This window comes from Mercurialis annua, linkage group LG6 (genome assembly GCF_937616625.2).
Source record: "Mercurialis annua linkage group LG6, ddMerAnnu1.2, whole genome shotgun sequence".
Lineage (NCBI taxonomy): Eukaryota > Viridiplantae > Streptophyta > Magnoliopsida > Malpighiales > Euphorbiaceae > Mercurialis > Mercurialis annua.
The window spans coordinates 11,132,329-11,193,276 of NC_065575.1; the positions used below are offsets into that span (position 1 = coordinate 11,132,329).

Sequence of the window (60,948 nt, forward strand, 5' to 3'; positions counted from 1 at the left end):
TCGGTTAGTGAGATACGTCTCGCCGACACGACAATGGATTTAGAATTGTGGATTAGGGTTTCATTGATAATCCAAAATGAAAATGTTTTATTAAACGTTTTTAAAGGTTTTCAACTTAATAAATGTAAATAGTTATATAAACTCTACTAAGTAAATCTGACCCCGTTGTTTTCCCAAATTTTTCAGGTTTATGATTTGAACATTTGTCGATCTCCGTTTCTTCATTCTCGGAGGTTTTTATTTTATTTTCAGAATAAAAGAATTGAACTGTTTTAAACTCTTTGACCGCAGTAGTAGTATCAGCTACTCATGTCTTAGTCTTTTATTTATATTTTAGACTATTGTTTGTTGGATTGGTCCAACTATTATTTTATCAGCTTGGGCATGATTACAGTATTTATGGAATTTTATATATTGCCATGCTGTTAGATATTATTTTGAAATAAGCGTACTTTAAATATATGTTGTTATATTGTACTGCTAGACTAGGCTGAAGTCTCGGTTGCCCCCGAGCATGTGATTTTCTGCAGGTATATTGTTTAAAATGTTATAAGTTGGTTATCCGCAAGGCTAGCTACGGGTTTTGGTACAACCATACCCATACCCTAGCGCCGGTCACGATTCATGAAAATGGGTCGTGACAAAAGTACAGATCAGTTCTTTTATTTTTTGGATACAAATAAGTCCTCTTTGTTTTCAAATAGAAAAAATAATTCCTTTCGTCCAACACCATTAGAATCACTCGTTAATGGCTGACATGTGTAGACACCTATTTTCCGGACATATAAAAAGTGATGAGAAACTGAAGCGTCCAATGATGATTTCCAGGGAAATCTGTCTGGGTGACGAGCTATTGATTTGCTTCCCATAATCTAAGGAGGCGTAATCTGTGCATAGCTGCAAATTTGGAGGATTAAAACGTAATTAGCCGCAAATAGCCTATAAAATTACAAAGTGATTGTAGTCTAAGTCTAAAAATTGGACTAATTGTGATATCTTGGAAGTTTATTGCCCAATTTTCATGTTTTACGGACTAAAATTGACCATGCCCAAACCCATAGGGTCTTACTAGCCTTTTTGACACTTTTATGCACCTAAATTGATTTTTGGCACCTTTTTAATTAGTTAGCAAGTCCAAATTTTAAAATTAAATGTAAAATTCTAAGGTAAAAAATTTAAAGCTAATCCTTATACTAAAACACTTAGCGCTTAATACTTCTTCAACCTCAAATCAAATTCTAACTAGGCAAAACGGTAAATAGACTTATCAAGGTATGCAACGGGCAGAAGTCATGATAAAAGGTTCTATTCTCGGACGAGATGCAACATTAAGAGCTATTCGCAGAAGTGGTATACTCTTAAACTTCGTCCGAGATGTAATCCCTATGCCACATAATGGCTGCAGACCCCCTAAAAAAAGGCGCGTGTAACTCTAAACCTAATTAATCCCTTTAAATATAGTTTAAAGTCAGGCTAGCTAATGGTCGGACCATAAACACAAAACCCTAGCATAAGAAATTTGACCCCCCCTCCAAGCGAAAACCTTAATTTGGCCGAACTATAGCACACACATCTAAATCGCACTTGATTCCAGTCCCTAAAATACTAAACACGTGTTAATTCTCCAAGAACACAACCCTGCACAAACTCGAAACTGGATTATGTATCCACTTCGCCAACAAACGATCTAAGAACTCAAACCGGTAATTCTGAGGACCCTTTTGAATTTCTTCACTTTTATGCCATATAAATTGCAATTGTTGAATTTTTGTGATTATGATGCATATTAGTCTATTCCATTGTTTTTTCGTCATAATTGTCAAACTATGTGTTCTTGATAAAATTGATATACAAACTGAGAAAAACATGTTATTAGTCTGTTTTTAAATATTTTGTATGTTAATAATCAAGAATTATGAACTTAGAATGCATGTTAGGGTGTTTTTAAGCTTATATGCCTCAAATTACCTTAGCTAAATTCACCAAAGCATTAGCTATTTTTGTATTTAAATTCGATGTTAGACACTTTAAATCAATCCCAGTATGTGTCTTTTGTATTTCTTGTATTTCTGTGTGTTTTCGAGTGTTTTTGCAGGAAAAACCGAGTTAAAACGACGAAACAACAAACTGATGAACCTCTTGTCCAAAAGCCGTCGCCACCACCACTATAACCGACGGTGCCACCAGAATGAACCGGCGGCACCGCCACTCCAGACTTTTGACGCCGGTAGTCATACTGGCACCTTGTTGTTCGTCCCCTGCCTCTAGAACCAGCCTCCCGGATTCTCCAAACTTTGATCCAGACTTCCAGACGTATTTTCGAGCTCATTCGGGCTCGGAATCAGGCCCGGTTTGAACCAAAACGTAGATAATCCGATGTACTTTTTTTTTTGCATTATAATGGGCCAAACCTGTTAGTGATATGCACTAGGTCAATCATGTTTAACCATATATTGACTTTATCATTTTGTTATTTATTGATTGGCAGTTTTTATCATTTTATATTATGATTAAAATACTTAAATGGTTAATTCTTTCTAAGGACATCAAGTATGTGACTTGATAGTAGAACCCTTAGTTTTTATAAAAGAATTATATTCCATCTATCCCTAGTCTTAATAGTACATTGAGACTAGTATGATGTTAACTGATGATTATGTTTTACTAAGCATGTATATGAGATATAAAGTCAAATCATAAGTGCTATTTGAGAAATAAGGCACTGGATGACCCACCTTGAGAATACTACATAGATAACTGTCATAAGTAATTCTCATTACAGTTCTATTAGTATAATCATTTGACCTTGAAATCATCATGGATTTCTACATAGCTATTTCATATTTTGATAGAGTCTTACATTATCTTTAACAGGATAATGGAATATATTGTCATTGGATATGAAAGTAACTATGTGAAAAATGTGAGTGACTGAGAAGGAATTTGTCCCTCATTCATTTGAGCAAGATATATATGGGCCCCTTGAAAGAAGATAGACTGAAGGAAATGCATGGCCATGCTAAATGAATTGATGAAGAGTTATCATTTTCAGTCTACTTAGAATCAGAAAACTAATGATTGAATATTATAAGGATGACAGGACTATGTCTTATATTCAATGTGGATATCAAGAGACAAAGGGATTAAAATATTATTGTAAATGGTTAAATCGGATTATCGATATTCGTATAACTTGGATAGTCATAATGTCTTGCTAGAGGCCGCTTATGACTTGTGGGCTGAGATGGGGTTTTTGGGCCTACTGCCAACGTTATATGAACCTACAGGATAAGTGTTTTTCTTAAGGTACTATCTTTTGAAGATAATAATAATAATTAATATATATGTGTAATTATCAAAAAGAGTTTTTGATAGACATGAACTCAAAAGAGTTATCAAAAACGTAGTGTTTACATATGATTGCAAAACACTTTTTTGAGTAAATCCTAGATGTCCTATTTTCCTATAAATAGACTCTTAAAGCTAGGGTCTTGAGTTAAGTGTTTTTCGAAATAAACACAAGACAAAATCACTAAAATTCGAAATTGCTTAGCAATAGGTCTAGCACACAAGCACTAGTTTTGGCTAAGGTCTGTTCGTGTGGATACTCGTAGAGGACGCATTCTTTTGGAGGCTTTTCTGATCCGAGGCCAGGTATCACCAAAGTGAACCACCTCCTTCCTTCCTACATTGCTGTTTGAATTCGACATACAAGTAAGTATTAATTGTGTTGTTAATCTATTTATTCGAATTATATGGATCTTGGTTTGGGTTTTAGATAAAAAAATTGAAATTCCGCTGCGTTATGAACCTAGAAAACCCAACAAAACCCACTATAAATCGGGCCCATAAGCTCAAATATGTAACATAGAGTATAAACCGAGAGCCCACGAACCCGAGGCCAGCAAACCCAGCAACTTCCAGATCAAATTCCGGGTTCACCAAAACCCGGAATCGACCGCGGTTCAAACCTATAGAACTGTATCGACAAGACGAACATCGTCCTTGTTTTAACCGAGAGCCAGTTCTAACCACACCAACGACAAACCCGCGTGAGTGCAAGCCACTCAAAAAGTCAACGAGGTTTAAAAGTATTCCTCACCTTGTAAGCATACCAACTGCTCATGAGTATGTTGACATTGTTTATCGCTTTCCAAAAAGCATGTCAAATCTAATATTAGCAGGTTAAAGGACTAACCACGTTAAGAATCGACCGCGGTTCAAACCGATATAACCGTATCGATAAGACGGACAACGTCCTTGTTTTAACCGAGAGCCAGTTCTAACCACACCAACGACAAACCCGTGCGAGTGCAAGCCACTCAAAAAGTCAACGAGGTTTAAAATTATTCCTCACCTTGTACGCATACCAACTGCTCATGAGCATGTTGACATTGTTTATCACTTTCCAAAAAGCATGTCAAATCTAATATTAGCAGGCTAAAGGACTAACCACGTTAAATTATCAAATCAAATCAATTCCAGCTAGTTACTTAGACATCTTAGGATTCACATTAAAATGTAGTAACGGTTGTATAGGTCATTCAAGATCACCTAATAAAAATCAATCGACCGGTTTACGCTTTATGCATGTCATCAATCCAGACCAGCTAGACTTCTATTATTGTTAGAAACCGTCAGGTTTAGATGTATACTTAGGAGTACCTGCTACTTACTTTCCATATCTAGTCCAGATCGAGTCATATGCGCGTTAAACGTGTTTACTGCATTTCCAGACTTGTTTCTTTCCAACAGTATATCCAATGGACTGCTATCGAAATGTTGAGATGAGAATAAAACGAATAAGTGCGGTAAATAAAGCCAGTAATCGATAAGCCAAGCACACAAGTCTCGGGGAGGTCCACAAACCCGGTCTTTTGGTCTAATGCACGATAATCTTGCCCATAAGCGAGTAAGGTTATCTAGTCGATATAAAAGGCATTTTCTTAGTGAACTAAGTGGCGGCTCCATTTTTTCAAACCATTTTCAGATCAAGAAGTCAGCCAGAAGTCTGGGCGAGCGGCCCCCGAACCCCGCTCTACTCACAACATGTCTCTCAAAATCATATAGGAAAAAAGGTGAAAAATAATTTGATACACGAAAGTGCAAGCTCTTAGACAAGCAAATCTCTTAGGATTTGACTGTGTCGCTTGTTTACATCAAGGCGAGTCTTGAGGCATGCTTCTTTAGCTGAACCCTCATAGGACTCGGTCCTTCATTAGGCTTAACCTATCTAAAGATCCCTGTACTACTCACGTTATTTTTTATTTGGTCCCTGTACTATATTTTCACTCGTTTGAGTCCCTGTACTTACTGTTTTTTGTTTAAAAGGTTCTTTTTTAACAGAACCATTCGCGCGTCTGCTCACACTCCGTCTAATTAACATAGTTATACTTTAATGAATCCACGTTGAAAAAAAATGATGACATGTAAGTGAATGACCTGCTTAAAACTACTTGACTCAATATTGGTGGGTCATGGGTCGTGGGTTGGGTCATGAACAAGCGGGTGGGCATATTTTTAGGGTTTTGATTGTAGTTAATTGTACATCGACTTGTTTTGGATAATTAAACACTTGGAACAAAAATTGAAAGGAGAAAATTAAATTTCTCAAAGCAGAGGAATCGAAACTTTCAAGAATCAAATGGGCTCTGTTTGTCCTTTCCCTATCTTCGACGTGTCGATCTGCAAGTGTGGAGTTGAAGCGAAAGTGATGGTTGCCTGACTGAGAAAATTCCTGGTCGAAAGTTCTTCCGTTGTGCCAATTGGAAGGTAAGTCTTTGAGTTTTTCGTTTCGTATTTCTTCTTGATAAAATCACATAGCTTAATTTGTAGGGTTATGGATAGCAAATTGAATTCGTAATTTCTGAGATTCTAGGATTTTGAATGAAATTAAATTTTGTAATTTTTAGGATTATAAGTAACAAATTCTGAGTATGTAAAAACAGTTCTTAATTTCTTTTGGTTGGAGTTAAAAATTAAATTGATTTACTTTATAATTTGATAGGGTTTTGAAGTTCTAAGGTTTGTATTTCTGCAGTCTGTAAAGTAGATGGTTTGATTATATTATCAATTAATTAGTAATCTAAAGATGTTTGTTTATTTCTTTTAGTCTGAGGCAATACATTTTTCAGTTGATTTGATGAATAATTTGCTCCCCACATCAAACATATGCTAACAAAATGAAGAAGGAGAAAGAGACATTGCTGAAGAAAGGGGAAACGCTTAAAGGTGATCTGTTATATTAAAAAAAATTGAATAACAGATCCTTAACCATTCTTGACTCAATTGCTATGGAGACGGAGATTGAAGAAATGAGAGGAAATACTGCTAGAATGATTGAATTGGAAAAAAGAGATTGAGGAATTGAAGTATGAGAAGGGCTTATTCAAAAAGTCTCTCTCATTACAGTTGTTATGTTATGCTTGTGCATTTTCCTTACTATGAGTATTTAGTTTAGTTTGTTTTAGGTATGAACTCAACGTGTTGTAATGATAATCAATTAACCCTAATTAGAGTTGATTGATTTAGTTAAAATCTTATGTTGTCTTGTACTTTGAATGTATTTTGAAGAATATTGTCTTGAATGAAAACCTTATGTTTATTATGAATGTGTTTTATTGTTAAGAACCTTGTGTTATAGCTTAATTAATTAAAGTGTGGAGGTCACTGGTGTATTTGAGGTCATTAGAGTATTTGAGCAATGTTAACTGAAATATTATGTCAAGTGTAGACAATAGGTCCTTGTACTATACAGATATGCTTGTTTAGGTCCTTGTGTTATTAGTTATGATTAGGCGTGAAAATAATGATGTGGCATAGGAATAAAGGAGTTGAAGCGCGTAGACGGAGTGTGATACGCGCGGATGGTTCTGTTAAAAAAGGACCTTTTAAACAAAAAACGGTAAGTACAGAGACTCAGACGAGGGAAAACATAGTACAAATGAAAAAAAAGGGAGTAGTACAGGGGCCTCTAGATGGGTTAAGCCCCTTCATTTTGATTGATAAAAATGTGTTTCCATCATGAACCAAAGTTGAATTTTATGATTTGATTTGGTTTAATATATTTTTTTAAAAAATTGTGGGTCGATTTTGGCCGATTTAAATTACACCAAACTGTTCCCATCCACTAAAACAGAGTTGTTATGTATAGTTTTATTATTTCTTTTAGGCTAATTTTCTGAAAATTTCCACCTTTTAGCCTCATTCATTTGTACCTTAACATTCAAAATCATTAATTTTATCCTAATTATGACGTTTCAGTTTCAATTGCACCCTCAAACATCAAGATTCACACCTTTTGGTTTCAATTACACCCTCAAGCATGAAATTGATCTTTTTGCAATACTTTAAATTTTAACAAATATTCTAAATAGTCCTCAATATTATAATTAAAATAAAAACCATCTTCTCTAAAATTTTATAAGTTAATAATAATTTTTTATTAAATTTAAATAAATTAAATCATCCAATAATTTAATAAAATGAATAAATTTTTATATATATAATTAAAAACTTAAATAATTAAAACCCGCCCATATTCCTCGAGACGGTGTTTGTCACAAAAAAGACGAACGTGTTTCAATTATTTCAATTTAAAAAAGAACTTAAAAAAATTAATTTTATGTTTAAAAAAATTATTTAAACTTTTTAAAATTATTTAAGGCTAATAGTTATTTCAAAATAACCCGAAAACCTTCTCTGCCGTAGAGGTTTACGACCGCGTGGGTAGATGTTTCCGATATACTATTATAAAAAATAATTTGGATCTAAAATTTAACTGTTTTTAAAGCGCAATGGAAATCATATTTTTTAAAGAAATCTTTTGGCAACTCAGTCTACCACTGAGCCAATCATTTTAGAACTACTTATGGACAAATAATATTAAGAATTTCTCTAGTTCTGAAGGTCAAATCTTTATAGAAAAGTTTAGAACTACTCAATGTAATTTTTCCATTATTTTATTATAGGATATTTGAGAGCAAAAATGAAAACTAGAGTTTACGTGCTGGACGGAAAAAGCTTCGTATGTTGTATTCACAATGCTATTAGTCATCGGCCGGCGCCGGTTTTACTTTACGGCTAATACCCATTAAACAAAACATTACTTTACACCTAGATTATTAATAGAGCAATTTACTTTCAGATTTTTCATATATGTCATAATTATTAATGCTTTGTCCTTTTTTTTTTTAAATCAAATGATGTTTTTTTTCTTCCAAAAGTTAAAATCCATTAAAACAAGATTAAAATACAATCAAAAAAGTCATATGACAAGTTTTAAATCTTTCCACTCTACTTTATCAAAGATTTAATAAACAACAAAGGAATCAAATAAAATTAATCGAAAATGAGAAGACTCAAGCCGTGGATCTCGCTAAGGTTGCCAACTTCGGCCACAAACGATGAACAAAGTCCCGTTGTGTGCGAGGGTCTTGATTATGAAACACTTCCGATTACACCTTCAAATCGCTAGATCCGTTGAAGTTTAGTATTTTCGATCATCTTGTCAATGAGATTCTACGAAATTAGATATATAGCCCTTCAAGATCTTAGATCTACAAAAAGTTGACTATAAAGCCCGAACAATCGCTAAAGATTCTTGATAGATCTAAGAAGACAAACCATAAATAAATAAAAAACCATAAAATTTCAATCAAGAAACGATAAGATCCATCTCAGAAAACTACTTAGCGGAGAATTTTTATTGAAATAAAAAGTAGATCTAGAAATTATTTAGTATTTATGGGCGGAGAGGAGGCGATTTTCGATCGAAACCGAATAATCACCTCCTCTCACCCTTTAAAGGATGAAGATGAGAAGAAGTTTTTTTAGAGAGAAGGAAGAGCAAGGGTTTTAGAGAAAGAAGAGAGAGATATAGCGAGGAAGTTTGAGTAAAATCAAACGATGTGATTCTTTATTTTTATTTCAGTTAATGCTTTGGTATTCCCATTCAGTTAAGGTATTAATCAACTTAATTAAAAGACTTGATTACAAAAAATTAAAATTCAATTTAATTTTTAAACTAATATGTATAAATAAAAATTATGTTATTGTAAACAAGTTTCTATGCCTCCCCTTTTATGATTACCTTTCCTACTTTGTCCCTAGGTGTATATTACCTATTGTGTTTCCTATTATACCTAATAATTTTTCTCCATCTATTATACTGAATTATTTTTCCTACTCTTCTTCTCCGTAATGTTTTTTTATTAGTTGATAATAAATTTAAAAATAAATTAGATTATTTAGAATAATTTATTTGAATTTTATGATGCTAAAAAAATATATACATATGATTTGTTTATGATAAAACTTATGTCGAAATAAATGTATGGTGCTTGTTATGCTTCATTTATATATACATATGATTTTTGGAAGGAAAAACCAATGCAATATGACTAGTAATAATGAGACTCCTACGAGAATTAATTTTTTATTAATTTATTATATATTGTTGTAATTATATATCAATTCATTGTTAACTCTGAATTTTAAATAGCAGTTCGTAAGGACAACACAAACGTCAAAAATAGTATGATGCTTATATTGATATCAATTGTTGCTGGTGTTTATAAGAAAAGGAGTTCTGGTAGTCTATTATAAATTTCAAGTAACAAATTTTTTTATTAAAAGTTTATAGTACTTAAAAAATTATAAAACAAAAAACTGAACATATTATAATAGTAAATAATTACTTCAAATAACAATAAAAACTATAACTAGATAATCAAGAAATGGAAAAGTAATTACTAAAGATTAATCCATTTTTCTGCTCAACCAACATGACAATGGCAAATTAAAGATAAAATACATAGATGCTTCTTCTCAAAAAAGTAACACATGTCTCTTTCAATTTTGTTGCTTACCACTTTTTCCCTATAAAAGAACAGATATTAAAAACACAAAGACAGCAACCCAAAGTTAGAAAATAACAACGTAATTAGATCTGGGGTTTTAGATCTTGAAAGGATTATCTGTGAAATCTATTTTCCACCCGATCTTCAGAGGATTCACCGCTTATACACACGATAATAACTCTCGATTCCTCGACCTTCCTTTGTGGCTCCATCGTTGCTGTATTTTCCATCGTTGCTGTAATTTCCGTCGCCGACACGCTTTTTGCCCGGAAAACGGAGTAACGGCGGCACAGAGTAACGACGGAATGGAAGAACGAATGAATGACGAGAATAATGTGACAGCGATGAGAGAAAACGGTGATGATTTAAAGAAAAAGAAGGAAGAAGAAAGGAGGAGTTGTTCATATTATTTTTTACTCTCTCCGTCCCACAAAAATAGGTCACCTTTCTATTTTTGGCGTCGCACAAAGATAGGCCACCTTTCTATTTTTAGCGTCCCAAATTATAGCCCACCTTCTAAATTTGGTAAGCAACTTAAAAACTCAAAGTCTTATATACCCCTAATAAATATGCCTAGTTATCCTCAAATGAATTAATGACTTCATATTTCAATACAAAACTCACCAATAAACAAATTAGTCATTAATTATTATTTATATATCTAAATATTATAAAAGGATAAAATTGAAAAGTTCAATAAAAAAAATTAATTTTAACAAATTTAACTATATTTTTTTTAAATTTTGTGTTTGTCTAAATGACCTATTTTAGTGGGACGGAGGGAGTACTTAAGTCAGGAGAAAAGTGACACTTTGTAAAGAAGGATAAAACTGTCCTATTTTAATAATGAATCTCCGTGATTTTGGTTTTTAGGTAGTTATGAAAATTTAATTTTTTTATTAAGAGATTTTTGCATATTTCCAATTGGTGATGTATTTATGAAAGCAAATGGACTATTTTGGTGATTTATGTGCTTAAGCGATAAAATAAATCCCTCCGTCCCAATAAAGTTGTCCACTTTGAGAAATTTTTTTGTCTAAAAACTCTTGTCTACTTTTAAAAAGTAATAGTTTTTACATTTAACTTTTCTATATTATCCCTATTTAAAATCCACTAATGAGTAAATTAAAAATAAATTGCAAGTGAACTCTATATTAAATAACGGTATGACAAGAAAAATAAGAAAAAATTTACAAAATTCATAAACAATAATTATTTTTTTAAACTGGACAACTCTATTGAAATGGAGGGTGTATATGAATTTTTGGACGAGTTAGCCTAGAGAAAATTTAGCAAAATCGTAAATTTCTATATTAAAAAAAATAAAGGGTAAGATTTCAATAAAAAAAATTAGTGGAATAAGATTGACAAATTTGACATTGCATTAAGATAAAAGAATGTTGTGGGCATTTGATTCCAATATTGGTTGTTATTAGTAATGTGAATCCTGCCTTTGAATGTGAAAAGAAACCCCGCCCGCCCATATTGTTTCTTGGGTCAATTATAACAAAAATCATGGCCTTTATATTTTTCACGAAAATGACATGAACTTGCAAACGTAGCAAATAAAGACACAATCTTTCATTGGCCGTTTTATTTTTATTTTGAGAATTGAGTTCCCACAGACGGTGCCAAATAATGAATCGGGAGCGTATGTCTTAGAAAATAAACAAAGAGACTAAATATTAACGGAAAGAAAAGCAAAAATCATGCGGTTTTATTAATTATCATCCATACTAATATAGATCCCACATGATTGAGGCAATTAAAGAGAAAAACAAATTAATTTTGATGTTAAGTAATTTCCAAAAGTGGGTCAATGCGTGTATTGTGTGTATGGTTTTAGCGTTTTTGAAAAAGATGCACTGTCTATATATATAGCAATGCGTGTATTGTGTCCATAGTATTTTGGGTGTCACGATATAATCTACATTATTCCCATGTTCAAACAAGTAGCTTGTTGAGAGTAGGGCAGATGAGGATTAGTAGAATCTTTATCATTCTTTTCTTATGGTTTCAGTTCCAAGGAATCTTTATTCATTTAGTTTTCTGCTGCATCCCTCGTGAAAGAGAAGCTCTTTTGCAGTTCAAGAATGATCTTACCGGTCCTTTAAACCGGCTGGCATCTTGGATTGACGATAGCGATTGCTGTAGATGGAGCGGTGTTGTCTGCCATAACGTGACTGGCAATGTCCTTGAGCTTCACGTCACCAGTAATTTCTCATTTGATGATTACTTGCAGTATGGAATGAAATCAGCTGTGTTTGGAGGTAAGATCAGTCCATCTTTGCTTTACTTGAAGCACTTGAAATATTTAGATCTCAGCAACAATAATTTTGGAGGAATTCCAATTCCAAAATTTCTGGGCTCTATCACAACTCTAAGATACCTCAATCTTAGTGGAGCAGGATTTGGAGGAATGGTTCCTCATCAACTTGGAAATCTCTCAAATTTGCAGTACCTAAATCTCAATGGACATGATTACTTTTATCATCCCAAATATGTTGAAAGCTTAGATTGGCTTTCTAGTCTTAGATCACTGGAATTCATTGACCTGAGTTATGTGAACCTTAGTAAAGCTTATGATTGGCTACACGTGTTAAATACACTTCCTTCACTTGCGGAATTACACTTGTCATACTGTGAGCTTTATCGTATTGATTATAATCTTCCCCGGGTTAACTTTTCATCCCTTAATATACTTGATTTAAGAGAAGCTTTTCAACCTCAGGAGGTCTTAGTGCCCCATTGTATTTTTGGCATTAAAACTTTGACTGTTCTTGATCTTGGATGGAATCATTTCCTTGGACCTATACCTTTTCATATTCAAAACTTAACCTCGCTAATACAACTCGATTTATCATATAATCAGTTCAATTCTTCCATACCAGATTGGTTGGATGGTTTTTCCCAACTTGAGTTTCTTTACCTTCAATTGAATGGGTTAGAAGGTAGAATTCCAAGTAGCATTGGAAATTTGACTTCCCTCAATACCATTGACTTGTCCTATAACAAAGGACTTGAAGGAGGAATTCCAGCATCATTCAAAAATCTTTGCAATTTGAGGTCACTTCATCTATCTTTTTTGCCAATGTTCCAAGACTTCAATGAGGTATTAGAAATTCTGTCAGCGTTCTTCCCCAAGCTAGAGTCATTGGTTTTGAATTCATGTAGCTTATCAGGTCATCTTCTCACTGATCATCTTGTGAAATTGAAAAATTTAGTCGAACTGGGTCTAAACGGTAATTCAATTTATGGTCAGGTTCCAGAGAGTTTAGGGGAGCTGAAATCTTTGAGTCAGCTCTACCTAGGGAACAACAACCTGAATGGAACACTCCCATACAGTTTTGGAATGCTTGAAAATTTACAATACATAGATTTATCACAAAATGCATTAGAGGGTGAAGTTTCTGAAACCCATTTCACAAAACTCAAAAATCTAAAGAGCTTCCAGGCATCTGGGAACGGTCTAGTTCTAAGAGTTAACCCTGAATGGGTTCCTCCTTTTCAACAGATAGAAGAATTAGCTTTAGGGTCGTGGCATGTCGGCCCTTTGTTTCCGGCATGGCTTCGTCCGCTTAAGCACTTAAACAGTCTCGACTTGTCCTCCTCAAAAATTTCAAGCACCCTTCCTCTTTGGTTCCTTAACATGTCTCTCACAACAGTTGATATCAATCTTTCTCATAATCAAATGCATGGAAATATTCCATACATCAACTTTGGTGCTGGCCATCTCTTAGTTTCTGTTGAGTTATGGCTCATATTGTTCCTATTTGGATTAGGATATATTGTTCCTATTTAGATTAGGATACTTAATCCTTTGTTTAGCATTGTTTTCCTTTTAGGATTTATAGTCTAGTTCCTTATTGGATTAGGACTTAAATTGTGTTTTAAGGGTTCACTATAAATAGAGGTGATGACCCTATTGTAAACTCACAACAAACATATAGAATAAATTCTCTCTCTGCCGTGGAGTAGATCGCATTGATCGAACCACGTAAAAAATCTTGTGTGATTCTTTTCTCTTCTCTTATTTATTTTCTGCTGCGCTAACAAGTGGTATCGGAGCCTAGATTTCAAATCTGAGATTCTAGGTATTTTGTTGATTGAAGATGTCGCTTCATAAATTTGATATTGAGAAATTCAATGGTTCGAATGACTTTACTTTGTGGAAAGTCAAGATGAAGGCTGTTTTGGTTCAACAAGGATGCGTAGCGGCGTTAGGAGGAGAAAGCAATTTACCGGAAGGTTTGTCTGTGGGAGAGAAGGCAGATATTATGTCAAAGGCACATAGTACGATTCTATTGAGTCTTTCTGATGAGGTGTTGAGAGAGGTTATCGGTGAAGGAACTGCTGATGCTTTATGGGGAGCGTTGGAGAGCAAGTTTCAGAAGAAATCTCTTACAAACCGGTTGTATCAGAAACAACGTTTGTATACATTGAGGATGACGGAAAATACTCAGGTAAGAGATCATGTTAATAACTTCAATCGAATTGTTATAGATTTACAAGGTGTTGGTGTTTCGATTGAAGAAGAGGATCAAGCCCTCATTCTTTTATGTTCTTTGCCCAATTCATATGAAAACTTTGTTGATACAATGTTATATGGTAGAGATTCGATTTCTGTTAGTGATGTAAAGGATGCTTTGCAATCCAAAGAACTAAAGAAAAAGGTCTCTAACTCTAATGAGGAGGAATCGGTTTTTGGTCTTGTGGTGAGTCGGGGCAGGAGTCATGAGAGAGATGGTGGGAAAGGAAACAGGTCGCGTTCCAAATCGAAGTCTAATGGACGACGATGCTATCACTGCAAGGAGAAGGGGCACTTTTGAAGAGATTGTCCGAAGCTGAAAAAGGGTGGCGAAAACAAGGAATCAAGCGGTAATGCTAATGCAGCTGTGGTACAGGAGAGTTCTGATGAGGAAGAAAGCGGTGATGTTTTGACTGTGAGTACATCAAGTTCTGATAGTACCTGGGTCCTAGATACTGGTGCATCTTATCATATGTCTTCTAGAAAGGAATTGTTTAATTCTTTCAAGGAGTGGAATGGCACTGTAAAGGTGGCGAATGATAAGGAGCTTGCTGTCAAGGGTAGTGGTTCTGTTCAGATCAAGATGTATGATGGTATGGTTAGAACATTTGATGCTTGGTATATTCCTGAATTGCGGAAGAACTTGATTTCTGTGGGTACACTTGACAAGCAAGGGTACAACCACTCAGGTGGAGATGGACAGATCAGAATTTCTAAAGGTGCATTGACTGTGATGAAGGGTATGCTACAACACGGCATTTATATTCTCACAGGAAGTGCAGTAGTGGGAACTGTGGCGGTTGCTCGGTCCTTGGAGGTACATGATGGTAAAACCGAGTTGTGGCATCAGAGGTTAGGTCATATGAGTGAGAGGGGGCTATCCATATTGAGTAAACAAGGGTTGTTAGAAGGAGCGGAAACGGGGAAGCTGAAGTTCTGTGAAACTTGTATTCTTGGCAAGCAACGCAGGGTGAAATTCACTTCTGGAAGGCACACTTCGAAAGGCATCCTGGATTATATTCACTCGGATTTATGGGGTCCTGCTCGGGTTGAATCCCACAGGGGACTCAAATATTTTGTGACCTTTATTGATGACTACTCGAGAAAGGTGTGGTTGTATTTTCTGAAATCGAAGGATGAAGTGTTTGGGCGGTTCAAGGAGTGGAAGACCATGGTTGAAAAACATACTGGAAAACAGGTCAAGACACTCAGGACGGACAACGGGTTAGAGTTTTGCAATGCACCATTCGATGACTTCTGTAGAAAGGAAGGTATAGTGAGGCATCACACTGTACGGTACACGCCACAGCAGAATGGGGTTACAGAGCGGATGAACCAAACACTACTACAGCGTGCTCAGTGCATGCGGTTAAACGCGGGTCTTCCAAAGCGTTTCTGGGCTGAAGCAGTTAACACTGCTTGTTATCTGGTGAATAGATCGCCATCTACTGCAATTGATTTGAAGACACCTCAAGAGGTATGGTATGGTAAACCCTCTGATTATTCTGGCTTGCGTGTTTTCGGTTGTGTTGCCTATGCTCATGTTAATGATGGTAAACTTGAGGCGAGGGCAATGAAATGCATATTTCTAGGGTATGCGACTGGAGTTAAAGGGTACAGACTGTGGTGCACAGAGATGGATAGAACTCCAAAACTGATTATTAGTAGAGACGTAACCTTTGATGAATCTACTATGTTTGGCCAGAAAGAGGAACTTGGTGATCTTGCAGGAAAAACTGATCTGGGTGCTAGCCAGAAGGTGGAGTTTGTAGCTCCAAATAGGATTACTACTAATCCTATAAACGAGCCTAATGAAGAAGTGCTAGAAGAGAGTATAGCAACAAGGAGAGGAAGAAGGCAAATTAGAACACCAATGAGATATGTGGATTGTGTTGATACAGTTGATACTAATCCTATGGCTTATGCTTTGGCAATAAGTGAGATCATTGATTCTGATGAGCCGCAGTCGTATAAAGAGGCAGTGCAGAGTAGAGAAGCATCTGAATGGTTAATTGCCATGAATGAGGAGATGCAGTCTCTTGAGAAGAACAGTACATGGGAGTTGGTACCTCGACCAAAAGGAGTGAAACCGGTAGGATGCAAATGGGTTTTCAAGAAGAAAGAGGGTATTCCTGGAGTTGAATCAGCTAGATTCAAGGCGAGACTTGTAGCGAAGGGTTTTTCACAAAAGGAGGGAATTGACTACAATGAAGTATTCTCACCTGTTGTGAAGCACAAAACCATTCGAGTTCTTCTATCTATGGTGAGTGCGTTGGATCTTGAGTTAGAACAACTTGATGTGAAAACAGCATTCTTGCATGGGAGTTTAGAGGAGCAGATTTATATGTCACAGCCGGAGGGATTTCTTGATTCTGATCACAAGGACTATGTGTGTTTGCTGAAAAAGTCCTTGTATGGTTTGAAGCAGTCTCCTAGACAGTGGTACAAGAGGTTTGATGCTTTCATGCTTTCTCATGGGTATGTTCGAAATCAGTTTGACAACTGTGTTTACTCTAGAAAGCTGTCTGATGATTCCTTGATCTATCTGTTGCTATATGTGGATGATATGTTAATTGCAGCTAAGTCTAAAGCTGAAATTAATGACTTGAAAGCCTTGTTGAGTAGTGAGTTTGAGATGAAGGATTTGGGTGCAGCCAAGAAGATTTTGGGCATGGAGATTTGGAGAGATAGGAAAGAAGGCCTGTTGTATGTTTCTCAACAGAAATATATTGAGAAGGTGCTGCAATCTTTTCAAATGGAGAATTCTAAGCCAGTAAATACTCCTTTGGCATCGCATTTTAAATTTGATGCTAATGCACTACCTAGTACTGATGCTGAGAAGGAATACATGAGCGATGTTCCGTATTCGAGTGCAGTTGGAAGCTTGATGTATGCAATGGTCTGTACAAGACCTGATTTAGCACATGCTGTTAGTGTGGTTAGCAGATTTATGAGTAATCCGGGAAAGACTCATTGGGAGGCGGTCAAGTGGATTATGCGGTACTTGAAGGGAACGAGTGGCATATGTCTGGTTTATGGTTCTAGTGGTGGTTCTGATGGAATTGTGGGTTACACAGATTCCGACTATGGAGGAGATCTTATTCGAAGGAGGTCCTTAACATGTTATATCTTCACCCTATATGGATGTGCTATTAGTTGGAAAGCAACTTTACAATCTACAGTTGCTTTGTCCACAACTGAAGCGGAATACATGTCATTGACGGAAGGGGTCAAGGAAGGTATGTGGTTGCGAGGTCTAATTGATAGCTTGGGTTTAGAAGTTCAGAAGCCTGTGATTTATTGCGATAGTCAAAGTGCTTTGTGCTTGGCGAAGAATCCGGTGTATCATGAGAGATCAAAGCACATTGATGTGAGGATGAACTTCATTCGGGATGTCGTGGAAGACAAGAGATTTCTTATAGAGAAGATAGCCACTGCAGTTAATCCAGCGGATATGTTGACAAAGCCGTTGCCTACTGAAAAGTTCAAGCTCAGCTTGGACTTGGTCAATGTACGCAGTGCATGAGGCCCTTAAGGGGCATGGATGGCAGAGAGAGAGTTGGTCTTGGTTAACTTTGACTTTGGAGTAATTTTAAGTCAAGGTGGAGAGTTTATTCTGTGATGCAATTTGGTGGCCTTTGTGATTTGCTGAAGAAGGTTTCAAGATTAATCTTGTTGGATGTATTCGCCAAGGTGGAGATTGTTGAGTTATGGCTCATATTGTTCCTATTTGGATTAGGATATATTATTCCTATTTAGATTAGGATACTTAATCCTTTGTTTAGCATTGTTTTCCTTTTAGGATTTATAGTCTAGTTCCTTATTGGATTAGGACTTAAATTGTGTTTTAAGGGTTCACTATAAATAGAGGTGATGACCCTATTGTAAACTCACAACAAACATATAGAATAAATTCTCTCTCTGCCGTGGAGTAGATCGCATTGATCGAACCACGTAAAAAATCTTGTGTGATTCTTTTCTCTTCTCTTATTTATTTTCTGCTGCGCTAACAGTTTCATACATTGACTTGAGCTCAAATCATTTCGAAGATCCACTGCCTCAAGTGTCTTCCAGTCTCAGACTTTTGGACCTTTCCAACAATTCATTTTCAGGGTCGATATCTAACTTCTTATGTGGTAACATGCATAAGATAAATGATATGTTTGTCCTTAACCTTGGGAAAAATCGTTTATCTGGTGAGTTACCCAATTGCTGGGAGAACTGGAAGAATTTAATAGCCCTCACACTAAGCGACAACAATTTCAGTGGAAAATTCCCTCCATCAATTGGATCACTAAGTGAAATCGAGTTTTTGGACATCCACAACAACAATATGTCAGGTGAAATACCATTGTCACTTCAAAATTGGAAAAACTTAAATGCACTTGACTTGCGCGACAATGAATTGGGAGGAGACATTTCAACATGGACGACAGGAGAACAACTTCCTCAGTTAGTAATTCTCAATCTTCGTCGAAATAAATTTCATGGCCAGATATCCGAGAAACTATGTAGCATGATGTTTTTACAAATTTTAGATCTTGCCGATAACAATCTCAGTGGAACTATACCGAAATGTATCAGTAATTTGACTGCAATGAAAACAGAGTGGGGCAGTGGACAGTGGACCAATAAATATGGAATGGGTACAGTTATATTTACAGAGAGTTCTGCTGTTATGAGCAAGGGAAGAACGATGGAATATGACACTATTCTTCCCTACGTAAGGAGCTTTGACCTTTCAAATAATAAGCTATCTGGAGAGATTCCTGAAAAAGTAACAAGCCTAATACAGCTACAATCTTTGAACTTGTCAAATAATCTTTTAGATGGGACAATTCCAGAGGATATAGGTGCTATGCAATCACTGGAATCTCTTGATTTTTCTCAAAACCAGCTTATTGGTGAAATCCCACAAAGCATGGCAAACTTGTCAAGTTTGAGCTACTTAAACTTATCCTACAACAAATTGTTAGGAAAAATTCCTGTAAGCACCCAGTTAGGAAGTTTGGAGGCCTCAAGTTTCATCGGCAACAACCTTTCCGGACCTCCGCTTACTAAGGACCCGAGAGACGCTCATACAGTTCAGATCGAGAAAGAAAGCAGAACAGCAGACGAAAAAGACGAAGTGGTGGATTGGTTCTACGTGTATGTGAGCATTGCTCCTGGATTTGTGGTGGGGTTTTGGGTTGTAGTAGGTCCTCTAGCTTTCAACAGACGCTGGAGGCATTTATAGGGTTATTGACATAAATGGTACCAAACCTTTGGACCTTATATCAAAATGGTACCAAACCTTTAATTTGTATCTTTTTGATACCCAACTTTCCATCATTTGTTTCAAATTAGTTTTTTTAACAAGTTGCGGCCATTTTTAATGATTGGGAAAGGCGAAAGAGAAGGGCTGATCCATCAAATTATGGCATGTGTCATGTGATATGGCATCTGATGTGGTAAAAATAAATAAAAAATTATTTTTCTGATCGCCACGTCATTAAAAATGGCGTGAATTTGTAAAGAAAAACCAATCTGAAATAAATGATAGAAAGTTGGGTACCAAAAAGATACAAATTAAAGATTTGGTACCATTTTGATACAAGGTCCAAATGTTTGGTACCATTTATGTCAATAACCCGCATTTATATTTTGCTTACTTAAATCAGCTGTGGAACAAAATTTGTGAATACTTTTAGTTGTGTGTTATGTACTTAATTTTGTTTTGTTAGTAACAGACTTAATTAAAGGTTCCAGGTTAATGATGTAAATCTTTCTTCTACTAATGTCTTATGATTTCTATTTCTATTTCTGCAATGATGATTGTTTAATTTCTTGCGGGAACTCTTTCTATTCTGTTTTTCTGCAGCATATGAAAATGCATGTTTGTATATGTGATCTAATTTGTCAATTTAGTCCGTAAATCTCCAGAAATTATACCAAATATATTCACTCGTGTATTTCTTAAGTGTAGAAAAATAAATTGTGAATATATTTTTATTTAATGATTTTTATTGATTTTAATATATTTGTTTTTGATTTAATATTCTTTTTTTTGTAAATTTTAATATGTTTGTGTGTAATATTTTCATGGTTGCTTTGTATTTGCTATGGAAATATATAAGAGGTGGTGATTTAATACATTATAAAAAATTATGAATTATATTATTAAAATAGGTCAAATATGATTTATATGAATTCCTCCAACAAATTTAGAAAACTTTAATGACCCTTTACTGATAGTTTCATGGCTTATAATAAAATTGACAACATATAGTATCTCCTGCAACTGCTTTTGAAGAATATACACCTCTTTTTTTCATTAAATTGAAAACCGTAAACCTAACGTAATTTTAGCAAATTATTATGATACCTTTGGCTTTTATATATGATGTAATTTACAATTTCATCTATTTTATTTAAAAATCAAACGATATGGCTCATCATTTATATTTCTATATTCCTTTCGTCAATTTTTAGTGTTATTCAACTAAGTCATAAGATTTAACTAAAACAAATTAAATTTAAATTTACCTTAAACCTATTTTTGATATAAATAAAAATTAGATTTCAGGAGATTTAATAGATTAATAAATCTAATTTATATTTTTTTTAAGTTTTTTAAGTTTTCTTACTTTTAAAAAGTTACATACTAATTTGTTTTTTCTAAAATAAAACATAAATAAATATATAAATTAATTAATTAATAGTTAAATTTGAATAAAATATTATTTTCATTTATACTTATATTAATAATAAATTTAAGGACTAAACTAAAATTTAATTTTATAAATTAAATCCTTTATCTTAGTATATTTACATAAAAAATGAACAGAAATAAAAAGGCCTATTCACTTTAAAACCTAATGTTTGCGATTCGTGTCAGTTATAATGAAACATTTTCAACTTATCAGATTTAGTTATTTTGGACATACTCCATTTCTTTTGTAGCCAAAAACAAAATAAACCGGATTTTGGCATCCTTGCAGCCTTTACTTGTCAAAACGTCGTCGAATTGAGAATGACATGGTACAATTTGATGAGTTGAAAAAGTTTGGCTATAACTGACACAAGTCGCAAATGTTTGACATTTTCAGGTGAATAGACTATTTTTAAATCCAATAGCTAGTTAATTAATTATATTGGTTTATAAAATTCATATGTATTTGAAATAATTAATATATTCTAATTAACATTATTTAAAATTAACTAAAACTAATTAAATCTAGTAAATTTTAATTAGTAACAAATATAAAATAATAATTATTTTTAAATGTATGTGAATTTTATAAATAATATAATTAACTTAACAACTATTGAATTTAAAAATTAGTTTGATTTTAAAATCAAGTATATTCACCTAGAAATATGATAGGAGTAGAAATTCTCCTATCACCAAATGTTTGCTACTTGTGTATCAGACATTTTCAACTCCCCAAATAGTGCCATGTCATCCTAAATTCGACGACATTTGGGCTAGAAAAAGCCGACGAGAATGCCAAACTGCCAATAAATCCGGTTTGGTCCGTTTTTATATACAGAAGAAACAAAGTGCCCCAAAATATTTAAATCTCGTTAGTTGAAAAAGTTTAACTATAACTGATACAAGTTGCAAACGTTTGGTATTTTTACGTAAAGAGCCAAATAAAAATAAAAAATTATATCATTTGGTTTTTGAACAAGAAATCATTTCAACTTGGCACGTAAAAAAAGTTCAAGTTTATAAAACCGGATCAGTTTCCCTCCTCCACCCTCGTCTACGCTCGCCCGCGTTTGAAACACACTTTCCATAAAAAGGTAAAAAATCTAAAATAGTCTTTAAATTGTTTTTAATTCTTCAATTTAGTACTTGAAGATTTTCAAAATAAAAAACAATTTCTACAATTTTAAACATTCATATATTAAAAAACAATTAAAAAAATTATAAAGACTTTATTATATTTTTCCATCTCTCCACCTCACTGCCGCCGTACATCCGCCGACATTTGCCGCCACCTCTGTCCGAGAAGGAGGAACTGCTTCTTCTCGGGCGATGGCAGATGTGAAGGTGGCGATATTCGGTGGGTGTGCGGCGGCGAATTAATTAAAATTAATTTGTATTAAATTAGGATGGCTGACGGTGGGTTAGGATGGCCGACGGCGGTCAGAATGGAGGGGGGTTAATTAAGATTAATTAGTACTCCCTCCGTCTCGTTTAAGAATGGACAAATGAGTTTTGCACAAAGATTAATAAAATAAGACAATATTTTATTTTGTCATGTCTACCCCTATTTATTAGTGTAGTTTCTCCTAATAATAGTATAGATTTATTGTCAATTGAGTTGCATTTAATACATATTGAAATAACTAAAGGGATAAAAGTGGAAGTTCAATATAAATTGGCATAGAAAACATGATATGGCCTTCTTAGATGGGACAAATAAAAATGGGATATATCCCTTCTTAAACGGGACGGAGGGAGTTTTAGATTTTGATTTTTAAACAAAAAGGCTGAAACTGTAAATTATGGTAAATATCATGAGTGTTTGGGTAATTTGATTTTTGAGCAACAGAAATAAGATTGCAATAGCACAATGAAAAGAGATTCTCTGCAAAAAAAAATCAAATGTCGATTCATTTTCAATTTATTGCAGTCTCTATAAAAAAATAAAATGACAAGAGACCTCACACAATCTATAACAGCTAAAGCCTTTAAACTTGATCTTGTGAAGTGGAAAAATTAAAGAATAATTTCGCAAAGGGTTTCAGTTTCTGTGGAGATTAGGAGCAATAACATGGGAAATCGATCAATTAGAGCTGCCTTATATCTGTGAAACTGGCTTATTCGGATGGAGATGGAGATGGAATTAAAATCGCAAGATTATAATTTGGATAAAGCTAATGCTCATAAAAAACCTCCACATTTTAACTCCTTTACACTTGGACCCTAACATTGTAAAATCATCAGATGTATCCAAATCTACACATTTCATTTTCAATTCGACCCTAACCTAATTCTTTTAACACAATAACAGCAGCTAATTTTGCTTACTCATCCACTAATATGGCTGTCATGGTGTCCAAAATGTCCTCAAATCTACAAATCTTAAAAATCATAACTTAAACCTGAAATCCTAAAAATCCAGAGATTTGTTTTACTCTTTTCACATTTTACCACTTTCTTTCTCTTTTTTCTTCACGTGCCATCCATCAAACTCTTCTTCTTCTCCATTTCCTTCCATTTCTGAGTCCACAATAATCACTTTTATCTCTTAACCCATCACCACCATAATAATTTCCATATCCACCATAACTATTTAAGAGAAATTTAGAAAAAAATACCTCAATTTTTAGAATATTTGTAACAATTACCTCACTACTCAAAAGTTAAACAAAATACTCTCCGCCTTTTTTTTTTATCCTTTTCCTTTCAAAAGCAATTTATTTATTTTATACTTTAATCTATACTATATATAAAAGCACGAATGGGGGGAGGACAGGCAAATTTACTGAATAATCCTTTTCAGTTTACTACTAAATAAAGATTTTATAGTCATTAACTAATTAGTTATTTAATTAATCACTATTGTAATTAAAGTCCTAATTAGAATAGATAGCTAAACTAAATTGTCTCCAAATTAGTAGGAATACCTATTTTTTTAGTTTGATTAAATTACAAAATTAAAATACTGTATTTGGTTAATATATTATTATTTAAATTTCTATCTTATATTTTTAAAGATATTATTAATAAAATTAAGTTAATTATTTAATTATGGTTATTATAAAATAAAAAAAAGAATAAATTCAGTATGGAAAAAGAAATTAATAACCGAATATATTATATTTATTTTTAGTATTAATTATAAATAAAAAATTGATATAATTATAATAAATTTACTAATATATTCATTGAGGAGTTACGTTACGAGCCACGTGCATAGCACGTAATGCGAAACTAGTCTTTTAAAAATATACGCTAAACTAGTCTTTTAAAAATATACCCATTTTTTTTTTTCCACTTCCGAGTCCACAATAATATTTTTAGCACGTAATGCGAAACTAGTCTTTTAAAAATATACGCTAAATCTCTCTTCCATCAGACCCTTCTTCCCCATCTTTTTCACCATCGGAGTACTTTATTTTATTTAACCCATCTCCATACCCATCATAACTATTTGACCCATCTCCTGGTTATAATAATAATCAAACCACGACTCATACCCACCAAAATTCAGAAATATTCCATCATTTTGATCATGACCCAGAAGCTGGCCTCAGAGCACCTAATTGAGATGAGTTTTTGGGAGTGGGTATGCTACATAAGAACGATTTCACTGACGCTTCCTTTCGCCGCTTCTCTCCTTTTCTTTCTCGTCTTCGTCGTCGAAAAAATTGGTGGGTTTCGAGAGAATCGGAACTGGAGTTCTTCTCGCATTTGTCGAGCTTTGATTTTGATAAAATCTCTATCCCGTTAACTTTTTCTGCGATTAAATAACAGCTGATCACTAAGCAATAAAAGAAACTAGAATTTGTTTCGTCGGAGGAAAAGTGCCGACTCTGTGCATCGGAACTCAACGAGGCCTCCGAATTCAAAGAGCGATTCGTCATGCTTCGCTGACTATCTTCTGTCCCGTCGTCATTGTCCTACGTGGCACAATCGGCGCCGGAAAATTTGGTACTCCAGAACAAGACCTAAATGATCTCCGTGAACGATTCTATGTTGCTCGTAAACACGGTGAGCTACACCGAGTCTCGGGCCGAAAATATCCGATTGGGATGAGCAGAGCGATGAGTGGTTAAAGAAGAACCCTAATTTTTCTAATTTTATTTGGCCAAATAAACCTAGGGTTTTATTAGTTACAGGATCTTGAAACCGTGTGAGAATCTAGTTGGAGATTATTACTTGTTGAAATCAATTAAGAACAAAATTGATTATTGTGGACTCGGAAGTGGAAAAAAAATGGGGAAGAAGGGTCTGATGGAAGAGAGAGAAAAAAATTATGATAAAATGTAAAAAGAGTCCCTAGATTTATAGGATTTTAGTTTTAAGTTATGATTATTAAAGTTTGTAGATTTGAGGACATTTTTGACACTGTGGCAGCCCAGTAAGCGGATGAATAAACAAAATTAGCTGACATGACTGCTACTGTGCCAAAAAATTAGGTTAGGATGGAACTGAAAATGTAAAGTGTAAATTTAGGTATATTTGGCTATTTTACAACGTTAGAGTGGAAACGAAAAGAGGTTAAAAAGTGGAGGTTTATTATAAACATTAGCCTTTGGACAAAATTGATAATTTTAGAATGTGAGGGTGCAAATGAATTGGAGTTATAAGATGAGGGATTTAAGAGTATTAGCCTTTCTGCCACCAAAAGTCTTCCATTTTTATTTGTAAAACCATCAATACAAATGTTTAAAAAGAAACGAACAAAATTACATTCTCAAATTTAAGTGCTAAAACCTTTCATATAGAATTGTACTAGTTCTCAAATTTATGTCTTTTTTATATTAATTTATATGTTTAAAGCTAGGGTTTCTAATTGTTGTCAACTGGAGCAAGTAATTTTTCCTCGAAGTGTTTATATACGATTTTTTTATATTTTTTAACTCTGTAAATTTATTTGGTTTATTAAGAATCATAACAATCAGGTGCAGTTTTTCGATCATTGAAGAGTTGCAAAATGCAGGGGATTCTTGATAGTGGTGATGTTGTTTCTATTGATCTTGACAGCTGCGATGAATTTCAATCGTTTCATGATGTAATTATGATCGACGTTCCGAGGCATTTCACAAGAATTGTAAAGGTTCAAGTGTAATTCAAGAACGTTTCCAGTTCACGGTATAAAAGGTCCACGTTCAGATTATCAAAGTGCAATAATTCATTTGGAAGCACTTCCTCTGATTCTGAAGTTATGGAAGGTCAATCTTCAGATACTGAGTGTAATGCTCAATCTTCTCCGCAAGGTCGGACAAGTCCCTGTATTACTCCGCAAGGCGACGCTCATCCGAATATTAGAGTAGAAAACATTGCTGAAGTGAATATTCAAGAGCATGTTATATCCAATTCAAAAAATGTAGATTTTCAAGATGGGAATTCTTCTGATTTAGAGCATAGTGAACTAAGAACTATGGGGGACTGTTCTTTTCCCGAGTCTGAACTGGTACTTGTCCAAGACTCTGTTCAAGATGAAAAGGCCATTTGTTCAGATGGACCATGTTGTCAAAATGCTGGTTTAAAGATGCAAAATAGACTACTTGCTGGGAGTTCGTGTCATGCAGAAGTACAGAAACCAGTTAATACTTCGGCTTCCGACATTTCAGCTACTTCTATTGTTCAAAGAAATCTAATCAATGAGCGAGAAAAGCTTAAGGAGACTGATGAATTCAAGCAAGCAGTGGAAGAAGAATGGGCGGCCAGGAAGCTACAGATAAAAGTTCAGGTTTGTTCAGATATTACTTCTTGGTTACGCTGTACGCAGTGTGCTGGATATGATACAGTAATTTATGCAGTTCTATAATCCATATATGGAAATTTTCCTTTTCAGGCAGAAGAGGCTCAGAGATTGCGGCAGATAAAAAAAGCAGAAAGTTTTGGTGTATCAGATATGCTGAAACCACAAAGAGATATTATCACTGAACGGGAGAGGCTTAAGGAGACTGATGAATTCAAGCGAGCAGTGAAGGAAGAATGGGCAGCTAGGCAGCTACAAGTGAAAATTCAGGTGTTTTAGATTGATGTTAAGTCATTCAGCATTTTGTCGACAAAAATATAACATGGAAAATATTCCTACTTTCTTGGAGCAGGCAAAATGGTGGAGTCTCCTCATACTTGCTGGTGTTATGTGCTTTTATCTTAGAGTTTTTTATTTATTTTTCTCAGGCAGAAGAGGCCCAAAAATTGAGGAATAGAAAAAAAGCAGAAACTTCGCGTAATTTAGATATGCTGAAACGGCTAAAGCAGCGTCTAGAAGAAGTAAGAGAGACACAAAGAAAGGTGCAGATCAAAACTGATTTAGGGTCTGATTATGAGAGAACTAATGTTCAAAATGAAGATGCTTCTTTAGGCAGGCGTAGTAATCCCGTGGACAAAGATGAAATGCTCACTGCAGAAACATTTCCCTCTGCCACTTTGTCGGATGGGCCAAGTTGTCAAAATATTGGTTTAAAGATGAAAGATACACTGTTTTCTGGCAGTTCGTGTCACGCAGAAGGACAAAAACCAGTTAATAGTTCGTTTTCCAACGTCCCAACTAGAGATGTTGGGAATCCATTGTATGCAATCAATGATCGAGAAAAGCTTAAGGAGACTGATGAATTCAAGCAAGCAGTGGAAGAAGAATGGAAGGCCAAGCAGGTACAGATAAAAATTCAGGTTTGTTCAGACATTATTTCTTGGTTATTTGGTACGCAGTGTGCTGGCTGATAAGAATATAGTGTGCTGATAGTTCTGTAATTTATATGAACATTTTCCTTTTCAGGCAGAAGAGGCTTGGAGATTACGGCAGATAAAAGGAGAAGAAAGTTCACGTGTTTCAGATATAATCACTGAGCGAGAGATGCTTAAGGAGACTGATGAATTTAAGCGAGCATTCGAAGAAGAATGGGCAGCTAGGCAGCTACAACTGAAAGTTCAGGTGTTTTAGATGTCAAGTCATTCAGCATTCTGTCCAACAAAAATATAACATGGAGCAGGCAAAATGGTGGAGTGTCCACATACTTGCTGGTGCTAAGTGCTTTTTATCATAGATTTTTTTACTTCTTTTTTGCAGGCAGAAGAGTCCCAAAGGTTGCGAAAGAGAAGAAAAGCAGAAACTTCGCGTAATTTAGATATGCAGAAACGGAAAAAGCAGCGTTTAGAAGAAGTAAGAGAGACACAAAGGAAGGTGCGGATCAATTTGTTTCTCTAAACTAGTTCTATTCCGAGAATTGTACAAGAATCAGCTGTCTAATCTTGTTTCTTGTGTTAACTGATGCCAAATTTAGGATGAAGAAAATTTGAACTTGAAAGAGAACTTTTGTGTTGAGGTAAGGAAGGAACTTTACCAACTGGAAAATACATGCATTGATATGGCTTCATTACTTAATGGCTTGGGTATCCATGTAGGAAGTGGATACCCTCCCACGCCGCAAGAGGTGAGTTTTATCTTCTTGTATGTGCTAGTGGGCGTGTTATAAATATTTGCTGTTGTTTTCACAAGTTATAACTAGAATTAGGTGGTCATTTCAGGGTTTGATTCTTGCATTTCTTTTCATTTGTTGTCTCATTCTTATTAATGTTTTCTTGCCATTTTAGGTGAACGCTGCTTATAAACGAGCCTTGCTGAAATTTCATCCTGACCGAGCATCAAGAACTGACATTCGTCAACAGGTTGAAGCTGAGGAAAAATTTAAGCTTATTTCTCGTATGAAGGAGAAGTTCTTTTCTGCTCCATGTGGTTGAGTGCTAACAAAAGGTTAATATATATACCATTTTTTGGCTCATAGTGGTCGAAACTTCTTCCAGTGATCTCGTCTACATTTAATATTGTAGAAATTTTGTTGTATATATATCTACAGAAGACACAATTTTAGGCCTTATTTATTGAGCTCTTATATTTTAACTTCACTGTACCAAACTTTTTACATTAATTAGTATTGCATCAAGTCCTTTCAAAGGCAATCTTGATCTTCAAAATCTCATTTTACAATGGTTGAAGCATGATTTGAAGTCCATATTGTGGGCATATGGTGAGAGCGTCCACCGGTGAATGAACATACTTAGGTGACAGAGTAAACCTGTAGTGCTGCAGAATCATGGAGAGTATAATCTTCATTTCTATAGTTGCAAAATTTGAGCCAACACAAATTCGAGGCCCTCCACCAAATGGAAAAAATGCCCCAACGCTATTTTCGGTTGCTTTAGCAACACCATCTGCAAATCTTTCGGGTTTAAATAAGTGAACATCTTCTCCCCATAGACATGGGTTGTTGTGAATTGCAAGAATGGGAAGACAGATGTACATCTTTTCTGGCACAATGAGCTTCCCCAGTCTGACTTCCTTTTGGACTTCCCTTACGATATTGAAACCAGCAGGATATAGCCGTAAGGATTCGTTAATAATCATGCTCATCTACACAGGTAATGAATAATTAGATTCTGAAGTTATATATTTAAAGTAGGAAATGATTAATCGGTTTGGTTTGCTTACAGTTTTCAATCTTCGGATACCATCTGGACTAGGATTCCCTCTACCAAATAATTGAAGGACCTCTTCTCTAGCTCTTTCCTGCCAGGTCGGATGGATTGCTAGAAAGAGAACAGTCCAGGTGAGTGAGCTTGATGTTGTTTGTTTTCCAGCAACATAAAAGCTCTTACACTCGTCAATAATGTCATCTACTGATATTTTGTTTGTTCTGTCATTATCATGATAAGCCTTTAGAAGTACTCCGAAAAAATCAAACCCATAAGCATCTTCGTTACCCGTTAACAGCTCCTCTTCTCTTTTCCTGATCATCTTTAAGATAGATTCCCGTATGCCTTTCTCAAGTTCCTCTGATTCAGAATCATCCCGAGTTTTCAGCAACTTCCTGATAAAACAGGAACTATTACTCTTTTTTAAGTTGCTTAAAGTATTCTTCGATTATAGTACGGAAAGAAACTTACTTAATCCCAGGAATTCCAACTTTATAATTGTTTCTAGAGACTATGCTACCCATTCTTGCAAGCATATCAAATATGTTCTTTCCCTCCAGGTAACTGCTTCCGAAAGCTGTCCGGGAAATTATCTCCGAAGTTAGAACTCTGAATTCTTGGTGCATCTCAATCTCCTTTACTTCATCCCTTCTCCATCTCTCCAGCATAGTCTCTGCACTTGCAAGCATCGCCGGTATCATACCCTAAAAAAACAATAAATATCTGGGGTCAATTTAAGGAAATTCATGGGAAACTTCAAAATAAAAGTGAGAGCTTACTTTCAAGCTCTCTCCATGAAAAGCCTGATTGGCCAGTTTACGCATCTTCAACCATTTTTCACCTCGAGATAATATAAGTCCATTCCCTAAAAACTTGTCTGTGTAACTCTGCATTAGTTTCTTTTCATATGCTCCCTCTTTATTGTTCAGTACTTCTAGAACTAGCTCTGGCTCAGTGATGACAAGTTGAGCTTTAGGACCATACCAGTTTAGAAAATTGGCCCCTACAAAAATTTGTGAAAGAATTAAGATAATCAATTAGGCCAGTAAGAAGAAATTATACACGACGAAGAATACCATATAGCTTGATCCAAGAATAAATGTGAGGCTGAATTCTTGAAAGCATTTCATGCCCTAAATCCATTGGACCATTCATGATTCTGTTTCTCATGTCTGTAATTTCTCTGGTATTTCCATGCAGGAATCTGTAAGAAGGCCCTCTTATCCCTTGTGCTCTCATGGAAGATTGGATGCGAATCGGAGTCCATAATACTTTGTTGAGAAATTTGATGAGATTTATGAGGAAATATAAGCAGAGACAACAAGAAAGGTAATCTAAGAGATATCCCATCATCGCCTGCATAATTTTCAACTGAATGATATAGTAAATTATAGAGGAATTCTGATGAGGATGTTGTTACTAAAATGAGACTGTAGAGTCTTAGCTGTAGTGGCACATGTCATTTATCATCCACTTGCACTTTTAAATTGCTTTACCTTGTTGTCTAACCAAAATAAGCTATTGTGAGAGACTAAGAATATGCTTTCATTTAATAACATTTTCATAACCAAATTTGTCTGCTACATAAAATTAATAATAAAGTATTGTCTGCTTGTAATCAAGAAACTGACCCTTATAACAAATGCTGACAATGACTCAGTTCAGTTTTGATTGTTAATAGCAGAACTCTGGCCTTTAGCATGTAACATTTACATCAGTGATGTGGGGATGGATAGATTGGTTTATATATAGTTTAGTACTCAACTATTAAATTAACTCATATTAACTAGTTTAGTTAAGTAGTTTGGACTTAAAACTAATTGGGCCAATTGAGTTCGGAATGTAATTTATAGGTGATATCAGAGCCGACCTCGTGCTATTTTATGGAGCCGGATCTGGAGGATAAGGTAGCGTCAATGAACCAACCTAAATGCGGTTTGATCCTGAAGCCATTTGCAACGCTGTTTTTAAGGGGAAGTTATTGTCACATTCCATAAAAAATGTGGGGATGGATAAATTGATTTATATAGTTTAATGATTAACAACCAAATTAAATTGAGTTAATTATTTAGATATGAAAGTTAAGTGAGTGATTGGGATTGTTATATAGCAAAACTTAAATTTTTTTTTACGCCTGCCCTAGTTCTTACTACTAAAATTAAACCACAGTAGGTAAACAATCAGGGGATGAAGAGTCAATAGTAGTTAAAAGCAAGCTAGGGATCAGAAACTAGATTCCAGGATTTGGTTGTATATGAAGTAACTGTATATTGGTGTTTTTTCCTTTGAAAGTTAGGTTTAATATTAAAACAATTAAGTATTACCATGAGCTACTAAATTAGTGTTACTCACCAAATCATTGTTTTAATATTTTTGAGACACTCCGTCTTTTTGAATATCTACAAGTTCATCTATAAAGTATCTAATGTATCCAGCTGTTAGAATCATTTTGCTGTCTTAAATTATAAGAAACACTTGATAGATATGATATATCTACCCTTGATAAACTTTCATGTGCTCAATGGTATTTATTATATCATTGTTATCTTAGGTATCCTCGTACTAAACATGATATCAATTACATCCCTTATTTTGTAGTAATTTGTAGTTGTTGAATTAATAAACTATTTTTTGAAATTTGTTCTCTTTTACTTACTATTAGTTGGTCGAAGCTTTTAACCAGAAAATTATTGATATCCTGAGATTGCGTTTACATTCTTGCAACAAATATTTATGTCTTATGCATGCAAGATTTTGCATATACATGTTCGTCCTTGTCCCCAACTTGCATGCTATTGGAATTATTTGCGTGTCTCATGCAACTAAAGAAGATGATAATGATAGTCTTTGATAAGTTAATAGCTTTTAATTAGGGATATACACCGAAAACCAAACTCACAGAATAAATTGAATCAAACCAAACTAAAATGATTGGTTCGATTCAACGCAAGCCACTGTTAGCCTCTCTGAAGAATCTCTTTGATGTTTCCATATAAACTATCTCATATAAACTCTCTCTTTGATGTTTCCATGGAATAATCTGTAAGAAAGGTCCTTTCATTCCTTGCGATTTCATCGATGACTGAATTCGATTCGGAGTCCGCCCCTGTTTGTAAATAAACATGCTGAAACTCAAAATCAATAAGAAGCATAGAAAATACAATAGGTAAACAATGCAGCTTGAAAGATTTTGCATATAAGTGTTTGACATACAATTATTTCATTTATAACTGAGCTTTAAGATGACAACTTGATAACTAATTAATCTGCTTTTTGAATCTGCTATTTATAGTACTGATTAAAGTTTATAATGCCTCGAGAATGACTGGAACTCCATATCTTGGACACATTGTGAGAACTTGAACCGGTGAATGTACATATGCAGGTGACAAAGTGAACCTGTATCGCTGAAGAATCATCGACAGAACAATTTTCTTTTCTGTGATCGCGAAGTTAAAACCAACGCAATTTCGAGGTCCAATACCAAATGGAATAAATGAAGAGATGTTATTGTTTGTTGCTTTAGCCACCCCCTCTGCAAATCTCTCTGGTCTGAAAAGGTAAGCATCCTCTCCCCATACTCGACAGTCCGTGTGAAGTGCTAGTGTTGGAATTGCCGTTTCCATCTCTTGTGGAAGAATTAGTTTCCCCAGTTTGAGTTCTCTTGGGACCTTCCTTGATATTTGAAGAACAGGAGGATATAACCTCAAAGATTCATTGATGATCATGCTCATCTGCAAGATCAAAAAAATTCAAGAAATTTTAGATTTCTGATGACTAACAGAATCAAATCATACATGGAATTTTACTTACTATCTTTAATCTTCCAATACCATCCGCTGTTGGTGTCTGCTGGCCAAAATGTTGAACAACCTCTTTTCTTGCTTCGTCTTGCCAGTCCGTGTGGGTTGCAAGAAGAAGAGTGGTCCAAGCGAGTGAGCTTGCGGTTGTTTCTTGTCCAGCAACATAAAAGGTCTTGCATTCATCAACCATTTCATCTATTGTTATCTTCTTCTTCTTATCATAATCCCTATACGCTTTAATGAGCAATCCGAGAAAATCATCTCCGTAGCTATGTAGCCCACTCATCCTTGCAGCCTCTTCTCTTTTCTTTACCATTTCTATGATTGTGTTTCTTATCTCTTGCTGAAGTTTGTGCAATTTGATTTCGTCACTTGTTTTGAAAAATCTTCTGCTATAAGCATTAAAAGTACACCTTCAGCTACATAAATTGTAAAGGAGGAACGGAAATAATGAAACCATAAATTTACGAAATAGGTTATATATATATATATAGTTTTTAGTTTTCCGAAAAGTTTTCTAACAATAATATCAGTCGGCTATTGTAAAGATAGACAAATTTACTCCGACAAAAGAAAAGGAAACATACGTAATTCCAGGAATTCTCACTTTAAAATGGTTTTCTGCAATAATGGAGATCATCCTCTGTAGGATTTGAAAAACCTTTTCCCCTTCCAGATAGCTGTTTCCAAACGCAGTTCTGGAAATGATATCTGATGTTAAAACTTTGAATTCTTGGAACGCATCAATCTCTTTTCTTTCACGGGTTCTCCATCCGTCGAGCATTATCTCGGTACTTTCTATCATTGCAGGAACCATGCTCTACAATTGAAATACGTAAATCAATAAACTCAAATTACAGATTTATCTGAATTTATCATCTTAGAAACTTACCTTCAAGCTCTCTGAATGGAAAGCATGATTGGCGAGTTTACGCATCTTCATCCACTTTTCTCCTTTGGATAATACAAGTCCATCACCTAATAGTTTCCTGATAAACTCCTGGAATTCAACTTTGTGAAATGTGTCTTCTTTGCTGGTTAGTATTTCTTTGGCTAATTCAGGTTCTGTAACTACCAACTGAGGTCGTTGGCCATACCACAGCAGAAAGTTCATCCCTGACAATTTTATTCACAGAAAAATTTATTTTAATTGACATTAAAATTCATAAAAATTCAAAAAAGAAGAAGTGATCAGAATTTATTGTACCATAGAGCTTGGTCCAAGAGTATATATAAGGCTGAATTGTTGGGAGTAAATGGTGTGACAATTCCATAGGATTCTTGGTGACCTCCTTTCTCATATAAGCTATCTCTTTGATGTTTCCATGGAATAATCTGTAAGAAGGTCCTTTTATTCCTTGCGATTTCATCGACGACTGAATCCGATTCGGAGTCCACCATTGTTTGTAAATAAACTTGCTGAAACTCAAAATCAATAATAAGCATAGAAAATACAATAGGTAAACAATGCAGCTTGAAAGATAATCTATTAACGTAATTCCCATAGCACCGAATCAAAATTGTGGATTATGGTACTGAAGTGCACTCAAATTAAATAAGTGTTTTCTTTTTTATGTTCTTTCTAGGCTCAACAACCATATACAAAAAAGGTATTAAAACATTATCTTCAGTTGCAATTAATTGTGGTCATAATTTTTCAGTCTATGCATCATTCTCTACTATACAAAGACAAGGCCAAATGTACATTTACACCCCCGAACTTTGGGCTTTTGGTCACTTAAACACCCATTCTTAGGTGATAACTTTTTTTTAACACTTTTATTTGATATTTTCGATACATTCATGCATCTCAACCATGTCTGAGACTCACTTGCGCTGACAAAATATTGATTAGCCTGCTTAAACTAATGGCCTAATGGTAAAAAAAACCCAAACCTTTACGATTTGTTGCAATTATATCCAAACCTTTTAATTTTTGCAATAATATCCAAATTGCATTTTTGTTGTTGCAATAATATCCAAATTGCATTTTTTGTAGCAATAATAGTCAAATTGATGGCTAAACTTGTTGTTTTCAATTAAGATATTAGGCTATTATTATGTTTTGATGTATAATAATATAGTAAAAGTCCCAAAAAATGACAAAAAACTCAAAAAAAAAACATATAAAAAGTGCAATTTGGATATTATTGCAACAAAATAATGCAATTTGGATATTAATGCAACAAAATAATGCAATTTGGATATTATTGCAACAAAATAATGCAATTTGGATATTATTGCAAAAATTAAAAGGTTTGGATATAATTGCAACAAGTCGTAAAGGTTTGGGTTTTTTTTGCCATTAAGCCTAAACTAAAAACCGAAAGTAGAAATGATGAAATTTTATTTGTTCAAAAAATTAATCTAATTATTTTAATTATTTCAAATCACGCCTCAAGTATTATTTCTACGAGTTTATTAATTTTGGTTGTATATAATTTTTTTTAATTTTCAATTAAATAGAAATTAATTAAAAAATTAAAGTTCTTTTATAATAAAATTAAACAAATACCTCCAAAATCAATAACTATTTACATTAAATATTTCTAAATAACTTACATTTTACCAAAGTATACGGAAAATAAATTCACTAGATTTGATAAAAATAATTGCATAAGTGTAATATTATATTTAAAAAAAGTATATAATTTTAAAATTCTTTTATTTTTTAATTAACAAGTTTCATTTGTCACATTGTGTTAATTCAATCTATTTAAAACCACATCCAAATATCATTTAATAATTTCATTATAAAAATATGTAATTATTAAAATATTATTCAACATAACATAAAATTCCAAGAAAGTTATTAAAATATTTATTACAAGAATAATAAAACCGAAACAAATATTCACTATTAGGTAGAGTTTTACTTTTAATAATGTTTGTACAATTTTTAATATGCATTTGATAATATTTAATTATTTTAATACTATTGAACATAACGTAAAATTCCAAGAAAATTATAAAAAAATATCTATGACATAGAGACATGGCTTCACGCTGGCCATAGGAGGTAACTCGCAGAATTGTTCTACGAATTAGTAATTCTACGAGTTGCATGGCAAATGGCACAAATTGAGAAAACTGGTTAATTGCTAGCACATCTTTGGGTTTGTGTAGGCTCTTCTGTGAACAATACAACAGTCAGTGTCTAGAAATATTTTATAAGATGATATGATTGTATCGAAAGTTTGTAAGATAAATAAAATTTATAAAATATAAATTTTAAGAGGGTAATGCTATAAATTTTAAGATGGAAAAATTATAATATTATTTTATATATTTATATTTTTTTTAAAGATTTGAAATAGTAAAAAATCAAGTGTCCACCATAAATTCTTCTCCGCCTCTAGCAACATTCAAAGAATATGTTAGCAGCAAAAGTTGAATATGGATATAGAATGAGAGGTGCCCAAAGGATGAAGCATCTTCATTTCATGTCTCATTCAAAGAAGTGAAGCCTAATAAAAGTGCACAAATAAAATAAAAAAATAGTAAAGTATTATAAAAATAAAATTTAAAATTAAAATTTAGAAGAATGTTGAGTAATTTAATTTTTAATATTAAAAGTATACAAATAAAAAAAAGTAAAGTACTATAAGAGTAAAATATATATTTGTCTACTTTAGGTTGGTTCTATTGGCTAAAATGAAAATCGGTCATCCGAAATGAATTGGAAATTCAGTCCAAAAGGGTTGAAATGAGAAATAATCAGTTGTCCGATCCAACTAACTTGAAGAACAAAAAATACAACCCAACGAGGTTAAATAAAAATATGAACCCTCATTTGTTGTCTTAAATTACAGACCACTTTTTAGTTTTAGTAAACAATTTGAAGATTAAAAATATTATTTGCCTATAGTAAATGTGTATAGTTATTCCTAATTAAGTTAATTGCTTCATAGTATAAATTTAAAATTAATATATAATATGTATTTGATACTACGTATTATAAATTGTTTTATATGTTCAATGTTTCCATTTTATAAAGATAAGCGAATTTGAATTTACTTAAAATTTAAGAAATAGAGATTAAAATAGTTATTTTTTAACTTTTCATCTTTATTTCATTTAGCTATTATTCTTTTTAAAATTATTTTGATTATTGAACCGAATAGACTTTCTTTTTAAAATTACTTTGATTATTGAACCGAATAGACCGATACACATTCATATTTTTTCTGGACTTATAAAGAATGAATTAAATTGATTAATTAAACAAAACTAAACTAAAATTAAACTTAGTTTGGTTAAATTGGATAACAAAAATTGGTTAATATCCACTACTAAAAAACAGGCAAATAGCGACGGATATTGGCGACGGACGCCAAATCCGTCGCTATTTGATAACATTTGCGACGGATATAGCGACGGACTCACAATCCGTCGATAATATAACTTAGCGACGGACAGTCCGTCGCTATTCCGTCACCAAGTTGGCGGGAACGTGGCGGGAAGACTTGGCGCTGATTTTTGGTGCCAATTTTAGCGACGGATTTACTTTTCCGTCGCTAAGTTGAAGGCGGGAATAATTGGCGTTTAAGTTTTGTCCCAAATTTAGCGACAGATTTAATCATCCGTCGCTAATGCACTAATGTGTCAAAACGCTGAGTTTTGAACCACTATTTAGCGACGGAATCTCCTGTCCGTCGCTAAGTTTTGTAAATCAAACGTTGCGTTTCATTTAAGTTCAATTTTGGCGACGGATTTCGATATCCGTCGCTAAAATTAAACCTAAATGAAACGCAGCAGCGTCTTCTTCCTCATTCAGCAGCAGCAGCAGTTAGAAAAAAAAAACGCAGCAGCGATTCGTTTCTCCATCATTTTAACCGGCGATTCCTCCATCTTTTAACCGACGATTCGTTTCTCCATCATTCAGCAGCGTCTTCTTCGTTTTGGCTTCCTCACTGGCGTTTCCCACTATTGCCGTTGCCTTGCCGCCGCCTCCGTCTGCTGTGCTTGTCGGCTCCGTTTCAGTCAGATAAGGTATGTACGATTTCCTCTTGTTTTTTATTATCATTAATTAGTTTAATTTTAATTTGTGTATTTTAATTATTATTTTTGTTAAAATCAGTTTCCACCTCGTTGTCGTCCGCCCACCTCCGATTCCGCCTAGCTGCCGTCATTCGTTCCCCACTGGTAAGTATTGATTTGAATTTAAATTAATTTAGTTATTAATTAATTTAATTTATTTTAATTATTTGAGTTATTAATTAAGGTTTAAATAGGTTAATTATTTTATAATGAGTTATTTTTATTAAACTGAAATTATTTTAATAAAATTATTAATAAACTAATTTTTTAACTTCTTAATAATTAATTAGATAAATTTTAATTGTTTGAATTATTAATTAAATTAGTTAATTTAGGGTGTAGAAATATTAATTTAGGTAATTTAGATTATATTAACTAATTTGTTATATTTAGATTAAATTAGTTGTTCAAATTTAGGTTAATTGTTAGTATTATTATTATTTTAGGTTAAATGTAGCTCCAATTTTTGAGATTTTTATTATTAGGTTAAATATTTAAATTTAGGTTCATTGTTAGTTTATTTATTAAAAAGTTAAATAAATTATTAATTTAATTGTTATTATAATTTTAGGTTAATTTTTAATTTCAATTATTAGATCTTTATTTATTAGGAAAAATAGTAAGCTAAATATTTAAATTTAGTAGCATTGTTAGTTTAATTGTGAAAACATTATATGAATGTTTAATATAATTTTTAGGTGTTCTTTAGTTTAATTTGATAATTAGATTACTTTGTAATTAATTATTTAATTAAATTGTAAATTGAATTGTTATATTGATAATCAGGTTATTAGTTTAATACTTAAATATATAATTAAATTGAATTTTAGTAGTATGTTGGATTGTGTATTGTTGTAATTTACTTGCAGGACTTCCCTGAAAAATGGGCGATGCTCATTTTTTAAGGGAAGTGCTGTCCAATTTTTTTTAGAAAATTATTTTATTTATTAATTATATAATAATAAATTTAAAAACTGAAACTATTTGTGTGATAGGTTTGATAGCCGTCGCTAAAATTGAACTTAAATGAATTTTAGTTCTTCACGGACATCACAGCAGGCGGATGAGGAGGTCGAGCGCCGTGTGCAGGCCGGCATCCAGGAGGGCCTGCGGCAGGTTGAGCAGCGGTTGGCGGCGCAGCAGGCCAGCATGGCACAGATGATACGTGATGAGATTGCACGGATGATGCCGAATCTCACACCAGAGTATCAGCCACAGTTTCCCCCTCCTCCGCCAGACGGTGGCGACACTACAGATTTGTAGTTTCCTGTTTATTTTGTTTTCTAAAATATATTATGTACGAAGTTTTTTTTCAGACAACGTTTTATGTATACTTTGATATTTTGTTTTATATATATACTTTTATTCAGTTTCAAATAGGTGTAATCTAAAATAAAATTTAATTATTGTATTTAGTAGATTTTAAACATCAGTGAAACAAAAAAACAACAGAAAACGGCAGAAATTTGCCAAAATAATACACAATTAGCGACGGAATTGTCAGGTTTAGCGACGGAATTATCCGTCGCTATAATGAACACAGTGAGACAAAATGTGACCAGTTAGCGACGGAAATATCCGTCGCTAAATGAGTCACATTTAGCGACGGATACTTCCGTCGCTAATATATTTATATCCGTCGCCAATTAGTCTCAGAATTCGTCTCCAAATGAGACTAAATGGCGACGGATTGGCAAATTTGGCGACGGAAATTCCGTCGCTAACTTTGCCACGGATTGAAAATGTTGGTCGCTACTTGTTTAGCGACCAACATTGTGGCGACGGAGTTAATCCGTCGCCATTCCGTCGCTAATCACCATTAGCGACGGAATGTAAGGGTTTAGCGACGGAATATTCCGTCGCTAAACCACTGTTTTTTAGTAGTGATCCAATTATAATGGGAGTTGGTCCAAGTGGTAAACAAACTTTTATTATGTATAAAAAGTCACTCAAGTTCGTTTAGTGACCCCCATTATAGAAATGTCACTAAACGAACTTCATACCTTGCTTAAGCGATACCAAGCCGCTTACCACAAGGACTCGAACTTGAGACCTTACTTAAGCGATACCAAGCAACAACAAAAATTAAAATTAAAATATTTGAGCACTGATGTGATGCAAGTATTTATTTCAGATAGAATATGGTTAAGGATATGAAATCTATAATTATCTCAACAATTTTCACTCTGGCTTATGGGCGAGACATGCATTCCCAAATGTATCACCAGGTCCACTACTTCTATGTAACCTATTTTTTAAGGAAAAAATGGAATATTGATTACAAAAAGAGAGGAAAATCAAGATGACCGTTTAATATATAGTGAAGAAATTGCATAAATGTTGATAAGTCAGTCATAGGATCAATTTAGATACATGAAAAAATAATGATATTTAGAATATTAATTCACCATTAACAGGAAAAATTGTTAAATTGAAAGATCTTATGCAATCCAATAGAAGAGGATCATGTCCAACGGAGGCGGTAACGGGACTTTCGATCGTCCATTCTCCTCCTAAGTCTCCATAAACCGGCGGATGATGATCATAACCAGTTTCACAAACGTCGTTGTTTCTTTCAAATGATTCAAATTCTTCGACAGCCGCCACATCACCACCATCGACACCTTGCATTTTTTTATTTATAATATCATTGGTTTTTGGAAGCGTGATACAAACACTAAAAGAGTGTCAACCTAGTTGAGATGCTCGGGTGCGTTTCCTGATTTCCAATCTCCAAACATTTAATGTTTTTTGGAGTAATTAGTAGTTGTTGAATTAATAAAGTACTATTTTTAGAAATTTGTTATGTGCACTTACTATTTGTTGGTGGAAGCTTTTAACCAGAAAAATTAATAATATTCTTATATTGCATTAACATTGTCGCAACAAATGTTTGTGTTCCTTACTTTGCATACAAGATTTTGCTTGTACATGTTCGTTCTTGCCCATAACTTGCGGGGACCTAATTAAAATTATGATTCATACTCTATTGCTTGTCATGTCTCATGCAATAACAAGATGATAATGATCAGTCTTTGAAAAGCTAATAGCTTTAAATTAGGGATGAATACCCCAAACCAACCGAACTGACAGAATAAATTAAATCAAACTGAACCGAAATGATTGGTTCGATGCAACCCAAGCCACTGTTGGCCTCTTTGTTGCTGCTGTACAAGATGAACCTGAAAGATATCCCCTGTATTGGCTCATGAAAATTAAATAAAATTAAGGCTTTTGTTTATTGAATTTGTGTTTTTATTTAGGTTGTAACTGAGCTAGTGAGCTTTAAGATGACAACTTGAAAACGAAGCTGCTTTCTGAATCTGCTATTTATGGTACTGATTAAAGTTCATAATGCCTCAAGAATGACCGGAACTCCATGCTGTGGACACATTGTGAGAACTTGAACTGGTGAATGTACATATGCAGGTGACAGAGTGAACCTATATCGCTGAAGAATCATCGACAGAGCAATTTTCTTTTCTGCGATCGCGAAGTTAAAGCCCACGCAATTTCGAGGTCCCATACCGAATGGAATAAATGAAGAGATGTTATTATTTGTTGCTTTAGCCACCCCTTCTGCAAATCTCTCTGGTTTGAAAAGGTAAGCATCCTCTCCCCATACTCGACAGTCTGTGTGAAGTGCTAGTGTTGGAATCGACGTTTCCATCTTTGGTGGGAGAACTAGTTTTCCAATTTTGACTTCTCGTTGGACCCTTCTTGATAGTTGAAGAATAGGAGCATATAACCGTAAAGATTCATTGATGATCATGCTCATCTGCAAGATAAAAAACAAATCAAGACATTTAGGTGTCTTATTAGTAACAGAATCAATCTAACATGCGATTTTACATACAATCCTTAATCTTCCAATCCCGTCTGCTGTTGGTGTCTGCTGGCCAAAATGCTGAAGAACCTCTTTTCTTGCTTTGTCTTGCCATTCGATGTGAACCGCAAGAAGAAGAGTGGTCCAAGCAAGCGAGCTTGCAGTTGTTTCTTGTCCAGCAGCATAAAAAGTCGTGCATTCATCAACCATGTCATCTATTGTTATCTTCTTTTTCTTATCATCATCCTTATACGCTTTTACGAGCAATCCAAGAAAATCATTTCCATAGCTATCTAGTCCACTCATTTTAGCAGCCTCTCCTCTTTTTTTCTACCATTTCTATGATTGTATTCCTTATCTCTAGCTGGAGTTTATCCAATTCGACATCATCACTTGTTTTCAAAAACCTTCTGCATAATCATTAAAAGTACACCTTCAGCCTAACATACGTAGCACATAAACGAAAAAAGCCTGATAAATAGGTCACATATAGAGTTTTTTAATTTCAGAAATAAAATTCGAAAAGACAAGACTCAAAAAGTTTTTCGTACAACATATGGTTCGGAAATTGTAAAGATGACAAATTTAGTCTAAGAAAAAAGAAAATGAGAGATGAAGGAAACATACTTTATTACTGGAATTCTCACTTTAAAATGGGTTTTTGCAATAATGGAGATCATCCTCTGCAGGATTTGGAAAACCTTTTCCCCTTCCAGGTAGCTGTTTCCAAAAGCTGTTCTGGAAATTATTTCTGATGTTAAAACTTTGAATTCTTGGAACATATCAATCTCTTTTCTTTCATGGGTTCTCCATCCGTCAAGCATCATCTCCGTACTTTCTATCATTGCAGGAATCATACTCTACAATGGGAATACATAAATCAATAAACTAAAGTTATACATTTATTTGAATCCATAGTCTTAGAATCTTAATTACCTTCAAGCTCTCTGAATGGAAAGCGTGATTGGCGAGTTTACGCATCTTCATCCACTTTTCTCCATTGGATAAAACAATACCATCACCTAATAGTTTTCTAATATACTCCTGAAATTCAACTTTGCAAAATGTTTCTTGCTTGCTGTTTAGTATCTCTTTGACCACTTCAGATTCTGTAACTACCAATTGAGCTCGCCGCCCATACCAAAGGAGAAAGTTCGTCCCTGACACAGTTTATACATTGATATTAAAATTCATAAAGATTTGAGAAAAGAAACGGATCTGAGTTTATTGTACCATAGAGCTTGGTCCAAGAGTATATATGCGGCTGAACTCTTGGGAGTAAATGGTGTGACAATTCCATAGGATTCTTGATGAGCTCCTTTCTCATAGAAGCTATCTCTTTGGTGTTTCCATGGAATAATTTGTAAGAAGGGCCTTTTATTCCTTGTGATTTCATCAGTGACTGTATCCGATTCGGAATCCACCATTCTTTGTAAAGAAGCTTGCTGAAACTCAATAGCAAGAACAAGCATAGAAAACCCAATAGGTAAACCATCAGGGTGCTCATCTTGGGTTTTCTTCCTTTTTAAGGCTCATAAAAATTTCTTTAAAATTGGTTTTTAAAAAATACGATTTGAAACATAATCAGCGGTACGAAAAGTTGATAGTAGCCTGACCATCTTCAGGCTGTAAAGGGAAACAAAAACTAGATTCCAGGGTTTGGTTGTATCTGAAGTAGTGTTACTAACCACATCATTGTTTTAATAATTTTGAGACATTTTGTCTGCCAATAATTACAAGTTTATTAATAAAATATGTAAGCTATTCGGCCGTCAGAATCATTTTGCTGTCTTGAAATAGAAAACGCTTAATAGATAGGACACATTCTACACTTTAAAGTATTCAAAACTACTGAAACCTATCAATCTGCGTGACAAACCAATTTTTGCATAAGCTTGTGAATAACTTGGTCTTAACTATAAAATCCTGGCATTGCTTTTATATTTGTTGGTAAAAACTTTTAACAAGAAATATAAACAATGTCCTAGATTGCATTAATACTGTCGCAAATTTCTTTTTACATTATTTGTGTCTTATGTATATACAAGATTTATACATTTATATTAGGGGTGTTAAAATGGATTGATGGATTGTGTCCACCCATTTTAGTGACCCGACAAGAATCAACACGAAATGGATGATAAAATATTAATTTGAATTGTTTAATTTTTAATAAAAGATAATATTATATAACAGTATATAAATAAAAAGTATAATTATTTTACTTTGTTTTTGTTTTTTTTTTAATAAAAGTTTTTTCCATCTTGTTGTGTTTATCAAGTGTACCAATTTGTTTTTATCAATTTTCAAATATAAATTTTTATTTTCTTCTAAAAACAGGATTTAAATATCTCAATAATAATTTTACTATTATATATATGTATACATATGATCCGTATTATATTTGTATTATTTTAATAAATTTATAATTTACTCACTCTGTCCCATAAAGATAGGCCACTTTTTTTATTTTGGGCGTCCCAAATTATAGGCCACTTTCTATTTTTGGTTAATAATTTTAACACTAAAAGTCTTAGTTACCCTCAATAAATATATATTATTACCTTCAACTTAATTAATTACTCCATATTCCAATATGAAATAAATGTCAATTTTTAATATCAATACAAAATACACTAATACAAAATTTAGTCATTAATATATTATTCATTTGTTTAAAAAATATAAAATGCTAAAAATGGAAAAGTATATAAATAAACTAATTTTATAGACAAATGTTGTAAAAAAGATCAAACCTTTCATAAAAGTTTCACAAAAGTTCCGACCATTCAATTTTATCGATTTTGACCAAAAACAGATTATTTAGAATCAATTTTATCAAAATATTTCATTCATTAAAAAATATTTATAAAATAATTTACCAACATAAAAGATTTGGTAGAAGTTGTTTTTAATATTTCATCTATTATTTATAATTACTTGCATTTCCAATGCTATGTACAATTAGACTTAAACTATGTATAATTAGACTTAAATTCTTACACTTTTAATTTTGTTATTTAAAATTACTTAATATTAATATTTAATAAAGGCTAATATTATAAATTTAGCAGTTCTCTCCCTTCACACTTTTTTGTCACGTGCAATCCACGTGAGGGAAACTTACATTAGCCGTTATTTATTTTAAATTTTAATCAAATTATTAATTAATATATTTTAACTATAAAGAATTTATTTAAAGTTATATCTATTTAAATTGGAATTATTTTATTAATTTTTATTTTAAATATGTTCAAATTTTTAAGTCATGACGCGTTACATATATTATAAGAATAATTATATATTTTAGATGGATTTTTTATCTACTATATTGGCTTGGTTTTTATTTGTTTTAATTTTAACTCTTTTGTTAACTTTATTTTATTTTTATTAAATAATTTTAGATTTTAAAAAAGTTAGGTTTGATTATTACTGGAAATATTCAAAAGTTAGAATTAAGTGATACACATTATTTATAGTATTGTTAATCAAGTGAAATTAATTAATAATTTTTATAGGGACATATTACATGTATCAATTAATTACTTCTATTTTACCGGATTAGAATCCTCTCAAATTAATTGAACATGACCTATTATGTTCAATCAATATACACCATTAATTACCAATGAATGGTGTAGATTAATTTGACATATTTTAAATTTTTTTAATTTATAGCGTTCATTTTATAATGAATGGTGTATATTGATTGAAAATGATAGGTCATGTTCAATGAATTTAAGCGGATCTTGATCCCTATTTTACCTGTCTTGTATCCCTCAGGCTCACTTCCTCCACAAATCTTAACCTTTGCACTAAATTAAAAAAGCTTACCTTCGTACAATGATTTTTCTTATGATAAAAACATACTAAAGCAAAAAAACATAAAACTGCAATTACAATCTGCATGTCTAAACCCATTTAGAGTCTATTTTGTCTTTTAACCAAATATTGATCATATGTAAAGTCAATTCCTCTAGCCATGCAATAGCTGCGACCATTAACCAATTTATTTGCAATTCTTCATATAATGAAACCAATTTGTTTACAATTTTTCGTAGAATAAATTAATATATGCTAATTATTGTTTTATAATACTTATAGTTAGATAGAATTATACTTACACTCAACTTTATCTTTTAGTGTTTCAAGCAATGTTTTAAAACCCGGACCGGACCGGCTGGTTCAACTGGTTTAACCGGCAACCGGAGGCCAGTCCGGTTCAATTTCACCTTAAAATCCGGATTTCCGGTTCAACCACTTTGAACCGAAAATAACCGGAAAGAACTGGAAAACCGTAGAAACCGGTTGAACCTTTAAAATCAACCGGTTCTTACGATACTTCTGTCGAAGATGATATATTTTACTTGCTCCTTTATAAAAATTTCAAATAAAATTATATTTCTTTATGTTAGCATTTTTGAATTTAAAACTGAGAAATGAGAAGAAGAAAACTTGCGCCAAATAGAAACTTCAGCAAACTTCAATTTCGACCATTATTACATTTTAAAAAGTAACATTATCTATGGTTACAGCTCTTGGAGAAATTCTTATGTAGACTCGGTCTACCACGTCATCCGTATACTAACCTATCACATTATGACACATCATTAAAATGATGGTAATCTTGTAAATTCGTTTTTTTACTTATTTACACCTTTGAATAGTAATATTACAAGATTGCCATCATTTTAATGATGTGTCATAATATGATAGGTTTGGTCTACGGATGACGTGGTAGACCGAGTCTATCTAAAAATTTCTCCAGCTCTTGATCTTTGAATTTAGTGGTGAATTTTTATTTGGTGAAATTGGTTGTTTAATCATGATTTAATTGCTTCGAGTAAATTTAAAAACAAACAAAAGAGAAGAGTACAAAATTGTGGAGCGGCAAGAGATAAATAGAACACAGTTGTAAAGGAAACCCTAATTCTAATAAATAGTTGTTTTTATATTGGACTTTTACAAATGCGCCTTTGTATGTGTGTTGAGAGACTATACAATATACCTACATAATAGGAAAAGACGGTCAAACATAACAGCCAGTGTAGAATCTTAAGATTTCTCCTCATTTAATATAAAACGGTCGGACCAGTGGTTAACCGGTTGAACCTTAAACTGGTGACTTCACCGGTTCTGTCACCGGTCCGGGTTTTTCAAGTTTAACTAAATAGTAATTTTTTTTATACTATATAATTTAGATTATTTTTTTTTAGTTTTATTTTTTAAATTATCAATTATACTCTTAATGAAACCTATTAGCGTAATTTTTTCTGTCCTCCCTTTTCACATATAAGACAGTTATAGATAGATAAGAACCACCTAAAGAACGAAAATGCCGAGGATAAAATAAACAAAAAGTAAAAGATTTTGCCTATTATTAATAATAAAATACCCAACTAAAAATAACTCCAAACTGAAAATTTTACAAAAAAGTTATTACTAATCCAAAAGTAAAATTAAAACCCCAAGGCTAATAATGAGTTGGTAAGACGCTCTTCTAAGATAAGTGAGGTCGCGGGTTCGAACCGTACTCGTGTATGCAGCCGTTTAAAATTTGAAGTCACAGCTTTACCTCCCGTAAGAGACCTACCCGGCTCGAGTGGGGATTAGTCTGAATGTGGAAGGCTTAAAGGTGCCGTTTTATAGTTGGAACCTGTTCAGGACACCTCATAATCAGATAAAAAAAAAGTAAAATAAACACCATGCACTACAAAAGTCTATCGACCCATCATTTTATGAGACCTATATATTACAGATTAACACAGAGAAGTAATCTACAGATTTTGGACAATTAACGGTAGCCCATGTTGTGGATACATGGTGAGAAGTGAAACAGGCGAGTGAACATAAGATTTCAACAGGGAGAAGCTGTGGCGTTGCAGAATCATGGAGAGTGCAATTTTCGTCTCTGTAATTGCAAAGTTTGAACCCACACAATTTCTTGGTCCCAAAGCAAATGGAAGATAGGCTGCTACATTGTTGTTTGTAGCTTTCGCTATGCCTTCTGCAAATCTCTCCGGCTTGAATTCGGGAGCATCTTGTCCCCATATTTCAGGATTGTGGTGAATTGCCAGAATTGGAATCTCAATTAAAATATTCGCAGGGAGAATCAACTTCCCTATCTTTACTTGCCTTGCTGTATCTCTTCTTATGTTTACAACCGGCGGATATAGTCGCAGAGTTTCGTTGATAATCATGCTCACCTTCATTGCAGAAAAGGAAAATTACATTTTTAGCTGCAACTAAAATATTGCACCGAAACAAAAACACTGAAACAAAAAATGATGAAGCGGAAAACAACAAAATAATAAAGAATATGTTATAGATATTAGGGAAAATGATTCTATATGATATTAGAGTATGGTCACAATTTTTTTTTTAAAAATTAAAGTTGAGTAACCAAATTAAAAAGCAATTAAAGTTTGGTAATAAATTTAATCCGAATCGAAGTTTAGTCACAAAAATTCAGAACATATGATAGTTGAATATTTCCAGGGTCAATCATCCAAAAAAAAAGTTAGAAACTGCAACCAAATTAAATTTTAGATCCTCTATTCTTTAGTGGTGGAAATCAAAAGTTTAAAATTAACAAAAAGAACAAATGCGTAGAAACAAAGTTTTAATCATGACTAATTATCAATTTCACAAATAGTCAGTGTATATATAAATTCATTTTGTCTAAATATAAAGTTCCACATTTTTAAAGGTACTTCCGTAAAGGGAAAAAATATTGCGGAATTTTACGATTCCACAAATTTTTCTGCTACACAGATAACAAACATAATAGACGAATAATAGATTGCAGGATGTATCACTTACGATCTTCAGTTTTGTGAGGCCTTGAGAGCATGGATGTTGGTGGCCAAATACTTCAAGCACTTCCTGCCTGGCCTTATCTTGCCAATCGGGATAAATGGCTAGAAGTAGAAGAATCCAGGTGAGTAAGCTCGAAGTTGTTTCATGTCCGGCGACATAGAAAGTCTTGCACTCATCAATCAGCTCATTCACTGTTATCTTCTTGGCAATACCATTGTCATGGTGCGACTTCAACAGTAGTCCAAGAAAATCACTTCTGAATCCATCCACTTGTCCCGTGATAGCTTCGTCCTCTCTTTTCTTTATCAAATTTATGAAGCGTTTGTGTATCTCGTATTCTAGCTTGTTTGTTTCAATGTCATCTGATGTTTTCAGAAGGTTTCTGAAACGACACGATGTAAAACACAAGTTAGTATTTGTGCTGCACGGAAATGAAAATGTTAAAAGCAAATGCTGAAATGAAAAATAAGAATGAAACTACATTTTTTTAATAAAATAGATTATCAAATATATGAAAATGGTTTTCCAAGAATATAAAATTTCAAAATTTGACAATGGTTTTCCGAAAGTAAAATGTTGAAATTAAGGCCATGTTTGGTTCATGGAATAGGTGCGGAATGGAATAGCTATTCCGTATAGAATGACAATTCTTTACTTTGGTTCATAGAATAGGTATTCCAAAGAATTGCTATTCTATAATTTTGTGGAATAAACACTCCTCTCAAAAACAAAAAAGTGGTTATTCCATTCCTTATGGAATAACTATTCTATTCCATGCTATTTTATTCCATGAACCAAACATGGCCTTAGAGTCTTGGACTCGACAAGGCTCGGTACATCATACCCGGTTCCAGGAATTGTGACATTATGCTTGTTTTTGACCATAACAACAATCAACCGAACTAGCATATCAAATATATGCCTTCCTTCTACGTAGCTGCTTCCAAAAGCAGTCCTTGAAATTATTTCTGAAGTTAAAATCTTAACTTCTTCAAATACTTCGATCTCTTTGCCATCGTTGTATTTCCATTTTTCGAGCATAATTTCTGTACTTGCAATCATAGCTGGAATCATTCCCTGCAAACAAAATTTAATCAACGTTTTAAATCATTGCCGCACACTATTTATGGAAATTCTTTAAAATCCATTAATGCGTACTTTCAAGGACTCGGAATGGAATGCGTGATTGGCTAGCTTATGCATCTTCGACCATTTCTCTCCGTTACTTGTTACGGTTCCATCTCCGAAAAGCTTCTTTGCGTAGCCGTCGGGTTCTTGTTTGAGGAACGTTCCATGCTTATCAGTAACTAGTATCTCTTTAATCAGGTCAAGTTCTGTTACTACAAAGTATGCTCGAGGACCATGCCATGTCAGGAAATTCTTACCTACAACACAGATTCCACTCAAAGAAATTAATAAGTTTCATTTTGAGAACGCAAAGTTTCCCATTTAAAACTCTGGGTAATTAATTCCGAAGGTCACTGTACTTTTTTAAAGTTTCAAAATGGTCATCGAACTAATTAATTTATTTTCTTTAAAATGGTTATTCAGTAGCATCGGTAAACTTCCGTCGGTCCCTAAATGAATTCTAACAACTTTTGTCCTACGTGTCTAGCGGAAAGCGTCTCACGCCTTCCTTTTCGCCATGTTGTTGTCCACATCACTTGATCACTGCACATTAACATCTTCTTCCTTAATTTCTTTCAACATTTTCTAACAAACACAAAAAAAAATCGAATAAACACCAACAACCAAAAAAAATCAAAAATTATTGTTTTTTTCGAATTTTTCGAATCTAGACGAAACTCTTCGTCGGGTTCATACCCAGACAAGATCCTTCGCATGGGTTCATACCCAGACGAGATCTTAGTCTGGGTATGAAATCAGTTGAATATCTTCGTCTAGGTTCATACCCAGATGAAGAAAAACGTTTGGGTATGAACCCAGACGAATCCTTATAAAAAATATTCCGCAAAAGTTGATTTCGTAAAAATTAACTCCATAAAAATTGATGTTTTATGGAATTTATTTTATTATTAATGTTTGATTGGAAAAAATATGAAAAATTAGGAAAGAAGATGACGACTTAGAGCCTTGTGAGCGACGTGGACGATTACATGGCAATGAGAAAGAGGTGAGTAAGCGTTTAGCGAGCCACATGGGACAGAAGTCGCCGGAATTTATTTAGGAAGCGCCGGAGGTTCAAAAACGATAAGTTCGGTAACCATTTTGGAACAAAAAATTAGTTCGGTGATAATTTTAAAATTTTGAAAAAATATACGTTGATCTGAAAAAAAGATGGTCTAAAGCCATCCTTATTGTTCATGAGGTGGTTATATACAGCAGCATATTCTGCTTCCAATTGCTACTTAAACCTATTTTCAATGAAAGATGTGGTTATTAAAGTTTATTTTTCAAATAAAAAATTTAAGTTATCATACTATTTTTTAACTGTAGTTATTATACTATTTATAATAAACAGAAGATATAAAGAAAACCTTCAAATTTTAAGAGAAGTATATATTTTTTCATCCATTTAAATTTTTAATGTTTTGAAATGATGCAAATAAACCCCCCACACTTAAAAAAAACCATAGAAATAATTAAAAACGTGAGGGGACAAATGTACAACAAATTAAGTAAAAGGGTTTAATTATTCTTTTCAAAAAAAATGAAAGAGCTTTTCTTTATCATTTAAAAACATCAAGGGTTGAAATGACCAAAAAAATGACTTAATGGCGAAAAAAGGCAAACCTCTACGACTTTTTGCATTTAATCAAATCTTTTAATTTTTGTAATAATAGTCAAAATGTATTTTTTAGGGTCAATGTAAAAAAAATCACGAACTTTACATGTTTTCTCATTTCAATCACGCAGTTTAAATATTTTCATTTTTATGCACGAACTATTATTTTTTCTAAAATCCATGCATGGTGCTGAGGTGTCACAACTCTATTGGTGTAATTCACTGAGATGGATGTCATTTTACACCAATGAATGAGTGTCACCTCAGCACCGTGCATGAATTTGAGAAAAAGTGATAGTTCGTGCATGAAAATGAGAAAATTTAAACTGTGTGATTAAAATGAGAAAACATATATAGTTCGTGATTAACTCTTTTTTTTGTTGCAATAATAGCCAAAATTGAAATTTTTTTTATTTCAAGTTTGGCCAAAAATTTAGCTATTATTACAACAAAAAATAGAATTTTGGCTGCTATTATAAAAATTTAAAAATTTGGTTTAAATTATAATACGTCGTACATATTTGCCTGTTCTTCACCATTAAGTCAAAAAAATTAAAAAGGCTTATGTGCTCTTTTTAATAATTTGAAAAGTCTTTTTTCATACCTTTGGCTATGATGAAATAAATTAAAGCTTTGCTACCAAATTAAAATAAAAATAAAAAATTGACACTAAGCAGTATTTTAATCCCGAAGAAATTAATATGCTAGCTTGTTAAAAACGTACCATAAAGTTTGATCCAATGATGAAAGTGTGGCAATAAGGTAGGGACCAAGAGGTGATGTGATAAATCTGCAGGAGTTTTTGAGGCATTATTTTCCAAACTGATAATTTCATTGGTGTTTCCATGGAAGAATCTGTAAGCAGGGCCTGATACTCCTTGTGATCTTAGCATGGATTGTATACGAATCGGAGTCCACCATAATTTCTCAAATAACCTGATCAGAAATGAAATTAAGAATAAACAAACAGTGGTTGAAAGATAAACTATTAAGTTTCCCATAATTGTTTTTTGTACAATTTGGTCCTTAATTAAGTGGTATTTATATATTCGAAAGTAACAATAATTTGAGCAAGTGATTGTTATCATGATGAATTTGATTATCCATATATTTGGGAAAGTATTATATTAATTTGGATTTGTAGTTCTTCCTCTAATTTTGGCACAGGAATGCAAAAGTGGGAGCAGATTAAGAAGGAAAAAGAAAAGATGATATTATCAAGAAATTGAAGGCAATCCCACCAACAATAAATTAACGTGGCATATATCTAAGGAGTTATAATGAGCGAAGGAAGCAAAGTGATATAAGAAAACCAAATATATTTGTCATGTGAAGATAGAAGAAAGCTACGATTAGTGGTTGCTGCTTTTTTATATTTTGGTTATCGAGTCAAAGAGTTAGAGGGTAATAGACACTGATTTTGAACTGACTAAAATGACTATATGCCCCCTCGACTTATAAATAACGTAAAATCAACACTTAAATTAACTTTATAGACAAATTAATACATGAATTTGGTGATTATGGGCAATTTGTTCTATTTTGACAATTTGCCCCCCAATTTATGAGTTGATATTCTTCTCAATTGGCGATTTTTTGCTCCCTTAACTTTTAAGTTAATTTGCTAAATGGGCTAATTTTTTATAATCATCAAGTTCGTGTACTAATCTGTCAAAAAAATTAATTTATATATTAATTGTCTATTGCTTACAAGTTAAGAGGCAAATTGCTATTTAAATCAATTTGTTTTTGTAGATTCATATGGCAGCGAAAATTTTAAAACTATTTTCAGAGCCTAAAATAAGATCCATCTAATTTAATTAGATTGGCATAGTTGTATGTTAAAATTAAACAAATGATAATTTACACAACTATGTTGGAAGGAAGAGAGGTGGTTAATTTCAGTGACAGCTTGCCTCGAGCTTTGAGTATATTTTGCACATTGAAAAATATGTAAATAAATACATCCTCTATGGATATACACGCAGAATTCTTCCAAAACAAATGCTTGTGTGGTAACACTTTTACTTCTACAAACAATTTTATAATTATGTAATTTATTTTCTGAGGTGTGTTTGTGTTCAATATTTCGAAACAAATAACATAAATCCTAAATTTAAGTATGTATTGATAGGAGTAGAAATACTCCTATTTTCTATGTCGGTTTTTGGTCTTCTAATATGCTTTTATTGTTATAATTGAGCTATTTTGGGTATTATTGTGTTTTTTAGTATTTAATGTTAAATACATGGAAATCAATGAGTTTTGGGTGTAATTTGAGCATTCCGAAGGTTTCCGAAGCAAAGAGATGCCGAAAGCACATTTGCAAACCTGAAAATCTGACCCTGCTGCACTAATTGAAGAATTTGGACCAGTAAAAGACTTCCAATGAATTTGTATTCTTCATAAGAAATAAAGTAGACATCTTAAGCATTTCAGGGATTCAAGAACCAACTCATTTGGAGGTTTCTACATCGAGTTATGAAATTTTGAAGTCAGTGTTTGTGCAGCAGAAATAGTGTATCTTTCAAGACAAACTTTTGTGCATGTCTCGATCGAGAACCTCACCTTCTCGATCGAGAAGCAAGGCAAAAAATGGCAGAAAATTGGGAAATCTTGCTTCTCGATTGAGAAGCTGACTTTAATGAAGCTTCTCGATCGAGAAGTGAAGAAAACTCAGAAAAAGTCCAAATTTCGAGTTTAGAGCTTTGCTTGGAACATTTCCTTATTAGGCCCATCAAAGTTTGTACTAGAATGTTTTATATTTCTTCTTTTGCTTTTACCTATATAAGGCACCTTATCCCTCAACTTTAGGGTATCACTTATTATGTAACAACACTTTTAGTCATCTTTTAGGAGTAGAATAGCTTAGGGTTTTGTGCCTCCATAGTTTCCACCATTGTTAGTGCTTGGAAGCTTTTATTGCTTTGTAAGAACAAGATTTACCATTTGAATACAAGCTTTTATCTTTGAGTCTTCATTATCTTCTTTATGATTTATTGTTCTCCTTTGCTACTTGAGGTAACTAATCTAATCTTTATTATGTCTATAAATCTTTGCTTAGTAGTTAATACTTGTTTAGTGATAAGTAGCTAAATTCCTAGTCTAGGGGTTGTTATGATTGCTATTTGTGATTACTAGATGATTGGTTAGGGTTGTATAGGTTGAGGTTTTGTTGTGTTTAATAATCTTAATGCTTAGATTAGGTTGGCCTCGTAATCCATGATTAGTGTTTGATTAGTGAGGGCGAGAGTTAAACTAATAAAATAGAACCAGTTAAGCATAAGCTTAAGACCTAGATGCACGAGAGTGATTTAGGGATTTAGCGGTTGTTTGAGTTTGCGGATTAATCGGATTGATTGGTGTAGTCGACATTTAATTGCGTGAGAGTGAGTTGAATTTCGACTTATTAATCAATTGTCGGTTCTTCGACTTCTGGCTCGAGAGAGCGGATTTGGATACCTTAGAATGGCTTGAACCAAACCAATACCCGTATGCCCGACCTATCTACCTAGGAATTGCTTTGGCATGATTACCAACCCTTAGGCGCTTTTAATTATTATTTTTAATCAATTAGTTGTTTGTTGTTGCATTTCTTAATTGTTTAGTGATTAGTTGCTTGAGTTAATTTCCGTAGTGTTAATCAAAACCGATCACTCATTTGCTATCCGAATTGAATTTCAAGATCGACTTCGCTCACTTTAAACCTCTCATCTTTGTGGGTTCGACAACCCGGACTTAAAGTCCACTCTATTACAAGTTGGCATTAGCGCGTGAGCGTTTTTGCTAACAAGTTTTTGGCGCCGTTGCCGGGGATGAGGTTGCGTTTAATTGATTGAAACTATTTTGAAATTCGGTCGAGTTAGCCTTATTTTTTGTTTTTACTTTTCTTTTGTTAGTTTGTGTTTTCGTGAATTACGCTTGGTGTTCTTGTTTGTGGTTGCGTAGGAAATTTTGGACTTCATTGTTTTATCTTCAAATATTCTTTTTATGGCGAAATATGGTCGGAAAGGAGTAATGGCATGGAATCAAAGTTATTTTCCGTACCATAACATTAACTACAATTGTGATATTTGTGGGAATTTTAGTCATACCGGAGATGAGTGTCCCGAACTCTATCCGGAGTGGAATGAGCATGTTGACTATGTGGGTGATCAATGGCAAGCTAGTGACCCTAATTCCGACGTGTATGATCCGGGGTGGCACAAACCTCTGAATTATGGTTGGAGCAACAATTGGGAGACCTTCAATAAAAACTTGAACTTCGATTCAAGCTATCACCCACATCAAAACCAATGGGACTTCAACTCAAATTTTGGCAATGAACCACAACAATCACATGAATTTCAAAAAGATGGAATGTTTGATGAGGGGAACATGCTTGCTAAGTTGTTGGAGGAGCTTAGAGAGATGAAGCAACTTCAAAAGAACCAAGCCGCCACTAGTCAAATGCTTGAAACTCAAATTTCCCAACTTGCTATCAATCTTCAAGGTAGATCTCAAGGGGGATTGCCCTCCACCACAGAAAACAATTCGAGAGAGAAACTCAAGGACATTGATCTTAGAAGCGGAAAAGCTCTCGATGACCCTCATGTCAAGAGACTTATGGTGGTTGAAGATGAGCCAAGTTATAGGGAGCTAAGTGATAGTGAGGAAGTGAAAGTTGAAGCTCCATATGTTAGACCACCACTCCCACCTCCTTATGTATCAAAGGTCCCTTTTTCGAGTCGGCTCAAGAAGGCTTCGGGCAATCAAAGAGGATTACTAGCCGAAATTGAAGCTACTCCAACACAACATGCTATGGCCATAGACTTGAACGATGATTGTGCTTTAGTAGAACATCCTCACACAATGGTTCACATAGAGATCGAAAGAGAAAAGTGTGAGGATGTTGAACTTGAAGCTCCAATTTCCAAGACACTTACTTGTCCCAAGAGCGTAAATGATAAAAGTGAGGAGAAATTTGGTATTACGGTACTCTACGAGGAATTCAACAAATCCTTTGATTATAAAGATCCATTCTTAAAGGGGTTTGATTCCGAGTATGACGGAAATAATACCAAGTATATGAAGATCCTTCATATTCCTCATGTTCATTATTTTAGAGTACAAGCATACTTCATATCACATGAGCCTTATTTGAAGGAGCCAACACGGAAAAAAAGGGAGAAGATGCAACCAAGACGGCTTCCACATGTTAGGTTGTATTTTTAACAACCTTACGCGAAGAGTCTAGCTTTGGACTCCAATTAAAGCGCACTCGGGAGGCAATCCCGAGAGGTTTGATTTTTTTCTTATCATTTATCTTTTATTATTTATTTTTAGTGTTTCATTTATGTTATTTTAAAATTTGATTGAAAAAGATTTTATTCTCTAACCCAAACTCATGCAATTTTCATATATGTTTTATTTCTTAGCATTGAGGGCATTGCTTAGAAATAGTGTGAGGAGGGTTGAAAAATTGAATCTCGTTTGTGTTTAGATTGTTTTAGGTTTCTTTTATGTTTTTATGCTTTTATGTGTTTATTTAGTTTAAATGTTTTAGGATGTTTGTGTTGTTTTAGGTTGGGATTTTGGTACCTTTAGTGCATGAAGCCTTTGCTTAATTTTGTGAGCATGTTATCTAAGTTGAATAAAATGTTTGAACCGTATCAATTTTCGATTTTCTGGTTAATGAATGCTTAGAATGATGCTTCTCGAGTTAACAATTTTTGGTGATGCTTGCCTAATGAAATGCCAATCGTATGACATGATTTGATAGGATTAGGGTGAACTCACTTGTGAGCAATGTTAACCTTCGATTCATGCTCAATTTAGCTTGATGCAGATTCATGATATGTATGTCATAAAATTGTGTAATTCTCAAAATTTGGGCATGCTTGGCATTGTTGATGTAGTTTCTAGCATATGGCAAAAACACACATTTTTCATTGATTGAATATTTTGAGCTTACATTTCTTGTTGTGTTTTGCATATTTAGTCCTAGAACTTTCTTGGTATCTGATAGGAGTAAAATACTCCTATTTACTCGAGTCGTTTCATTACGTTTTTATGCTATTTACCGTGCATTTTGAGGTGTTTGTGTGCCTTATTATGTGTTTGAGCTTTTCAGGGCATTGAAGTGTTTTGGAGCGTTTTTGGCCAAAGAATGTGAAGGAATCGACAAAGAATACAAGGAGCGAAGTCTTGTCGAAAAAAGCCATGATTGAAGCCTGTCTCGATCGAGACAGACACTTATGGAAGTGTCTCGATCGAGACAAGAGAGGAATTTCAGGCAGTAGCTTTTGGAGAAGCTTGTCTCGATCGAAACACATTCCTTTAATGAATGTCTCGATCGAGACAAAGGTTAAACATTGGGCTCAGATTTCGAATTTTGAAGACACAAGGCTTGAGGCCCACTTCCTTATTTGGCCAAACACTCATGTAATAGGTTGTTTTCATTCTCTTTTTGGAAAGTACTATATAAACACTTTTATCTCTATTTTTAGGGCATGTCTCATTAGTGTAAGGGACATCAATTTTAGTGTAGTTGTAATTCCTTTTGCTCTCACTTTTATGTGGGAATCTTTATTGTTCTTGGTGTTCTTCATAAAGAATTTCCAGATTTTGTTCTTTTTGGGATTGATCCTTATTAATGCAAGCTTTTACTATTGAATCTTCATTATCTTGTTTATGTTAGTGCTCTACAACCTACTAAAGGTAATCTTTCTTACTTTTAATATGTTTATTGAATGTTGTTTAGTGATTAATGTTAGAGTAGTTATGGTTTGCTAAACCCCTTGTTTGGGGGTTGCTTATGATAGTTGTGTGATGATTAGTTGATTAGGGTGATTTGTAATTAGGGTTTGATGTGATTTTTGTGCTTATTGACCTAGGTTAGATTGATCTCCTAATCTATGGTTGTTGGACTAATTGCTTAGGCGAGGGTCACTTAATTAGTCGGATTTAGAAATCACATGTTTAAGGCTTAATCACGCGAGAGCGGTTTAGGTTTTATTTGGTTATAAGTTAGCTTCATGATTGGATTCGATTGGTATTATCGAAATCTAATTACGCGAGAGCGATTTAGATTTCGGTATATTAATCCAATTTCAATTAGCTCTAATTGCGGACTCGAGAGAGCGGATTAGGCATTTTAGAAAGACTTGACCCGAACCAATATTTCAAACAACCCCCGGTTACCTAGGATTCATAGATTTGATTAGCAACCCTTAAACGCTTTTTACTTCTTGTTTATTCCGTTGTTTAGTTAATCGTTGCTTGATTAGTTTATTGTTAAATTTTAGTCTTGTTTACTTTAGTTGTTTTTAATTAATTGTGATCCAAAACTCACGCTATTTGTGTGCTAAACGAATTGAGTGGCAACTAAATTCATTCTCATCATAACTCTACATTCCTCGTGGGTTCGACAACCCGGACTTAAAGTCCACTTTTATTACAAGTTGGTGAAGTAAAATTACCAACAAGTTTTTGGCGCCGTTGCCGGGGAATGAGAGCGCTTTATGATTGATTGAAATTAGTTGACACTCGGTCGAGTTAGCTTTATTTTCTGTTTTTTATATTTTTGTTCATTTTTGCCTTTTTCGTGGTTTACGCTTGGTGCTCTTGTCTTTGGTTGTGTAGGAAAATTGTGTATTTGTTGGTTGATCTTCAAATATTATTTTTATGGTGAATCTATTTGGACGTGAATGATGGCTTGGGATCCGAATTGTGAGATTTGTGGGGATTTTAGGCATATTGGAGCCGAGTGTCCTACACTCTATTCAAATTGGAATGATCATGTCAATTATGCGGGTAATCAATGGCAAGCTAGTAACCCTTATTCCGACATGTATGATCCGGGGTGGCACAACCCTCCAAACTACGGTTGGGACAACAATTGGGAGAACTTCAATGAAAACTTGAACTTGGATTCAAGCTATCACCCACATCAAAACCAATGGGACCTCAATTCCAATTTTGGCAATGAACCACAACAATCACATGGTTTTCAACAAGATGAAATATTTGATGAATCTAGCAAAATCGACAAGATCATGGAGTTGATAAATATAATGGAGGTACATCATGAAATTCAATCTACACATCTTCATAACCTAGAGATACAAGTTGCTCGATTAGCTAGTGCTTTGCAAGAGACAAACCAAGAAGGAGTATCGGTCGTCATAGAAGATACTCCAACACATCATGTTATAGCCATCGAGTTGGAAGATGACAATGTGTTAGTAGAACATCCTCCCACAAAGGTTCACATAGAGATCGAAGGAGAAAAGTGTGAGGATGTTGAACTTGAAGCTCCAATTTTCAAGCCACTTACTTGTCCCATGAGCTTAAATGATGAAAGTGGAGAGAAATTTGGTATTACGGTACTCTATGAGGAATTCAACAAATCCTTTGATTATAAAGATCCATACTTAGAGGGATTTGATTCCGAGTATGAAGGAAATAATACCAAACCTATGAATATGCTTCATGCTCCCCATGTTCATTATTATAGAGAACAGGCATATTCCATATCATCTAAGCTTTATTCGAAGGAGCCAACAAGGAAAAAGAAGGAGAAGATGCTACCAAGACGGCTTCCGCATGTTAGGTTGTATTTTTAACAATCTTACGCGAAGAGTCTAGCTTTGGACTCCAACTAAAGCGCACTCGGGAGGCATTCCCGAGAGGTTTGATTTTATTCTTGTCTTTTTATTTATTTTTAGCTTAGTTACTTTCAGTATTTTATTTATTGTTTTAATATTTTGTTGTTCAATCTTATGCCGGGTGTGTTGGATATGTGTTGTGTAGGCAAAAAGGCAAGCAATTCTTTCTCAGGTTTGGAGTGTCTCGATCGAGACATTCATTAAAAGAATCTGTCTCGATCGAGACAAGAGTAAAAAAACGGGCAGTAGCATTTGAGCTACTAGTATCTCGATCGAGACACACACCAAACCCAGGTGTCTCGATCGAGACAATCATTAAAGGGGGAGGATGATTTTCATTCAAACACAAGCATATGGATAAATGAGGTGGCACGATCCTAGCCATTCTTGAGAAACACAAAAGACATGGATTGATGAAGTAGCAACATCTTAGGCTTTCATTTTGAATTGAGAAATATTTCCATAAAAGCCTACCTACCACTTCATCTTCTCCATCAAACTTTGCCATTTTAAGCAAAAACAAACCTTCTCTA

General features: G+C 33.7%; 5 protein-coding genes, 3 long non-coding RNA genes and 1 pseudogene across 12 annotated transcripts in view; 5 read left to right on the forward strand and 4 right to left on the reverse strand.

Annotated features, from left to right (window-relative positions):
* Window positions 1-443, forward strand: part of LOC126685801 (uncharacterized) — a 2,374-nt gene extending 1,931 nt beyond the window's left edge. The window contains exon 5 of the long non-coding RNA XR_007643734.2: window positions 187-443. This is a non-coding gene — a long non-coding RNA (uncharacterized LOC126685801). The remainder of the gene's footprint in view (window positions 1-186) is intronic.
* A 5,144-nt stretch (window positions 444-5,587) lies between these two features.
* Window positions 5,588-6,607, forward strand: LOC126685821 (uncharacterized). The gene is made up of 2 exons (XR_007643740.1): window positions 5,588-5,772; window positions 6,113-6,607. It is a non-coding gene; the product is annotated as an uncharacterized LOC126685821 (long non-coding RNA).
* Window positions 6,608-11,782: 5,175 nt separating this feature from the next.
* LOC126653609 (receptor-like protein EIX2) lies at window positions 11,783-20,163 on the forward strand. Its single transcript, XM_050347541.2, has 4 exons — window positions 11,783-13,582; window positions 17,813-17,824; window positions 18,402-19,614; window positions 20,021-20,163. The coding sequence occupies exons 1-4, from the start codon at window positions 11,836-11,838 to the stop codon at window positions 20,076-20,078; spliced, it is 3,030 nt and encodes a 1,009-aa protein (XP_050203498.1). The 5' UTR covers window positions 11,783-11,835; the 3' UTR covers window positions 20,079-20,163.
* Window positions 20,164-26,468: 6,305 nt separating this feature from the next.
* Window positions 26,469-32,170, forward strand: LOC126654020 (uncharacterized). 3 transcript variants are annotated; one of them, XM_050348054.1, is made up of 10 exons: window positions 26,469-26,801; window positions 26,907-27,083; window positions 27,242-27,733; window positions 27,840-27,995; window positions 28,131-28,244; window positions 28,345-28,494; window positions 28,655-29,479; window positions 29,552-30,300; window positions 30,734-30,862; window positions 31,387-32,170. In XM_050348054.1, exons 1-7 carry the CDS (start codon window positions 26,490-26,492, stop codon window positions 28,799-28,801), a joined length of 1,548 nt encoding a protein of 515 aa, XP_050204011.1. In that variant the 5' UTR covers window positions 26,469-26,489; the 3' UTR covers window positions 28,802-29,479; window positions 29,552-30,300; window positions 30,734-30,862; window positions 31,387-32,170. The 3 variants fall into 3 exon arrangements, with proteins under 3 accessions (XP_050204011.1, XP_050204010.1, XP_050204012.1); XM_050348053.1 differs by having other exon boundaries at window positions 29,552-29,667; XM_050348055.1 differs by having other exon boundaries at window positions 27,242-27,715; window positions 29,552-29,667.
* On the reverse strand, window positions 28,909-31,064 carry LOC126654019 (cytochrome P450 CYP749A22-like). Its single transcript, XM_050348052.2, has 5 exons — window positions 30,610-31,064; window positions 30,313-30,536; window positions 30,005-30,237; window positions 29,550-29,928; window positions 28,909-29,471 (listed from the first exon to the last, which is right to left on the reverse strand). The coding sequence occupies exons 1-5, from the start codon at window positions 30,893-30,895 to the stop codon at window positions 29,043-29,045; spliced, it is 1,551 nt and encodes a 516-aa protein (XP_050204009.1). The 5' UTR covers window positions 30,896-31,064; the 3' UTR covers window positions 28,909-29,042.
* Window positions 32,171-32,698: 528 nt separating the features above from the next.
* LOC126687342 (cytochrome P450 CYP749A22-like) lies at window positions 32,699-34,947 on the reverse strand. 2 transcript variants are annotated; one of them, XM_050381886.2, is made up of 5 exons: window positions 34,544-34,947; window positions 34,229-34,452; window positions 33,924-34,156; window positions 33,347-33,725; window positions 32,699-33,267 (listed from the first exon to the last, which is right to left on the reverse strand). In XM_050381886.2, exons 1-5 carry the CDS (start codon window positions 34,839-34,841, stop codon window positions 32,839-32,841), a joined length of 1,563 nt encoding a protein of 520 aa, XP_050237843.1. In that variant the 5' UTR covers window positions 34,842-34,947; the 3' UTR covers window positions 32,699-32,838. The 2 variants fall into 2 exon arrangements, with proteins under 2 accessions (XP_050237843.1, XP_050237842.1); XM_050381885.2 differs by having other exon boundaries at window positions 33,347-33,728.
* Window positions 34,948-37,494: 2,547 nt separating this feature from the next.
* Window positions 37,495-39,682, forward strand: LOC126687351 (uncharacterized). Of its 2 annotated transcripts, none has more exons than XR_007644109.2 (3): window positions 37,495-38,328; window positions 38,417-38,481; window positions 39,372-39,682. It is a non-coding gene; the product is annotated as an uncharacterized LOC126687351 (long non-coding RNA). The 2 variants fall into 2 exon arrangements; XR_007644110.2 differs by having other exon boundaries at window positions 39,414-39,682.
* Window positions 39,683-41,339: 1,657 nt separating this feature from the next.
* Window positions 41,340-44,120, reverse strand: LOC126687345 (cytochrome P450 CYP749A22-like; annotated as a pseudogene).
* A 3,499-nt stretch (window positions 44,121-47,619) lies between these two features.
* On the reverse strand, window positions 47,620-52,786 carry LOC126687344 (cytochrome P450 CYP749A22-like). The gene is made up of 5 exons (XM_050381889.2): window positions 52,492-52,786; window positions 50,180-50,406; window positions 49,866-50,098; window positions 49,025-49,403; window positions 47,620-48,408 (listed from the first exon to the last, which is right to left on the reverse strand). The coding sequence occupies exons 1-5, from the start codon at window positions 52,766-52,768 to the stop codon at window positions 47,980-47,982; spliced, it is 1,545 nt and encodes a 514-aa protein (XP_050237846.1). The 5' UTR covers window positions 52,769-52,786; the 3' UTR covers window positions 47,620-47,979.
* Window positions 52,787-60,948: the final 8,162 nt, after the last annotated feature.

Bases quoted from the DNA above. Each gene is read 5' to 3' on its own strand.
- LOC126653609 (XM_050347541.2), top strand. From the start codon at position 11,836: ATGAGGATTAGTAGAATCTTTATCATTCTTTTCTTATGGTTTCAGTTC. The intron at 19,615-20,020 runs GCATTTATAGGG...TGTCAATAACCC, and splicing joins GCTTTCAACAGACGCTGGAG to GCATTTATATTTTGCTTACT.
- LOC126687342 (XM_050381885.2), bottom strand. From the start codon at position 34,841: ATGGGAATTACGTTAATAGATTATCTTTCAAGCTGCATTGTTTACCTA. The intron at 34,157-34,228 runs GTAAGTTTCTAA...TTTCAATTGTAG, and splicing joins TCCATTCAGAGAGCTTGAAG to AGCATGGTTCCTGCAATGAT. The intron at 33,729-33,923 runs GTATGTTTCCTT...TAATGCTTATAG, and splicing joins GTGAGAATTCCTGGAATTAC to CAGAAGATTTTTCAAAACAA.
- LOC126687344 (XM_050381889.2), bottom strand. From the start codon at position 52,768: ATGGGAAACTTAATAGTTTATCTTTCAACCACTGTTTGTTTATTCTTA. The intron at 50,407-52,491 runs GTACGTTTTTAA...TCTGTGTTGTAG, and splicing joins TCATTGGATCAAACTTTATG to GTAAGAATTTCCTGACATGG. The intron at 50,099-50,179 runs GTACGCATTAAT...TTTTGTTTGCAG, and splicing joins TCCATTCCGAGTCCTTGAAA to GGAATGATTCCAGCTATGAT.
- LOC126654020 (XM_050348054.1), top strand. From the start codon at position 26,490: ATGGGGGACTGTTCTTTTCCCGAGTCTGAACTGGTACTTGTCCAAGAC. The intron at 27,084-27,241 runs GTGTTTTAGATT...TATTTTTCTCAG, and splicing joins AGCTACAAGTGAAAATTCAG to GCAGAAGAGGCCCAAAAATT. The intron at 27,734-27,839 runs GTTTGTTCAGAC...TTTCCTTTTCAG, and splicing joins AGGTACAGATAAAAATTCAG to GCAGAAGAGGCTTGGAGATT.
- LOC126654019 (XM_050348052.2), bottom strand. From the start codon at position 30,895: ATGCAGGCGATGATGGGATATCTCTTAGATTACCTTTCTTGTTGTCTC. The intron at 30,537-30,609 runs GTATTCTTCGTC...AAATTTTTGTAG, and splicing joins TTCTTGGATCAAGCTATATG to GGGCCAATTTTCTAAACTGG. The intron at 29,472-29,549 runs GTAAGCAAACCA...TTACCTGTGTAG, and splicing joins GTATCCGAAGATTGAAAACT to ATGAGCATGATTATTAACGA.